Source organism: Zea mays, chromosome 2 (genome assembly GCF_902167145.1).
Source record: "Zea mays cultivar B73 chromosome 2, Zm-B73-REFERENCE-NAM-5.0, whole genome shotgun sequence".
Taxonomy (NCBI): Eukaryota; Viridiplantae; Streptophyta; class Magnoliopsida; order Poales; family Poaceae; genus Zea; species Zea mays.
The window spans coordinates 203,365,112-203,435,488 of NC_050097.1; the positions used below are offsets into that span (position 1 = coordinate 203,365,112).

Below are 70,377 nucleotides of genomic sequence, written 5' to 3' on the forward strand. Positions count from 1 at the left end.
TAAGATTGGCAAAAAGGATACGCAAGTTATCCTCCTCATCACTAACATTATCATCACTAGAAGATTCATATTTAGTGGAGGAGTTAGATTTAACCTTCTTCCGTTTGCCGTCCTTTGCCATGAGGCACTTGTGGCCGACGTTGGGGAAGAGGAGTCCCTTGGTGACGGCGATGTTGGCGGCATCCTCGTCGTCAGAGGAGTTGCTTGAGCTTTCGTCGGAGTCCCACTCCCGACAAACATGGGCATCACCGCCCTTCTTCTTGTAGTACCTCTTCTTCTCCTTTCGCCTCCCCTTCTTGTCGTCACCTCGGTCACTGTCACTAGATATAGGACATTTAGCAATAAAATGACCGGGCTTACCACACTTGTAGCAAACCTTCTTGGAGCGGGATTTGTAATCCTTCCCCCTCCTTTGCTTGAGGATTTGGCGGAAGCTCTTGATGACGAGCGCCATTTCCTCATTGTCGAGCTTGGAGGCGTCTATTGGTTGTCTACTTGGTGTAGACTCTTCCTTCTTGTCCTCCATTGCCTTGAAGGCTACCGGTTGCGCCTCGGATGTGGATGGTTCGTCAAGCTCGTTGATCTTCTTTGAACCTTTAATCATGCATTCAAAGCTCACAAAATTCCCGATAACTTCCTCGGGGGTCATTTTAGTATATCTAGGATTACCACGAATTAATTGAACTTGAGTAGGGTTAAGGAAAATGAGAGATCTTAGAATAACCTTAACCACCTCGTGGTCGTCCCACTTTACGCTCCCGAGGTTGCGCACTTGGTTCACCAAGGTTTTGAGCCGGTTGTACATGTCTTGTGGCTCTTCCCCTTGACGAAGTCGAAAACGACCGAGCTCCCCCTCGATCGTTTCCCGCTTGGTGATCTTGGTGAGTTCATCACCCTCGTGCGCCGTCTTGAGTAGGTCCCAAATCTCCTTTGCATTCTTCAACCCTTGCACTTTATTGTATTCCTCCTTGCTTAGAGAGGCAAGGAGTATGGTTGTGGCTTGGGAGTTGAAGTGCTCGATTTGGGCCACCTCATCCTCATCATAGTTCTCATCCCCTACCGACGGTACCTGTGCACCAAACTCAACAACATCCCATATACTTTTGTGGAGCGAGGTTAGATGAAATCGCATTAAATCGCTCCACCTAGCGTAATCTTCACCATCAAAAGTTGGTGGTTTGCCTAATGGGACGGAAAGTAAAGGTGTATGTTTGGAAATGCGAGGGTAGCGTAGGGGGATCTTACTATACTTCTTGCACTCTTGGCGCTTAGAAGTGACGGAGGGCGCGTCGGAGTCGGAGGTTGATGTTGATGAAGTGTCGGTCTCGTAGTAGACCACCTTCCTCATCCTTTTGTGCTTGTCCCCTCTCCGATGCGGCTTGTGAGAAGAAGATTTTTCCTTCTTCTCTTTGTGGTGAGAAGAGGAAGACTTTTTCTCCTTCCGTCTGGAGGAGTCCTTCTTCTTCTCCTTCCTCTTGGTGCGGGACTCTTCCGATGAAGTGCTCCCGTGGCTTGTAGTGGGCTTTTCGCCGGTCTCCATCTCCTTCTTGGCGTGATCTCCCGACATCACTTCGAGCGGTTAGGCTCTAATGAAGCACCGGGTTCTGATACCAATTGATAGTCGCCTAGAGGGGGGGTGAATAGGGCGAAACTGAAATTTACAAATATAAACACAACTACAAGCCGGGTTAGCGTTAGAAATATAAACGAGTCCGAGAGAGAGGGTGCAAAACAAATCCCAAGCGAATAAGCAAGTGAGACACGGAGATTTGTTTTACCGAGGTTCGGTTCTTGCAAACCTACTCCCCGTTGAGGAGGCCACAAAGGCCGGGTCTCTTTCAACCCTTCCCTCTCTCAAATGGTCCCTTGGACCGAGTGAGCTTCTCTTCTCAAATCAAAGCCGGGAACAAAAATTCCCCGCAAGGGCCACCACACAATTGGTGCCTCTTGCCTTGATTACAATGGAGTTGTGATCTCAAGAACAAGTGAGAAAGAAAAGAAGCAATCCAAGCGCAAGAGCTCAAATGAACACGGCAAATCACTCTCACTAGTCACTAGGGCTTTGTGTGGAATTGGAGAGGATTTGATCTCTTTAGTGTGTCTAGAATTGAATGCTAGAGCTCTTGTAGTAGTTGAGAAGTGGAAAACTTGGATGCAATGAATGGTGGGGTGGTTGGGGTATTTATAGCCCCAACCACCAAAAGTGGCCGTTGGAAGGCTGTCTGTTCGATGGCGCACCGGACAGTCCGGTGCACACCGGACAGTCCGGTGCCCCCTGCCACGTCATCACTGCCATTGGATTCTGACCGTTGGAGCTTCTGACTTGTGGGCCCGCCTGGGTGTCCGGTGCACACCGGACAGGTACTGTTTGATGTCCGGTGTGCCAGCATGGGCGATTCTGACTTCTGCGCGCGCAGAGGGCGCATTAAATGCGCGGCAGAGAGCCGTTGGCGCGGAGATGACCGTTGCTTCGGAGGCGCACCGGACAGTCCGGTGCACACCGGACAGTCCGGTGAATTATAGCCGAGTCGCCCTGGAAATTCCCGAAGGTGGCGAGTTTGAGTCTGAGTCCCCTGGTGCACCGGACAGGTACTGTTTACTGTCCGGTGGCACACCGGACAGTCCGGTGCGCCAGACCAGGGGTGCCTTCGGTTGCCCCTTTGCTCCTTTATTGAATCCAAAACTTGGTCTTTTTATTGGCTGAGGGTGAACCTTTTACACCTGTATAATCTACACACTTGGGCAAACTAGTTAGTCCAATTATTTGTGTTGGGCAATTCAACCACCAAAATTATTTAGAAGCTAGGTGTAAGCCTAATTCCCTTTCAATAATGAGAGTGCTATCCGCATGGCGGAGAATCCTGTTGAGCACAGCCGCACAAAGCACATAGACATCCGGCATCACTTTTTGAGAGACCACCAGCAAAAGGGAGATATCGAAGTGTTTCATGTTAGCACCGAGAACCAGCTAGCCGATATCTTCACTAAGCCTCTAGATGAGAAGACCTTTTGCAGGTTGCGTAGTGAGCTAAATGTCTTAGATTCGCGGAACTTGGATTGAATTATAGCATACATGTGTTTATGCCCTTGATCAGGTTCATTCTGCATTTTGTTGCTTATTGTGGTGCTCAAGTTGTACAAACACTCCCTGGACCTCACAAGTCCGTTGCAAAGTGATGCACATGTTTAGGGGGAGATGTGTTACAACTTGACCCTTTCGAGACTAACCATGTGCTTGAGTTTGATGATTTAGTCTCGAAGGAGGATTGAAAGGGAAAAGGTGGACTTGGATCATGAAAGACTTCCACTGCACTCCGATGAGAGGGTAACTTATTCCAAGTTCATCTTTAGACTCTTATTGCCTTTGTATTCTTATTGAAGATTTTGGTGAGGCAATGGGGTTAATGGGCCAAGATTGATTCCGTTTTGGTGCTTGATGCCAAAGGGGGAGAAAATAAAGGCCAAAGCAATAAATGGATCAGCTACCACTTGAGAGATTTTGAAAATAGTAGAATAGAGTTTTTGTTTTGTTAAACTCTTTTATTGTCTCTCTTGTCAAAAGTTGGCTTCGTATGGGGAGAAATGTTGATTATGGGAAATAGGGGGAGTTTTTGAAATCTTTGATCAATCTCTTTCGGAATGACTCTCTTTATGCCTCAATATGTGTGTTTGACATAGAGATAGAGATTTGAGTTTGATTTCCAAAAAACAAACCAAGTGGTGGCAAAGGATGATCCATATATGCCAAAATTGAATCAAAATCAATTTGAGTTTTATTTGAAGTGATTTTGCACTTGTTCTAGTTGCTTTATGTTGTGTTGGCATAAATCACCAAAAAGGGGGTGATTGAAAGGGAAATGTGCCCTTGGGCCATTTCTAAGTATTTTGGTGATTGAGTGCCAACTCAAGTGCTTAAATGTGAATTTATGCAATGGATGAATAAAGTGCAAATCAAGAGCAAAGGTATGTTTCTAAGTCTTAGTACATTGGTTTTGTGTACTAATATACTTGTCTAAGTATTGGAAACAGGAAGAAAAAGAAAAGGAAAGAGGTGGCTGTGTACAGCCAAGGGGCTGTTTCGGTCTGGGGCACCGGACTGTCCGGTGGTGCACCGGACAGTGTCCGGTGCGCCAGGCTGCCTCGGCCGAAGTGGCCACTCTCGGGAATTCGCCGACGGCGTACGGCTAAAATTCACCGGACTGTCCGGTGTGCACCAGACTGTCCGGTGAGCCAACGGTCGGCTAGGGCCAACGGTCGGCCGCGGATTCTGCGCACGACACGTGGCCAAGCCAACGGTCGGAAGTGGGTACCGGACTGTCCGGTGTGCACCGGACATGTCCGGTGCGCCAACGGCTCCCAGATCAGCAACGGTCGACTGCGCTGTTTAAGGAAGGAAATCGGGCACCGGACAGTGTCCGGTGTGCACCGGACTGTCCGGTGCGCCCGACGACAGAAGGCAAGATCAGCCTTCCAGATTTGCTCTCAACGGCTCCTAGCTGCCTTGGGGCTATAAAAGGGACCCCTAGGCGCATGGAGGAGTACACCAAGCAACCTTTGAGCATTCTTGATCATCCACACTCAGTCTTTGCACATCCGTTTGTTATTCTAAGTGATTCGAGCTTCGTTCTTGTGAGAACTGTGAGATAGTCTTTGAGCTCGATTCTTGACCGTGTGTGTGCGCATTTTGCTGTGGATTTGTGTGTGTTGCTTCCCTCCCTTACTCCGTATTTCTTTGTGAATCTCAAGTGTAAGGGCGAGAGACTCCAAGTTGTGGAGATTCCTCGCAAACGGGAAATTGAAAGGAAAAGCATAACACTGTGGTATTCAAGTTGATCATTGGATCACTTGAGAGGAGTTGAGTGCAACTCTCGTCCGTTGGGACGCCACAACGTGGAGTAGGCAAGTTTTGTACTTGGCCGAACCACGGGATAAATCACTGTGTCTTCTCTGTGTTGAACTCCTTGTGGTTATCATATTGTGCAAGATCTTCTCTTTAGCCACTTGGCATTAACTGTGCTAACGCTTAATCAAAGTTTTGTGGCTTAAGTTTTGAAGTATACAGGATCACCTATTCACCCCCCCTCTAGGTGCTCTCATAGACGGCGGGGTTGGTGTAGGCCTTGGGCCCGTCATCCGGGTTGTAGGTGACGTCGGACGTCGCCTTACCCTTATGGGCCATAGCATAGGCCGAGAAGGTGGAGCAAGGCCGGCCACCATGTGACGCCGACTGCAACGAAAACCAACGAGATAGTTAGAAATAATATCTATCTCAGTGCTATATATCTAAATAAAAAAGATGGCGTACCCATGCTTCGACATATTGGCCCAGGCTCCGGCTGCCTTGGTGGTGGGAGGGGCCTTGCATCATCAAACGTCGTTCCCGGCTAGCGGTGTGCGTCTTGTCCCACTCAGCCGAACACCATCTATCCACCATCTGCTCCCAGCACAGAGGATGTGCGGCACACCAATATGGAATCATCTACAAAGTAAACACGTAAAGTGCATATCAGAAGATAAAATAAAATTCATGCATGGAGTACTGGTACCAAACATGCATGACTTTACCTGCAGGTACTGCTCCCTGGTCAACGACATGGTTCGGGCTTGAGGTTTGGTCACCCTCTCCCCAAGGACGGAGCCGTGGTAGGTGATGATGGCCTAGATTCGGGCCTCATAGTGCATGTCCACAACGAGCTTCTTACAGCTCGCGGTGGCCACCACATCCGCCCTAGCCTCGTATTCAGCATCGCATCTGAAGAAATCCTGCATACAAAAACGATGTATCCATACATTATTTCAAGAATTTGCAACGAATGCGACATATTTTACATTATACTAAGACTTACCCACAGCTCTTGCTTCACCCGCTCCGCCTTGTTATTGAATTCCCGGTCGTCCCGGTCTACTGCATCGGGGGCGACGGCGTAGTGGTCGAAGGTGAAGGCTGGGCCCGTCACTCCGGCGTACTCCACAAGTCCAGGGAAGTGTTCCCTGCACAGCAGGCCGAGGATGCCATTGGGGGGGCGACGATGACCCCCAGCATAATCCAAAACCGTCCAAGACCTGTCCAAGTGATAAATAAAAAGTATTAGTTTATATTATGATTTTGAACACATAATATGAACAAGAATGAAGAACATAAATTTACATACCTCTCCCCTTCCGGCCGAATCAGCGGCCGCCTGTCCCGAAGTATGGGACGCTGAGGGAGACTCGCGGGGCCTCGCGGGTAGATGCTCCTCGAACTTGAGCCGCCTGAACCTGAGGCGTCCTGCTGCTGGTCGTCGTCGTCCTGAGGTGCTGCCTGTTGCCCGCTCTGCCTCGTTCTGCTGCACTGCCTGCTCTGCCTCGTCCATCGTCCTCCTCCTCCTCCCCCTCCTACTCAGCCAACCGCCCACCATATTTGTCCAACAACCTGCAATTAAGAGTAAACAAATAAGCACATATAAAAAGATGTATTTAAAAACATGTGCGAAATAAAAAGTCATATATCATTACATCGATTAAAAATAATCTTCATATGTGTCGGGGTTAGCCGGATCATAACTCTCATCATCACTATCAAGCATTTCAATCTCAACACCATCGGAAGACGCAACCTCGTCATTAATGTCATTGCCTTCAAGGATTACTAAGTCATTATCATTTTGCACCTCATCATCCTCCTCATCAACAACCATTTCAATATCTACGTCCATTCCGATAGCTTCAGTTAAGTCTATCTCAAATCGCCCTTCTAGCCCATCTTCTTGGAAGAACTCTCCATCATATGTGTCTGGGTCTAAGTTGTAATATTCATCGTTAGGAACATGTAACCTCTCGTGCGGCGATACCTTATACACAACATCCCAACCCTTAAGATGTTCTTTCGTTTGACACGCATATGGGAGATAATACACTTGTGTGGCCTGTTGGGCCACGATATAAACATCGTCTCCTGCTAAGGTGGAATCTTGTCGAATTTCGACTATCCCAAGATTAGAATGTGTCTGTCTCGTCACTTGAGGGTCAAACCAATGACATTTGAATATCACTGGAGTAAGAGGTTTGGAACCATAAAAATTGAGCTCATATATTTCTTCGATTCGTCCAAAATAATCGACATTGTCAAGGCCGGGCGTAAAGACTCCAGAACACATTGTTTTCTGATTGGGCCGACTTTTGTCGTAGTGTGTTGTGCGAAAACGGTATCCATTGACATCATACCCAGAATATTTCTTGACCCTATAAGCAAAGTCGTTGGCTACTTGTCTCAACTCGGTACTCATAGACGAATCTCTTTGGCCCTGCAAGTATTCGCAAGTTAAAAGACGCTAAATTGAGTTCAAAGACGTATCTCTTTTACAAACTAATCACATACCTTACATTTGAACTAGGAAATGAAATCGGGCAACACATTTCTCGCACCCTTTCTAAGAAGAGCGTCATATTCCAGTGGAGTGGGGTCCCTTGATCGACGCCAGAATTCATGAAGAAATTGTTCCATGTATGGCGTCACCTCTTCAAGGTTGGTCAATAGTATAGCATGATATGCTGCCACTCTTCATGTGTCAGGGTCTTGGTGGTCGAGCCACTTGCGCTTCCGAGTTGGCCTCGAAATATGCTAAGGTTCGATATGTTCATCACTAAGACTCGCATAGTAGATATGTTCACCCCCCTACTCAGGTTAGCTGCATACCCATCAAGGAACATCAACATCTTGATCCACTGAAGTACTTCCTTCCTCTGGGCCCTGCTTAGGACGAAATCGGCCTTAGGCCTTCTCCACGTCTTTCCGCCACTTGGCGGCTTCATCTCTAGTTTTGGTCTATCACATAACGCTGCCAGATCCACTCTTGCCTTCACATTATCCTTTGACTTATCAGGAATGTCCATAATTGTTGCCCACAGTGCCTCGACAAAATTCTTTTCAGTGTGCATTACGTCAATGTTGTGTGGAAGGAGCAGGTCGTCATAATAGGGGAGCCGAGTCAAGCTATACTTATGTGTCCACATATGTTGCTCACCATATTCCACAAAACCACCTTCTGTATTGGCCACGAGCCCATCTATCTGTTGACGAATTTCGGCACCAGTCATCGTTGCAGGTGGGCGGTCTGTCACTACGACACCTTTCGTAAAGTTCTTGATGTCTAGGCGGAATGGATGGTCAGCAGGAAGAAATTGTCGATGTTTATCGAAGAACGAATATTTGTCACCCTTTTTCAACCAAATGAACCTGAGAGCTTCCTTGCAAACTGGGCATGGGAACTTACCGTGAACACACCAGACACAGAATAGCCCATAGGCTAGTAAGTCATGCATGGAGTACTGGCACCAAACATGCATTCTGAAGTTTGTCTTCGTAGCTCGGTCATACGTCCATACCCCTTCCTCCCAGGCACGTACCAATTCATCGATCAAAGGCTCCATGTACACGCCCATTTTATTCCCCGGGTGTCCGGGAATTATCAACGACACAAATATATTCTGCCTTTGAAAGCACACACCATGGGGGAGATTGATTGGGATAACAAACATGGGCCAACATGTGTACGGGGCAGCGCTCATTCCATAGGGATTGAACCCATCTGTGGCCAACGCAACACGTACATTACGAGCCTCTTTGGCTTTCTCGCGGTGAATGCATCAAAGTGTTTCCATGCTTCACCATCGGATGTGTGCACCATCTTGTCAGGATTGTATCATTTTCCTTTTTTGTGCCATGTCATCTGTTTCGCGGATTCCTCTGTCATGTACAGACGCTGGATCCTCGGTATGAACGGAAGGTGCCGTAGGATTGTCAAGAGGATGTAGAGCTGCCTCTTCTGTCTATCACCAGAGTCTACCTCCATGAACCTAGACGATGTACACTTAGGACAGTACTTTGCCTCCGCGTATTCTTTCCTAAATAGCACGCAGCCCTTCGGACAAGCATGAATCTGCTCATACGTCATCTTGAGTGCACAAAGGAGTTTCTGTGCCTCGTACATGCTCTTTGGCAGAACGTGATCATCCGGAAGCAGGCTCCCAATAACCGTCAACAAGCAATCGAATGCGTCTCTACTCATGCTGTACTGCGACTTGAACGCCATTACACGCCCAATGGCATCCAGTTGAGAAACCTTTGTCTGGCCGTGAAGGGGCTTCTGTGTCGCGTCGAACATGTCGTAGAACGCCTTTGCAGTCGGCTCTGGCTCGTCATCCATACATCCTCCCGTGTACTGTGCCTCCTGATAGTCGTTCAACATATCTGCTACCCCCGCTTCCGCATCATAATCCTCGACACGTTGTCTCAGCACCTCCTCTCTCGTACGATGCGCTTCACCATGAAATATCCACCGAGTATAGCCCGACGTAAATCCATTCTTCCAAATATGTTCTATCATGGCCTTCTTTGGTTTTCTTTTCTGGTTGGCACATTTGCTGCACGGGCATGGGACTAGACTCGCTCCTTTAGCAGCTTCGCCATATGCCCGTTCCACGAAATCATCGGTCTTTCTAATCCATTCAGTGGTGACATCGTTCCTTCCTCTACGGCCCGTGTACATCCACTCACGGTTCTCCATCCTCTAACAGAAGCCTAGCAACAGAAAATTTCGGCAGCACCTCCCCTGCACGGGGAGGTTTCGAAATCCTGCAAATAAAAGTATCAACACGATGACTGTCTTCCACTAATAATTCAACGGCACGATGGCCGACAATCACACACACACACACACACATATATATATATATATATATATATATATATATATATATATATATATATATATATATATATATATATTCAATTCAACGGCACGACGACGAGGAATTGTAGACGTTGGCATGGTGAGGGTCGGTGCGGTGGTGGATAGGATGGGGAGTGTGTTGTGCGAGTGGCGTGGTGAGGGTCGGTGACGGCGTGGTGGATAGGATGGGATAGTGTGTTGTGTGAGGGTCGGTGCGAGTGGCGGCGTGCTGTGGTGGATTGGATGGGAGACATATACTGAGTGATCAACACATTAATATAAACATGTGTTTATGAAATACATAATCTATGAAACATCAATACATTAATCTATAAAACATCAATACATTAATATAAACATTAATACATAATTTAATAAAATTATACCTTGAGACGGTGGCGGGCGGGGGATACGGTGGCGCGGGGAGGAGACGGTGGCCCGGGGAGGCTGCGGCTCGGGGAGGGCGGCAGGACGGCGGTGGGGCGGCGCGGCGAGCCGGCGGCACGCGGCGGGCGCGTGCGGGCGCGGCGGGGCGGCGGCGGCGCAGGGCTGAGATAGAGAGAGTGAGAGGAGAGAAAGAAGAAGAAAGAAGCCGGGTGTGAAGTTTATTTTCATTCTTTGCCGAGTGCCCGCGATCTGGCACTCGGCAAAGATTTTTTTTTTATTTTTAAAATAAGCTTTGCCGAGTGCCAGATCGGCGACACTCGGCAAAGGCTCCTTTGCCGAGTGTCGACCAGGTGACACTCGACAAAGATTAATTTATACTTCTTTGCCGAGTGCCACCCAGGGGGCACTCTCGACAAAGTACATTTGTATTTTTTTTGTTTTGGCCACCAAATTTTTTGTGGTTTGTTCCTACACTATGTAGACCTACATGTACCATTTGGTGACAATTATAACTGTGTTTGCAATATCTAGTAGATTTAGTTCGTTTATTTGAATTTTTTCGGAAAATTCAGATTTGAACTGTAGGTCACTCGAAACTTGGAAAAGCGTGCATGCAAAAATAATATTTATGTTACTTACCATAAGTTACGACCGATTCCAGGAGCGTACCGGAAACTTCGAGCAACATGCTCACTAAACATGGCCGTGAACTTGCCATCCACATGTTTAAAAATTGTATAAAACACAAACAATGTCAGAAAATCATGAAACTTGTCCACGTGTCATGATATCATATGTACAGGTTGTGATAAAAATTTTAGAATGTTTGGAGAAAGTTGTGAGACACAATGTGTAGAAACCTAAGAGAACTACGCATGAAATCATAGAGTTTCAATGTGGATTTCTTAGGTTTGTACACATAGCGCGTCATAGTTTTCTCGAAAATTTTTCAATTTTTTATCACAGCCTGTACATATGATATCATGACACGTGGACAAGTTTCATGATTTTCTGACTTTGTTTGTGTTTTCTACAATTTTTAAACATGTGGATGACAAGTTCACGGCCATGTTTAGTGAGCATGTTGCTCGAAGTTTCCGGTACGCTCCTGGAATCGGTCGTAACTTATGGTAAGTAACATGAATATCATTTTTGCATTCATGGTTTTCCAAGTTTCGAGTGACCTACAGTTCAAATCTGAATTTTCCGAAGAAATTCAAATAAACGAACTAAATCTACTAACGATTGAAAACTATGTTATAATTGTCCACAAATAATACATGTAGGTCTACATAGTGTAGGAACATACCACAAAAAATTTGGGAGACAAAATCAAAAAAATAAAAATATACTTTGCCGAGTGTCTAGAGAAGACCCTCGGCAAAGCGTCCTTTGCCGAGTGCCCAATATTTGGCACTCGACAAAGAAGACTCGTTGCCGAGTGCCAGCCCTCGGCTCTCGGCAAAGACTCACGGCCGTCAGTTTTGGGACGGCCGCTGACGGCCCTTTGCCGAGCGCCACCTTTGCCGAGTGGGGTCCTGTGCCGAGTGTCCAGCACTCGGTAAAGATGCTCGTTGCCGAGAGCCTAACTTTACCGTGTGCGGCTCTCGGCAAAGCCTTCTTTACCGAGTGCCCGACAAAAGGCACTCGGCAAAGAGGCCGACACTCGGCAAAGCCTCGGATTCCGGTAGTGCACATAAATGTGTCGTATCTTGAGAAGTTCTAGTGAGTAAGATATAAGTCTTAGATACATTGGGTTGTATGAAGATGTTTCTTAGGTGTATCTAGTGATTGGAGAACTACAACGTAGTATTTAGATTGTACATGCCCTAAGACACCAACCAAAACAAGTGCATAGTACGGGATACCGTAAAATCAACTTGAACTAGGACCCTAAAATGAAAGTTCCATGCTCATTAAATACAGTGACACATCATCACACTTGGTGACATAGCAGTGCAATTAATAGAGAGATATAGAGGGAGTTTCATAAGAGATAGTAGGGTTTTATGGGGATGTAACTCTGTATACACGGTTAACTAGTTTAATTCCGATATGGTAGTATTGCAAACAGTGGATTGAAATTCATCATTGACAACTTACTCGGTACAGCTCAATTTCACTATTGAAACTTTTTATTATTTTGAATTCGTAAAGCACCTCCATCAATGAAGTTAAAGCAGTTCTAAAAAATTTGGTAAAACAACTTAAAAATACTCCCTATATCCCAAATTGAATTTCTTTAGATAATTAATGGAGTTACAATACTTGATGTATATGTTTTATATATGTTATATATATATCATTATGAAAATCAAGTATTCTAAAGATATCATTATAATTTGTGATACTCAATGGCTACCATTATTAGATCTAACAATTTGGATCACGTCATTATCTACACTCGTGCGTGTAATGTACATTAATATTGCCCATTTTTATCATTCTTCCTCCCCGTTCTTCTCCTCCATATGTTTGTATTCTATAATTAAATTGGTTGTGTGCTAAATATTATACGGCGTAGAGCTATATCTAAGTTTTCTCCGTCCTCCGCCTCTGCCACTACATGTGTGGTATAAGATCGTGCCCAGTAGATTACTTATATGGTCATCAAAAACACTGTTTTGGACTGTAAATTGCATTCTTCATATAGTGAAGTTTGAAGTATGAGATGAGAGCTGTTGGAGATAGTCTAACAGACTTGGGCCCATTGTTAAGCGTGAAGCGAGCAGGGGCGGATCTACACCCCGGGCCATCCGGTCCGTGGCCCGGGGTTATCCATGTAACTCTATATAAGTCTTTATTTATACGGTATAAAATAGTTAACATAAAATGAAGAGAAGGAAATTTAGTAGATTTGGCCCGGGTCATAGAAAAATTCTGGATCCGCCCCTGGAAGCGAGGAAGAGGACACGTGACGCACGACTTACGAAACCGATGCTGACGTTTTAAGGGAGTAGAGATAGAGATGGCAATGGGTATCCGCTACCCGAAACCCGGTGGGTTTTTGCTCTATTAGGGTATATGTTTGGGTCAATTTCTCTACTCATGGGTTTGTTAATGGGTTCAAATGGAAACCCAACGGGTACGTGGGCATGTGTTTGTTCTTCCACTACTCATACCCACAAACCCATGTGTTTTTAAAACCCACCTTAAAATCAACATTCCTTATAAATATGTCTCATAATATTATTAATTAAATATGTTCTAATTGAAATAAACTTCATGTAACAAATTTTGAGCTAAAATTAGTTATTACTTGTTCCTTTTATCTTAGCTTATTAATGTATAGATTGTCATTTACATGATGAATTATTTTTATGTGATGTTAGTGGGTATGAGAAATCCGTTGGGTACCCTAAACCTGCATGGGTATGGGTTTGGACAAAAAATTATACCCGTCATAGGTATAAGTTTTTTAGCGGGCGTATTTTTTCTTCACGGATATGAGTTTGGACAAGTAATACTCAGCGGGTTTTTATCCATTGCCATCTCTAAGTAGAGAAGAGAAGAGTTAAGCACTAATACTAAGAGTTTACTTTGTAACATTCCGTATGTTTGGTTTATGTATGTGGAGAGAGTGAGAGACAGGCCAACTTGACGCGTACAAGCAGAGTTTGCATGGGCAGCACAGTTATGGCCGCATTCCGAAGCCACCTTTTGCATGAGCTGATATACGCCGTGTCAGCAACGCAGGTATGACTAGTGCTGGGAATTGGGCCGGGCCGGGCCAGCCCGGCCCAAGCCCATCGTGCTTCGTGCCAAACGGGTTCGGGCCAGGAAAGCCCAAACATTTTTTGGGCCGTGCCGTGCCAACCCGAAGTGTAAAAACAGTGGCCCAGCCCGGCCCTAAACCACGTCGTGCCTTTGTTGGGCCGTGCCGGCCCAAACCCGGCCTGTATACTTGACCACATAAAATCAAAATATTATAATCATATAAAATTCATAGCTTACTAAATTAAAGATATTAAACAATTATAACATCATTTAACCACATAAACTACAAATATAACAACAATATACCGTCGATATCTTATTAAATTAAAGAAATTAAATAGATTGGGCTCAATTGGGCCGTGCCGGCCCAAGCCCGGCCCATCTATGCGTGCCGTGCTGGGGGCCCGACGGGTCGGAATTTGAGGCCCGGCCCAGGCCCGACTTCGGGCCGTGCTAGCCCGGCCCATATTATTTCGTGCCGGGCCGTGCTTTGGGCTCTTATTTTCGGGCCGTGCTCGTGCTAGCCCGAAAAGCCCGGCCCAAATTCCCAGCACTAGGTATGACCGGACAAATGCAGGAAACCAATTATACGGATTATGTTATTGATGATTTCATCCATTTATATGTGCTGAGTTTTTTCTGTAGTAGATCACCGTTATTTTTTTAGAGGTTTCCCATGCTGCTGAGTGCTGACATACATGTGGTCTTTCAACTCCAATCGGATGAGGTCCATGCGGCACCCGCACCCCGTTTTGTGGCTGCTTTTCCTGCGCGGCGCCGGGGAATCCGACCGGCCCTCCCCGCTTTCTGGGCGCGGTGAGTTGTCGCCGCGTCAGAGTCCTCTTCCTCCTCCCGGCACTCCGGCAGCCTTTCCCCGATGCGATCCGCCCTCGCCTCGCCGCTGCCCATTATCTGAAAGCGACAGGTCCTCGCGTCCGCTTCGGCTCGCGAAGTGACGGCGGCCACGAGCGCACCACGCGGGCGGGTTGCCTGCTTTGCGGAGTTTTGCACTGTACTCCGACACTGCTGCCATTGCATATTGCTGATGAGTGCATGCACGCCTCGCATGGCGTTGGCAGGCGAAGAAGATGAGACTGCTGCGTGATCGTGAACGGGGGTGGGCCACGAATTGATCCAGCTGAGAATCATGCCAAATACGTACTACTAGTAGTTTATTATTTCACACGTACGGATTGGATTCATCGTTTGGTCCTGATTACTGATTACGGCACGCCGCACGCCTGGGCTAATCTAATCGTGCCGCTTCTTCCACGCGGTTGAAAATGTGCTTTCAAATTTATTTATTTTTTTGCATATTTAGCTTCATTTCAAGAATTGCAAATTCGATTTTATAGCTCACCATAAAACAATTTCAATAAATTAGTAAAGCAGAGTTCAAGAGTGTTTGCCTTGCACATATACTCCAACTTCTGTAATACAATTAATTTATATGAGTTTTTTTAATTATATTTGATAATTAGCGAAGAAAGAGACATGAATCGGTAGGTCATGTAACCAATGGCATGATGCGTAATTTTTGTGAAACCTCGTGAGAAGGTACGAAAATAATGTTTTTGAAGTAACATTTCTAAAGCTTCAAATTTTTTATAAAACTGGCCTATAGTTTTATTTTTTAAGCTGAAATTCGTAGAGCTGAATCTGTTTGTGTAAAAAAGCTAAAATAGAACTAAAATTTTAAATTAAAGCTATCCCAAACAGAACTTATTTATTTAAAAAGTACACCACGACGGATAAGGTCATTTTTTCCTTCTGGAAACCATATCTCTACTACTTATTAAGACTGCAATAGTAGTCTGTCATTCCGCGTTCTGCCATTCTCAGTTAATTCACATGTTCTGCCACCATTCTATATCCATCATTCTCATTCGCACTCCCCGCAAAGCTCATTCTCATTCCCACGTACAGCCGACGTCTAGCTAAAATTAAAAAAATACACATGGCCCCAAGGGGATTCGAACCCATAACCTCTCAAGCAAATGCCAACAGTAGCTATCACTACACCACATATGTGTTTATAACTGTCGGGGACCATAATTAGGGGTACCCCCAAGACTCCTAATCACAGCTGGTAACCCCCATCAGCACAAAGCTGCAAAGGCCTGATGGGTGCGATTAAGTCAAGGCTTGGTCCACTCAAGGGACACGATCTCGCCTCGCCCGAGCCCAGCCTCGGGCAGGGGCAGCCGACCCCGGAGGATTCATGTCTCGCCCGAGGGCCCCTCAAGCAACGGACACACCTTCGGCTCGCCCGAGGCCCAGTCTTCGCCGAGAAGCAACCTTGACCAGATCGCCACGCCAACCGACCGTATCGCAGGAGCATTTAATGCAAAGGTGGCCTGACACCTTATCCTAGCGCGCGCCCTTCAGTCGACTGAGCCGAAGTGACCGCAGTCACTTCGCCGCTCCACTGACCAGCCTGACAAGAAGACAGCGTCGCCCGCGTCGCTCCGACTACTGTGCCACTCGACAGTGTGAGACTGACAACGGCCAAGTCTGGCCTCGGGCGCCATAGGAAGCTCCGCCTCGCCCGACCCTATGGCTCGGACTCGGGCTCGGCCCCAGAAGACGACGAACTCCGCCTCGCCCGACCCTATGGCTCGGACTTGAGCTCGGCCCCGGAAGACGACGAACTCCGCCTCACCCGACCCTAGGGCTCGGACTCGGGCTCGGCCCCGGAAGACGATGAACTCCGCCTCGCCCGACCCCAGGGCTCGGACTTGGCCTCGGCCTCGGAAGACGACGGACTCCGCCTCGCCCGACCCCAGGGCTCGGACTCGGCCTCGGCCCCGGAAAACGACGGTCTCCGCCTCACCCGACCCGGGGCTCGGACTCGACCTCGACCACGGAAGACAGACTCGACCTCGACCTCGGAGGAGCCTCCGCCTCGCCCGACCCAGGGCTCGGACCGACCACGTCACAGGGGGGGCCATCATTACCCTACCCCTAGCTAGCTCAGGCTACGGGGAACAAGACCGGCGTCCCATCTGGCTCGCCCCGGTAAACAAGTAATGATGGCGCCCCGCGTGCTCCATAACGACGGCGGCTCTCGGCCCCTTACGGAAGCAAGGAGACGTCAGCAAGGACTCGACAGCCCCGACAGCTGTCCTTCCGCCAGGCTCCAGCGCTCCTCCGACGGCCACGACATCTCATGAACAGGGTGCCAAAACCTCTCCGGCTGCCACGACGGCATGTACTTAGGGCGCTAGCTCCTCTCTGCTAGACACGTTAGCACACTGCTACATCTCCTATTGTACACCTGGGCCCTCTCCTTACGCCTATAAAAGGAAGGCCCAGGGCACTCGTACGAGAGGTTGGCCGCGCGGGGGAACGGGACGGCGCGCATAAGCCTCTCGCTCTCTCCCACGCGGACGCTTGTAACCCCCTACTGCAAGCGCACCCGACCTGGGCGCGGGACAAACACGAAGGCCGCGGGTTTCCGCTTTACGCCTGTCTCCCTCTGGTTTTCCCCCCTTCGTGTTCCGTCTCGCGCCGACCCATCTGGGCTGGGGCACGCGACGACAATTTACTCGTCGGCCCAGGGACCCCCCGGGGTCGAAACACCGACAATGTCTACATCTATAATAGAAAACACATCTACTACATCTCTCGCCAAGCCCACCTGCTACCCTTGCACAATGCGTAGTAGTAGATAAGTATCACCGAGATTATTGAATTATAATTTTGGATGGACAAAGTAGTATTTAAAGAAGAGCCTTACATGCAATTTCTTTTGTTTGAATAATGTTTTTAACTTAAATTTCTTTTTTGTATGCGTGACATTTATTCTTCATAATATTTTTTCATGGATCTGACTTTGAGTCATTTTTATAAACCAACGCCAAACATGAATCCATGTTTCTTACTTGGAAACCCTGAATAAACACCATTAGCAGGAGGCACTCGCGTTGGGGTCGCTCATCGACGACTGCCAGTTCGACCTCTAGAAACAGTCCTACGTGGCCGCATGTGCCGCTATGTACGACAAGCTCCGGCGCAGCCGCCGCTTGGACGCGGTGCAGAGCGGCTGCTCCACGCTGTCCATCGTCAAGCAGGGGGACCTTATGGTCGTCGCCAACGTCGGCGACTCTTGGGTTGTTCTGGGCACTACATTCGACGACGATGTCATCACGTCGTCCAGCTCATCGTCCACCTGAAGCCAAACCTGCCACGTAAGTCGCTACTGACTGGCCATGAATTCTTGTGCGCTGAGACGATTGTCATTGCTGACGTTGTATGAGTGTCTTCAAACACGATGTATGTAAAGGAGTAGCGCATCCAGTGGTGCAACGGCCAGGGGTACTACCTTTCTGATGAGCCCGGGGTGCACTTCGTTTTACAAGCCCAGCCAAGAGTCATCAGTACTCGGTATGTCGCGCGCGTTCGACGACTACTATATCGAGGACTGTGATGTCATCTTGACGCCAGAGGTGACGCAGAGGAGGACCGACAATAATGACCAGTTCGTCATCCTCGCCACCGTTGGGGTAGCTTTTGTGCCGGCTTGCCTTTAATTCTCTTTGCAAACACACACTTGCTTTTTTGTTTAAGCAAAAGCGTATGGTGGTACGTGTCTGATGACTAACGATGTACGAGGAAATTTCTTCCGGTATGTGTGGAACATGCTCTACAATGATGAGACCATGCAGATCGTGACATATATCGAAGTCTGCATGATACTGATGGTTGTAATGTAGTGATGAACCAGATAGATTATAAATAACAAAATTTATGTATGGCCAGAATCACATATTGATTATAAAACATTTTCTCATAACGCTATAACACACATTTTGTATATAAGCTATCGTAGTAAATTGGTATTATATATTTCCGTTGCAACGCACGTCCATTCAGCTAGTATATATATATATATATTGACGAAGGGGCGAAGCCCCCTATTTCATTAAGAAATAGGAAAGTATGTAACAACCGCACACACGCGGTAGAACCACCAAAAGAACAGCCACGACCAGAAAGATATCTAGACTCTAACCACTATCGCTAGATCAGTGAAGAGACTATGATAACAGGGAAAGTTTTGGCCTACAAAGAACTACATAAGACTTTCTTATTTACAACCAACCAGATAGGCAGAAGCCACAAAAGACCTGAACAGATTAGCCAGCAAAAGACAGACAACTATCCCAACAAGGTTTCACGGCTTCAACAGTTTTGTCATCCAGAAATCCGCCTGTCAAGAGGACACCACCCCAAGGCCCTTCCGAAAGCTTCACTTGCCGTCTTTCGGATTAACTTGTTTCCTAGCACCACCATTTTTTGCTCCTTCTTTTTCTGACGAATCGCCCAAGAATCCAACCAGAAGCAGCAAAGAAAAATGATGTTAGATGGGTCAAGTAAATGACTATTCCCAAAACACCAATCATTTCTAGTGCGCCAAATAGCCCAGAATAAAGCACCACAACCAAATAACACCAGCTGAGCCATCTTGTCTTTTGGTTTACAAAACCAATTGTCATACAAATCTTTGATATTTTTTGGAATAGCTTTCAAATTCAAGGCCACTTGAATAACTCTCCACAAGTAATGGGCAATGGGGCAATAAAAGAACAAGTGATCAATAGATTCATCCACCCCACAAAAACAGCAGTTTAAAGAACCAATCCAGCATCTTTTTCTCAAATTGTCCTTAGTAAGAATCTTATTTCTTACCACTAACCAGAAGAAGACCTTAATTTTATGAGGCAATTTAGATTTCCACAAAAAACTTATATGGAATCAAAGATTGATTTTCCATTTTCTTTCTGTATAAAGAATTAACAGAGAAGCTTTTCTTCCCTAGAGACCACACTCTTTAATATATATATATTAATAAAAAACATATTTTGTTGTGTCTCCGCTCTCCGATAAGGAACTCGTGGCTCCGGAGACTCGTGAACAGGACAGTCCACTGCCTCGAGGCCGTCGGTCAGAATCTCCGTATCCTATATATCCTATCATATCAGATATATTCTAAATTTTTATTCTTTCACATCGTCAAACAACTTGATTATTTTTTGCTTGATTATTCTACCTTTTCTCGCTCTACTTTTGGTTGCATCTTCTTGGCCTTAAAATAACACTCTTTAATATATCATAGGAATTATTTAGAGCATGTTTGGCATTCCTCAGTGTATAATTTTCAGGTCAAAATTCAGGATGGAATTCTGTCGAGCAACTTTCTATTAATAAAAAAAAATTAACATGTTCTGTGAAGTGACTAGCTTAAATGAACAATGAGCTAGGAGTGGGAAGAAGTAGTTTCTCCTTATCCGCTCCACGAACAAAGTCAATACAACAAAATTGATGTACGGTTATAGTTTATCTAATAAAATCACAAAGAATTCATGAACCACTTTTCACCTTAGTTGTTGCAGGTGTGTTAAAGTAATTAAAGTAATATATATATATATATATATATATATATATATATATATATATATATATATATATATATATATATATATATATATATATATATATATATATATATATACGACTTTTAGAGGTAGCCCATATCACCGACTCAAGATCCTTTTACACGAAAGAAATACATACGTTTCATTCAACAGGATCATCGGCTGATTCGAGCGGATTAGAATACCTTCCTGCTAAAAATATTCCTCATCGTGAAACGTGCATTGCAGTATATATGCCCTAGGTTTTCTTCTCTGCCGGAATGTAGTCTTTTTTTTTATATCGGCACGAACAGCTCCACGAGGGGGATACAAGTTGTTTTGTAAAAACTTTTGATAAAATAGCTTTTGAAGTAACAAAATGCCTATAATACTCATATCCCCTTTTTTTCTTTCTCACCCTTGTCACATCCTCAATTCCTTATCCATTAGACTGGCTCCAACAAGGTCCCCTAAAGGGTTCTCTACCCTAAATATAGAGGATCAAACGGTCCTCTACGCTCTCCAGCAACGTCCTCTAAACGGTCCTTTAAATTTAGAGGACGCTGCTGGATTCTCTATATATAGAGTTTCTCTAAACGATCCTCTATTCATTTGACTACTTTAAATAACCGGTTTAGCAAAACTAAAATATGTACAATATATTTGAGAGTATGATAAATACGTATGTAAAAAAATAAAATTAAAAAAAATGTCTTTAATATGGGTATTTGAGTATAGAGAACGTGATTTAGAGGACGTTGTTGGAGAGAAATAAGATATAGAAGATGAAATCTTTTAGAGAAGACTGTAAAGGACAGATATAGAGGATGAATATAGAGGACGTTGCTGGAGACAGCCTTAGGATCCCATATCTGCGGATCGGTCCGCCACAACCACAAGGCATCGGGGCCTTCAGGTTCCGAACCTCCTGCCCAGATGAAAGTGCATCTAGGGCCCTGTGTAGGGTTTGGTGTATTGATGACAATACAATCAGGATTCTTATGAGATTTTTTATATGTGAATAGAGATGTCCAAACGGTCTGGCCCGGGCCCTGTCCGGCCCGGCCCGTTTTGGGCCCGGCCCGCCAGGCACGATTAAAAAACCGGACCGGGCCGGCTAAGCACGCGGGCTCAAATTCTTGTCCGAGCCCGGCCCGCAACGGGCCGCTGGCCCGTTTAGCACGAAAAAAGCGGGCCGAAAAGCGGGCTATGCGGGCCGAAAAGCACGTTTTAGTGTAAAAAAGCAGGCTTAACAGGCTTAGAGCTAAACGGGCCGTGCCGGGCTAGCCCACCGTGCCTAATTTCCTGTCCGAGCCCGGCCCGCTTATTCGTGTCGGGCCGGCCCGGGCCCGCATATAATCGGGTCGTGCCGGGCTCGCGGGCCTCGTGCTTATTGGACATCTATATATGTGAACATGTATTAAGTGTGCAAAGGACTAAAGGAGGATGACGATATGTTGAGACCCCTCAAAAAAATCTTCTCTTAGCGATAGTAGGACACTTGAAGGCTTATTATGATTATGAGTAACATGTGTTTTTAAGGTAAACTTAAGTTAGGTCCCTTAGAGCATGTACAAGCCTGACCCAGACCACATGTATCAGGATCGGTTTTTCATGTATACGGCTAAAAGATTGTATAATATAATTGTGGATCTCCATATCATAGATGCAGTTAAGACACAATATATATAGCGACACGTGTAGTGACTGACTCTTCCTCTTGATTTTTTTCACTTGACCCTCTAAAGAGTAGAGACCCCTCAAAATACCGCTCATTTAATTGGTTTGTACATGTCCTTTGTTGGTGAAAAAAAAGTGCAGAGGCAAGAGGCAAGTGAGCAACTGAGGATGCTTCTATCAGAGTTAGTTTAGGGTCTCTTTGGTTGGGTTGTGATTGTGAAAAAAACTACTGTGGTTATGAGCTGTGAAAAAAAAATATGTTGTGCACTGTGAGCTGTCGAAGGCTAAAAACCGTTTGGTGGAAATCACTAAAGCCGCTAAAAGTTCTTTCATATATATTTTCATAGTTTCATATAAAAGCCGCTAAAAGCATATATATAAAGATGCTTTTAGTTTTGCACGTGTAAAAAGTCGCTTTAAAAAAGTTGCTTCCATATTCAACTCTTTGTTTACCTTTTGGCTTTTAAGGAAAAAAAGTCAAAGTCAAATCAAACACACCTTTAATCTCAGATCAGTTAAGGCGCGCACTCTTGATTGAGTTTTTGTGTGCGTTTCCTTGTTTCTGAATCCCACCCGTATGTGTTGGCGGGTGGTGTCAATTACGATATTGCTTGGCCACAGTGAGCAGATAGGCGCCAATCAATTGCGATAATGGAGTCCGTATGGCCTACAACAGCGTAACGCGGGCCCGAGATCGATCACGCAGAAATAGTCATGTGTTTTTTTTTCACCTCTCTTTTATTTTTGAAGCAAACTGCGAAAAATAAAAAAGATCGAAGGAAGTATAAAACTACTATTTTTTGTGATAAAATAAGGTAGAGCCGCGGAGGCAAGGACCGACGTAGAGCGGCAGCGTTACTTGCTGACATGGCCTGCATTGGCTCGACATCAACAGTGGTCCACCGCGCTAATTGGCATTAGCTAGCTTTAATAATTAACTATAATTCGATTTAGTGGGTGGCTGGGTGTTCGCTTTGCTGGCCGGGTGGCTGGTGCTGACCGGGCGTCCTTATCCGCCCGCAGAAAAGGGAAAAAAATTTGGTGCAGCACTGCTGCAAACCAGAGTGTTTGCAGCTCCTCACAAAAAAGAGGATAGACCCCACCCGTAGCAACAAAAATGTTATCTGGTGGATCTGCAGGTGGGGTCCATCCACCTTTTTGTGAGAGGCTGCAAACCACTCTGGTTTGCAGCAGTGCTGCACCAAATTTTTTTCCCAGAAAAGAGGGTCCACACGAGGATGCTGCTACCAATTCCCGCATCCCGTCCGGCATATTCCACGTTTTATGTTCCAACAGGTCCGCGTCATTCCTCGCTTTCTTTTATTCCCGCCCGCTCCGTCGGCTCGTCGCGGTCCGAATTTTTTGTATTTTAGCCCTTAAACAGAAGTAAAATCACGTTTAGACCTAAAAAAATTTTAAATGCAGTTTTGGACCCTTTGCTCGGCGCCATAGCCTATGACGCCGAGCTAACACAGCTCGGCGCCATAGGCTATGGCGCCGAGGTCGTGTTGCGTTGGCACAACCCAGACGCGTGGCGTCGACGTGGAACCGAGCTCGGCGCCACAGATCTTGGCGCCGAGCTCGGTTGTGTTATTAAAATATTTGTTGCAGACATGAGCACAAAGCCCATCTAGCCCACTTGGTAGAGCACAATGCTTCTAACCATGTGGTCGTGGGTTCAAACCCCATAGTTTGCATTTTTTTGTTTTTTTTTGTTTATGTCGTTGGTGTGTCCGCTTAAATTTATTTCTCGCATAGATTTTTTTTATGTCGTTGTGCCTAGTGTTGCTTTCCATACTTGCACTGCATGCGCGCGCATTTCAATCTACAGTTTCCGAATTTAAAATGCGCGTAAATAATCGACTAGCTCAAATCATGCATGTGCAATACAAAAGCAATGTAGTAATTTTATAAAATGCAATCCGTGCATTATTCAAAATTTTACTACTTTTTTAAAAAGACCGAATGCATGGCATGCATGTTTTCATCTTGCAAATTAAAATCCGCAGAGCTTAGTGCATCTCCAATAATTTAAAAAAAACATTTAGTAATTTAGTGAGCTTTTCATGTAGCTAAAAAAGGTTAAGAACAAATTTCTTGAACAAAATCTAACTTAGTAAAAATATAGAAAACAATTTTGCATTACGAATCATTAACTATTTCTAAATCACTATAACTATTTTTATACATTTTTTTCTTCCTTATATACATTTGCTTTGATAAACAGCATGCCCTACTTATTATTATTCTCCACAACCTTTCACATACAGAGATATTGGCCGATCAGTACATGAGCATATATTTTGGGTCGATTTTTTCAATTGTGAAAAAAAATCTAGGCGAGAAATAAATTTAAGCGGACACACCAACGACATAAACAAAAAAACAAAAAAAATGCAAACTATGGGGCTTGAACCCACGACCACATGGTTAGAAGCCTTGTGCTCTACCAAGTGGGCTAGATGGGCTTTGTGCTCATGTCTGCAACAAATATTTTAATAACACAACCGAGCTCGGCGCCAAGATCTGTGGCGCCGAGCTCGGTTCCACGTCGACGCCACGCGTCTGGGTTGTGCCAACGCAACACGACCTCGGCGCCATAGCCTATGGCGCCGAGCTGTGTTAGCTCGGCGCCATAGGCTATGGCGCCGAGCAAAGGGTCCAAAACTGCATTTAAAATTTTTTTAGGTCTAAACGTGATTTTACTTCTGTTTAAGGGCTAAAATACAAAAAATTCGGCGTCGCGGTCGGGCGCCCACACGGCCACACCGCCCGGCCGCGGGATCCCGTCCTGGGCCCCGCGTGTCTGGGAGAGCGGGACTAGGTCCAGTCTGTTGATGGAATTTGGGCCCATGTGATTTGAACATAGTTTGGTTGGATAAAACAAGTTTATATGAGTTCATATTTTCGGCTCAGCACATGTGCTCATATTAATAGCTATTAATTATCTATTCAACGATAGTTTGATTTCGTCAACCTTAATACTATATATTAGCTCTAGTGTCCTCGTAAAGATAGATATACGTCGACTTAGAGCATCACCAACCGAAAGAAATCGAAGCCTCTTTTTTTTTTTTGATTTAGGGCCACAATAGTATCATGAAGTTTCTTTAAAGCATTTATAACAATCTTTCTTAGACTCGCCTTTTAAATTATCATTTGAAGAGCCATTCTAGTAAAAATCATATCACTCTCTATATCTCTTTGTCCTTCAACAACTTCTCGGTATCTTAAAGGGCTAGCTTCACTTTCTATCTTTGATCGGTGAGAAGCCAAGGAGCTAGTAGATTATGCAAAAAAAATTAAGATATGGTTGAGTATCTAATCGTATCAAAATGAAAGAATATAAAGTGCCTCTTCAAGTTATTCTTATGTACTCCCTCCGTTCTTTTTTATTTGTCACAGTTTAGTTTAAATATGAACTAGCAGACGATAAATATCCGAGAATGGAGGTAGTACTATATTTGTCCCACATAGAGTGTTATTTTTTTCTCTCGATAATTTTAGTATTTTCAACTTTGGCCAAATATATATAAACGTTAATATTTATGGTGCATTATTATTATTAAATAAATCTATATTTCTAATAAACTTTTTAGAAACCCATATGTTGCTAACATTTTTATGAACCTAGTTAAACTTAGGAAGTAAACTTTATTATTGATGCAAATTATACCAATAAGCTGATGGATACTATAATTCTACTTTTCAAACTATATAACAAGTATGATGTATTGTATGGCTCTGTTGAGTTAAAAAGGGTAGTTGCTCCAACCCTATATGGTAAGAAAATAACAGCTTGGGATGAAATTTGTGATGATGATGACAATGGTATGTTTGAAGCTGGTTGTTCTATCCTTCCTTCTAATGTGATCCATCTAGGACTATTGCTGTCACTGCCTTGCAATAGTCATCAATTCATGCTTCCGCCTCTAATGGCGGGCGGCTGTTGTGATTACAATCTATCTAGATTATGACACAATCACTTGAGGACTTCAACATCATGAACTAATGGCACCACCACAAACTAACTTATCTATTCATATTCCAATACTTGCTAAAGAACTTTTAATTGTGCTTGTTTCAATCATTTTTCTTCTACAAAATCTACCTTTAGCACAACCAACAAGATCAACGAGGAGGGGAATGGGAAGTTATAGAATCAAGGTTCAACACATGGTGAATGATAAGGCTATAGAAGAGAGTTTTGAATCATTCTATCTCGATGATTGATAAAATTTACGTAATGGTTATGTAATATTCTCAAGACTATATATTTGGCGATTGCTATAATAAACCATGACACTTATATAAAGTTGGCCATACTCTTTTTCCTATTTAGGTTTCTCATAAGGGTGAGTTTACGTAGACATATTTTTAATGAGATAGCCATTGCACAACTTCTACTTAGTTTGATGTTTTTGTATTTGTGACTATGTGATGTAATATGCGAACATGACTTTGTGAATTTGAAGTTTAGACTTAAAATATTGATGTTTATTGAGTTGAAAAATGGTTTATCGCTTATAATATCCATGGTGGCATTAAAACATTGTCGTGTCCAGCGGCACCATAGAGACAATCTAGAGACCATAGCGTCGTGCCTAGGTCTCAATCTCGACACGACGGCGCTGTACGACACAATTAAGTTGTTGTGCCTCATGGTGCAATGCCTAGCCATGGTACTACAGCTAGTCATGTTAAACTTTACTAGTGATGTATCACCCATTTAAAATCTACGCATGTTATTGTTGCACAGAAGGATATTCTCATCAACCTTCCTCATTGTACACCCGTTCTCGAATATTTATCACTCGCTAGTTCATTTTTTAACTAAAACATGACAAAAAAACGGAGGGAGTACTATATAATGATATTATTTCCATATTAGAACATACTACTCCCTCTCTTTGTAAAAGAAAATATTTTTTTTGTTTTTGAGTAGTAAAATAGTCTAAACTTTAGCTAAATTAATATAAAATACAACTACTTAGAGCATCACCAAGAGACTATCTAAATAGCTTGTCAAACTAAATTTTAGCTATTTAATAACAAAATAGCTCATCAACAGACTAGCCATTTAACTTGCCAAGTTATCCGGCTCTCTAAATTAACTCTCTCACTAGCTAAATTTGGCTACCAACTCTCGCTAGCCAAACTAACTTGCATATTGGAGAGTCCGTTGGAATGAGATGTTATATATAAAGTTTAATATTTATAGAGAGACAAATAAAGATTAAAATAGAGAGTTAAAAATAAAGAGTCGTTTGGAGATGCTCTTATAATGCATCTTTAGATTAGTTATAAAATATATTTCAAAATAGATGTATTTGAAGTTATTATATTTTGACGATTTGGCTGTGGTTTTAGTTTAGCTTATTTGCACCGTTATTATGTCAGAGATCCTCAAGACCTCAACCGCCGCCGCCCGGAGCCAGCCACGCGCCAGTCAAGTTTTCAGTGTCCGGCTGCCGGCAGTCACCGCAAAACGAAATCTCTCTCCTCCACCTCGTAGTCGTAGCCGTTTCATCCACTTTCTAGTTTCCTTTCTCCTCCTCCAGCCCTCCTTAAAAAATCGGCCACGGTTATTTATTTCTCTCGCCCCGCTCCGCTTTCCTAATCTGCGAGCTGGGGGGAGATCGAGACCCTAGAACGGAGGGCGGGTGTGCGGCGCTGAGGGCCTTAGACGAATGGCGGTGGAGGAGACCGCGGAGAGCTGCGGCAGCCACGCCGCGACCGCTGCGTCCGGCGGCGGCGCGGCGGGGCCCGCGACGTCCTCGTCATCGGCCGCCGCGGCGGCGCAGGCGCGGAAGCAGCAACAGCAGCAGCGCCATAAGCTCGAGGTGTACACGGAGGTTCTTCGGCGCCTCCACGACGCCGGCCTGCCCGACGCGCGGGCGCCCGGGTTCGACGACGAGCTCTGGAATCACTTCAACCGCCTCCCTGCCCGGTACGTGCTCGCTCGCGCGCGCGCGACAGCGCTTCTTCCATTGACAGTGACGTGGCACGAATGCAATTCGCCCCCACCAGTGGTTTTCGCTGCGGGCGGCGGTCTGGTCTGGGCTCACCTGGATGGATTCGCTTTGGTTTCTGCAGCTACGCCATGGATGTGAACGTGGAGAGGGCGGAGGACGTGCTCACGCACAAGCGGCTCCTGGAGCAGGCCAAGGATCCGGCTCATCGCCCGGCTTTCGCGGTGCGGTCCGTGCAGGTGATGATTTTTGTATGCATTTTTTAACTAGTTATAAAGTAGACAAAGTCAACACATGTTTTTCTCGTTTATCTATTCGCAATATGGTTTTGCCTACTGTTCGTTTTTTAGTTGGTTGGTTCACTTGGTCGTGACAAATTCCTGCAATGGAGAATTCCAGTTCTCTGATCTTTTCCTTACTATACTTATGTCATCCGTGCGAAGGCTGCCCTGCTGGACTCACCTGAGTTATTCCTTTGCGTCTATTCCTTCGAAACAGAAACGGCACTGTTTCACCTGATTACTTTTTTAAGTGGACTAATCTTTCATTGAGATGAGCTCATTGCCTCATCGTGCTCCTTTTGATAGGAAAATCTAACAGATCGTCGCGAGCTTTTCATTGCCAAAAGCATGAAAGTAATGTCATGGTTTTGCATTGATGCCTTGCTGTTTAGGGTCTGTTTGGTTTTCGATGTTCGAGTGGCAACAATTTGAGTAGTCAGGGTACTGGCTGGGCTAACGGGAAATTTCACTGTGTTCCAAGCTGAAGCTTGTAATGGTTTCGTTCTACTTCACTATCTCAAATTTGGGTTCTCTCAGATTCTGACTGCGTGATATTATCTTAATACAAGCATATTGTATTTATGCATTTTTCTGTAAATGCATAATCATGACAATAGTTCAATGTCTATGCATTTTGTGTTTTTGACCAAGTAACCGTACCTACAAATTAGAGTTTAAGTTTTCAGCATGTGCCAATACCCTTGTTTTAATCGATAATATGTTATTGTTCCTGAATTTAAACTCTTAATTCTGTACATAAACTTTATTTTTTTATTTTTTAACTAACTGCTAAATTAGCAATTAATATGAAGGCCTTCAACTATTGTTGGTCATTATCCTTATTGGAGTCTTGATTCATTAGGTATCTCCAATTCTTGATGGGAATCAGACTGATTCTGATTCGAACACTGCAGGGGAGGAAGTCGCTTCAAGACTGTTGAACAGGCAGCAAAGGTACCTGCGTTTCCTCATCTGTCTAATACTTTGGAGATTGGCAATGAGAAGTATTTTGCATTAATGCTATGTGCAACAAAAAAAATTATATATCTACTACTGATTCGTTTGATGTGGTGTTTGTTTGACATGTATGACTTGTTTCCAGCATATATCCTCCTCCTGCCTTCGGTTCTTCTACAAATCTTGAGGCCCTTGCTCTTGAAGCTAGCAAGTCTCATGATCACGATAGCACTTCTGATAATGGCCGATCTCTATACAGGTACTCTTTGCTTTTAAACTCTAGTCTCTAGGTACCTTTATATTATAATATCTTATCTTAGAGAGTAGAGAACCTTAGACATCCCACCATTTTTTTCAACTAAGTTAAACCAGGACTTAAACCCCTGCCAGCTAGGCACAAATTTCCTCCCTAGCCAGTGTAACCAGCGGAGTACACGAAAATAAACCGACCCCTGGGGGCAAGACCTCCATGAGGAATTGACGGAAAGGTAGAATATTCTCTTCCCCAGTGTCAAGAGAAAGCCATGAAACCTGACTGTGCGGGATGTGCCACTAACAACGCAGCACCTGCAGCCTCGTATTGTGCTGCAACCATTAGTGGACACATATTTTACTGAAAATTTTCAGTGACTAGCCCTTTTCTGGTGAGAATGGGGAGTCAAACTCCTGACCTTAGGCTGCACTTCTGCATTCCCCACCACTGTGCTATACAGCAAGTGTTTCCTGTCAATTACTTTTTCCTTTTATTTTATCGTAGTTCAGCCATAGTTTCATATTATTTTTAACTAGTGAGTTAATGCTATACATGGTATAAGGAAATCTCCAATTGCATTCTTTTCCTTTGTTAAGTACTTGTTTATCTGCAGATACAATAGTTTTCTTGTCTGTCATTTCAGGCCCATGCATGAAATCACCTTTTCAACCATTGACAAGCCAAAACTTCTCAGTGAGGTAAACCTGTGTACAGTTGGATTTCTCATATGTATGGTTTATGTCTTGAAAAATCTTGTACATATATTTGTCCTTCTGTACACATTATACATTCTCACTGATATCTCGCTACCTCTACTTGAGTTAATATGTTTGATATTTAGTATAGTTAGTATTCTTATCTACTTGTTTAGTGATATGAAATTTTCTGATACTGACAGCTGACATCTCTGCTTGGTGAGCTTGGTCTAAACATTCAAGAAGCACATGCATTTTCAACAAATGATGGCTACTCACTTGATGTCTTCGTTGTTGTCGGTTGGCATGATGAGGTATTCACTAAGTCATTCTTTTCTGGTTATCATTTCCCATGCCCTGTGAGTCTAGGCTGTCTTTTCAATATATATAGCCTCTGTATATGTCATTCAAAGATAAACTCAGAGAGCAAGAGTTCTCAGAATACTGCTTGTGAAGTTAATATGTAAGATATCCGCATGATAGTTTATAATATGGTTTAACATTTTTAGTTAATGTGGTATAAGACAGGTAAAAAGTCTTTATAGATCCTGAAGTTTACTTATTTGATGGAATTGGGTTGCTAATTTTGTGTATGTGCACGAGACCTGTGACTAGCATCATGGCTCATGTAACATATATCGAGCATGTAATCAACAAAATAATGTTGGTAACAGCTACCAATGAACTGTTGATTCTTCAGAGAATCATCACTGTGATCTACACATTTTGTTTTGTTATTATCAGTCTCTTACTATTTATTTACCTGTTAATTTACTTAGGAAACAGAGGATTTAGTAGAAGCAGTGCAGAAGGAAATTGGCAGGATTGAAGAGGTAGAACAGACTCATTCGTTGTTGACTAGTTGAGCTCTAACTGCAACAGATTCTTTTTTCTGTATCCTCATTTTTCTACTGTCTTGGATTCAACAGACACAAGCATGGTCTTCATCTCATTCATGGTCTACTCCAGTTGAAAAAATGCAGATTGCTGAGAATTCAGCAGCTGACCGTGTTGAGATACCAACAGATGGTGCTAGTGAATGGGAAATTGATGTAAAGCTTCTCAAGTTTGGGAATAAAGTAGCATCAGGATCATATGGTGACCTGTGAGTGTTTTTGTGCTAGTTATCATGGGAAAAAAAATCCTTTTGAGGTTTTCTTCACAGTTCACTTAACAATATGTTTCTGTTTCCAGTTACCGGGGTACATATTGCAGTCAAGATGTTGCTATTAAAGTGCTGAAACCTGAGAGAATAAATGCAGACATGCAACGAGAATTTGCTCAGGAAGTATATATTATGAGGTGGTTACTACACTCAACTCTGTTTCACCTTGTATTACAAGATGGGTTCTTATTGTGATATTGGTAGTCTGGCATGCTAATTAAATATACCTTTGAAGTTTCTGAGGTTGCACTTGGCTTCTTGTTATTTTACCTCATTTCACTTAGTCTTATTTCTTCTGCAATGATTATCCTAAAGTCACTTCAAATCATCATTTATATCGAGATCTCTTTGCTGTCATTTACTTCCCAACATCTTATGTTACCAATCCTTTATCTCATTATCTGCATACTGATTGATCTCTTGTAGAATGGGCCTAGATTTGAACTTCAAATGCAGGATGTAACTGGATGAATGCACCACATTTATGATAAAAATCACCCCATAGTTTGCTTCCGTGACACTGCTTTTTTATGTACTACTTTGCTGAGTATGTTTTTGGATTTTAGGAAGGTCCGTCACAAGAATGTTGTGCAATTTATTGGGGCTTGCACTAAACCCCCAAACCTATGTATAGTCACAGGTATTGTTGAAGAAAATGGTCGTTTCAAATTGTCCATTTTCTTGTTGTCATGATCGTAATAGTGAGTGAACCATCTTATCTTCCTCTCTTCCAGAATTTATGTCCGGTGGAAGTGTGTATGATTACCTCCATAAACATAAAGGTGTTTTCAAACTTCCTGCTTTAGTTGGAGTTGCAACGGATGTGTCAAAAGGCATGAGCTACTTACACCAGAATAATATTATTCATCGTGATTTGAAAACTGCAAACCTTCTGATGGATGAAAATGGGGTAAGTAATCTAATGAGGCCATTTAGAACGTGGAGTTGCTCCTTTTTCATGTGGATTTCATTTCAGTCAACACTTAGGGGGTGTTTGGTTGCCCCTGCTAAAGTTTAACCCGGGTCACATCAAGCGTTTGACTTTTAAATAGGAGTATGAAATATAGACCCAACCAACTGGACTAGATTCGTCTCGTCTTTTAATCTTCGGCTGACAAATTAGTTTTATAATTCGACTACATTTAATACCCGGAACGGAGGTTCAAACATTCGATATGACAGGGGCTAAATTTTAGTTTGGGGTAACCAAACACCCCCTTAAGCTTGCTTCTATACTTTCAGACATGCAAAAATACATGTATTGTTTGTGACAAGTTCCTTCTGCCTCAATGGCTCTTCATGCCCCGGAAGAGTTTCTACTATACCAAATCTAGGACTGGACACATTTGCCTGGCTTAATTTTATTAGCTTCGTTCTGCAGACTGTTAAAGTTGCTGATTTTGGTGTTGCACGTGTTAAAGCTCAATCTGGAGTTATGACTGCAGAAACTGGTACTTACCGTTGGATGGCCCCAGAGGTAATTCTTTATTATTAGCTTTGCTACCTTTAATATTTACCACTGCCAATGATAATAGGTTTATATTAAATAAATGTGATCATGAAACACCCATGCTCTAAGGTGTTGTTTGGTTCACGTATTTGTAACGTGAATGGTAACCGATAACGTTAAACTATATTTGTTTAAGTCCAACCGTAATCGAGTGTGAATCATTACTATTATCATTTGTGTTACATTTCGTGAACCAAACTGCACTTAAGTTCATCTTCATGTCTCATGTTTATTTCGGAAACGGGTCCTGATGACACGCATTTCATTAAGAGGAGGTAGAAAGTTAAGTACAAGTGGTTCCCATGGGTAATCCATTGATTAACACATGATACACCCAGCTACAACATTAAGATAAAAGCTTGCTATTACAAGATGAATTTGCGATACGAGTCAGCACACTAAGTTATAAACAGCTAGAAGCAGCAGTCACAGTCTTAGCTGGCGGAAGCCTGCTTGATTCCAACGGACTGCCTCCTCGATGATGTTCTGGAACACAAGCTGAGCTGAATTGTCCTTTGGTTTGAATGTTCTTCATTGCGCTCTTTCCACAGCATGCAGCTATTTAGCAGAGCCAACAAATTGATGCGTCTTTCTACTTTTGGCATCTGTTTTCTCGAGCACAGCCACCATGACCACAAGCAACCGTGCAGTTGGATTACCAACTCCTGCAGGCTGATCCGCCCAAGGATCATGGCCCAGACCACTTGGCTAAACGCGCACGAAATGAAAAGATGATGGATGGTCTCTGGCTCCTAGCAGTAGAACACACAAGTGCCTGAATCTTGGAGACCATGGAGATGGCGTCTGTCCGCTATCCAACACTGCATGTGGAGTACAAGCCGGAAGAAGTGTTTCACCTTGCTATGTGCACACACCTTCCACAGTTCCATGCCCCCAGCAGCGTGCAAGACCTGATGAAGAGCGCCTGGCCATGCCAAGGCAGCGGAATATAGGTTGTCCACCAACCAGCGCCGCTTGTGGCTCTTTGAGTTGGATCTGTTGGTCTTGTGTTGGCGTGACAGGCCGTCATCTTCGTGATGTAGGCTGGGAACACTCTATCCCATTATCTAAAAAAACCAGCGCCACTGCGCCAGAGCAGTACATCCGCTGTGTCCTCACGTAACACGACACTTTCCATCACCTCCCAGCCACGAATGTAGTCAAGAAGAACATGCACCGTTAGCGCCCCTTTGATGTCACATGCCCATGCGTTTCTGATGATTGCTGTCGAAACTGAGCGGCTGTGACTCCGCCTTGGCCCTGCTGTGAATAATGCCGGTATGGACTTAACACAGCAACCATCAATCTAATGACCAATCCAGAAAAATGTAGTCCTCCCATCCTCGAGCACTGGCTCTGTGGCTGCGGAGAAGGTCGACTGGATGGCACGATCGTTAGAGGCTGTTTGGTCCGATCTACACAGCCACTCCCAATAGAGCACCAGTGCAAGACGGAGATCGACGAGTCCCAATCCGCCCAGATTAGACATACCACCGGCCAAGCCACTTGACATTGCTCTCCGGACACCATGCCAGTGCCGGACCAGAGAAATGCCCCTCGCCGTTTGTCAATGGCTTTGATAGTTCATGGTGACAGGCATAAGACAAAGGAAAGATGAGTTTGGGATAGCCGAGAGAGAGAGACTGACACGAGTGTTACATGCCTGGCTAGATTCAAAAGCTTTCCTTTTCCAAGGTATTATTATGTTTGCGACTGTAGCCACCAGGGGTTGTTCCTCACTCTTCAGTTTGTAGATGGAGTGGTATCCCTAGATAGCGATACATGAACTCGACAATCTTGCATTGCAGCACTGACTGGATGTGGTCAAGGTGAGCTCCAATGCACTGAATTGATGTGGCGACGCATTTGTCCAAGTTCGTGAATAGCCTAGAGGCATGACCAAAAATGTTTAGAATCTCCCTGAGCACATGCAGATCTTTTGGGTGGGTCGCAATAGAAATGACAAGATCATCCGCATAAAGTGGTGTGTGGCAGCGAATTGCCTGCTGACCCAATGGCGTGAAGAAATCCAGCCGATCAGCGAGGCCAAGCGCCCGTTCAATACCTCCATGGCCAAAACAAACAGCATGGGTGATAGAGGTTCCACCTCTGCCTCAGCCCTTGCGCATGACAGCTAATCCTGTCTGGCCTTCCATTTAGCAGGATTTTGGTGCCTGCCGTGGAAGGTGTGAATGAAATCAATGGATTTCCTTGTAACATGAGAGAAATGGAAATTCCTTAATACTAATTGATTGTACCATCATATAAGAATAAATTGATTGTACCATCTGAGCATAAATCCACAACCTCAACCTAAAAAAAATGACTTGCAGTAAAGTAATTGGTGAAAGAAGAAATGTGAGGACTTCCATGCTATTGTACCCTGGTAGCTTCGCACTGCTATCTTATGGCTAGTGGAGCTGGCTCTGGACCAGGCCATGACATAGTTTTTTGTTACAGTAGGTTTTAGCGGTATAGGGTATCTTCCAAATAATCACAAGCTTGGACCACACACCAGTGGACTCAAGAAATATAGCTGTCCAGTTTACTAATTTTTTCCCACAAGTGGTATGTCGTGTAATAAAATCTTACATACTTGCAGGTCATTGAGCACAAACCCTATGATCACAAGGCTGATGTTTTTAGTTTTGGAATTTTGATGTGGGAACTACTCACAGGGAAGGTACGTGCATTAATCTTGTGCTATCAAATCCATTCATTATGCTAGCTTGTTATTATTTTTTTGAAATGAGTTATTAATGGGTACCTTACACTATTTCTGCAGATTCCTTATGAGTACCTGACTCCACTACAAGCCGCTGTTGGTGTGGTGCAGAAGGTAAAAATCAGCAGCTTCATTTTTTTTAATCTAGCTGTCTTATTTGTTCAAAATTCTGTTTCTAAGTGGAGTAATTCTCATTTTGTCCATTTAATCACATTTCTCTCTCTCGAAAAGCAATAGCCTTAGCCACATTATACTGTGATAAAATAACTACATGTCTTGGAATCCGCGTTTATTCCATGAAATCATGCAGATGGTTTGGTACATAAAATGATGCGAAGAACATATTTTCGTGGAGTTTTGCTTGAACACTAGCGAATATTTAGAATGAGTGTACGACAATGGGATCCCAGTGACAATAGATTCTTGACCAGGGGGATCTAGAAGTTCCCCTCACCTCTGCGCTGTACAGAGAAAGGGAAGAGGATTGCAGCATTGAGTCCTTCTCTAATGTGTTAAGTTTCGTTCACAGGGATTACGGCCTACAATTCCAAAGCATACTCACGCAAAGCTTTCCGAGCTTCTTCAGAAATGCTGGCAGCAGGACCCTACCCAAAGACCAGACTTCTCCGAAATATTAGAAACTCTTCAGAGAATAGCAGAGGAGGTATGTGTTAAACACCTAATCATCATGTAATTATAGGAATACAATCTTATGCTGACGTCAACTCGCGTTACAGGTCGGAGAGGAGCACGATGGGAAGCACAAGGACAGAACACTGGGTGGTTTCTTTTCGGCTTTGAGGGGGCGGAGCCATTGAGACACAGTCGAAGACTTTTAATAATAAAAATGTACATGGCCTCGGTCCGTCCTTTGAAGGACCTGAGCTACAACCAGTGCAGTGCCTGTTCCTCGCACGTCAGCACCAGTACACAGAAATACAGACCTGCTGTGCAGCTGCAGTTGACTGAAGCGGCAATTTTTATTTAGCTGCAGCCATCGCTTTCCGCATATCCGCTTGTTATTCCTGAGTTCCATTACGCAATGTATAACATAGGTGAGGAAGCTTGGGAACTGTATCATCAGTCTGATTTCCCTGGGAGTGCAATCCTGCTGTAGATGAAAAAAAAAGCCAGATTCAGGCCGTGGCATGATTCTTTTAAGACTCCATCATTTAGCATCTTTTCGTTTATGGCAGCGCGGCGAGCTTGAGTAGCTGAACAACAGAACAAGGCACCTGCATCTGCATGGGTTCTGCTCGCTTGTGCCAATTTTTGTTCCCCAGTTGCCGTGAGAACAAACTATAATATCTTATATTCAGAACAAATGGAGAGAAAAAAACCATGTGTGTAGTCTTCATCGACAGTTCGACACTGATGATTCGAGGAGTAGCACTAGAAAGAGGTAGACTTGTGATGCCATACTTGCATCATCCACGATGCTTTTCTTCTCTTTTGCTGGATGAAAGAGCCCAGTAAACGAGTGAAGCCATGTGGGATCACAGTTTCTTTGGTTCGTTTCTGTTGAACACAAAAATGTCCTCATGGACGGTCCGGCTCTGAGTCCGGACGGTTCGCGGTGGTGGCGCGAACGGTCCACGCGTTCGTAGAATTAGTTAGGATTTTGAGTTTCTTGCGAAATTTTTTAGCTAAATCTGTAATTAAATCGAGAAACGACTTGTAACGGGTCTAGACCTTTCTTTTTATATAGATGAAGGGCTACGATCAATTGAATCCCCCACAATCGATCAAATCAACTCTATTTTTGGTTTTTTACCTTATGCATTAAGAGTAGTTCTAGTTTAGTCTACCTCTACCTCGAATCTTAAACTCTCTTCGGGTCTACGTCGACTATAGGCGTTTTGGGTGGCCTGCCGACGCCAAGACACACCATAGGATCTTTCCTCTCCGACGGGGTCCCTCCCTGAAGGCGAGATCTAAGTCTGCTGCGAAGAAGATCCTCTACGCCATCGCGGACCATCCGAGCTCCAGACGCAGACCGTTTGGACATACGCAGAGGAGGCGCCGCTCCTGTGCCAGGTCGTAGACCGTCCGACCCTATGTTGCGGACCGTCCGCGCCTCCGCAGAGAACATCGTCATCGGTCTTTTCCAGTGTTTAGCGTCTAGATCGGCGCCAACACATTTTTTGCCGACTTCACGGAGAGCCATCTCAGCATTCACACATCGGACATAACACCATTGATTCATTTTACTGCATTATTTTGGTTCGCAATCATAGTCATCCATACACCGTTACACATTAACACTGAAGTTTCAAATTATTAGGAGATCATGGTTGCTCTGATTCGTTCGCATGCTTTATGTACATACACATTGACTGATCATAACGATGTTCATGTTCGACGACTCCCTCATTAACCGCTAATCCTGTCAATCGAAACGCCACCGCTGAAGACATCCGTCAGCGCCGTCGACGACTGCAGCGACGCCTTGAGGAGCATCACGGCCTGTCCATCGATCAAAAGTTAGAGAACTTGTCAGAGCGCACGCATGCGACTTTGACCAGCAGCGGTGCTAGCTAGTGCATGTGCATGAGCCAGCGCTCACCTCTTTTGTGCCGAGCTCAACGGTCGTCTCCTCCAACGCGGAGCAGTCCTTGACGTCGAACTTCTTGAGCAGCATGATGGCGGAGATGGTGGACATGGGCGCCACGGTGAGGTCGTCCATCACCAGGTACGTCACCACCTCCTTCACGTACCCGCCGGCGCCCAGCCCCGCGGCCTCCTGCGCCCGCGCAAGCGCCAGCTGCTTGCCGTGCGCGTCCCCGGGCGGCAGCCGCATCTCCATGGTCATCGGCTGCCGGCACGCCGGGCACGGCAGGCCCGCCACGTCCGTCACGTTCGTCGGGTTCCCGCGGCACGGGGGCGCGTACGCGTTGCACCGGAAGAACCGCTGCGGCGGGGGAGGCGCCGGCGCCGGCGGGACCGCGCCCTCGCCGAGCAGCAGCGGGAGCGCGGCGGAGGGCAGCGTCGAGGGGCTGAGCAGCGCGTCGCGGTTGGGCGAGCTGGAGACGAAGAAGGCGTCGTCTAGGGCCAGCGCGCCCGCGTAGAGCGAGCCCAGGGAGCCCGGCGCGGGCTCGCCGCGCTTGGCCAGTGCGCGCGCCGCGAGGCCCGCGGGCACGCGCAGCAGGCCGATCAGGAAGTCCACCGCATCCTTGCGGGCCTCCGCGTACAGCACGCGCCGCGAACGCCTGTCCACCAGCAGCTTCAGCTGCGGGCCGCCAGCGGCCGGCGCCGGCTTCACGTCTGTAGCTGCCGTCATGGACGTCATTGCTGCGGCTGGTGCTGGCCTGGCCGGGTCTGCTTGATGTTAAGAGCTGCAGAGCTTTCCTTGTCTTGTACGTGACCAGGGCCAAATTACTTATACTGTGCAGTGTGTCTGTCCGTGTCCGGTTGCGAAACTTGCCGTGGGAAGAGAAGAAATGCTGCTCGGTATGGAGGTGATCGGAGACGAAGGGAGGCGGCTTGGTATATCTGCAGTTGAAGCTTGCTGCTTTCACCCGAGGGTTTGGTAACGTTGCCGTAAGAATCTGGAATAAGGGCGTGTTCGGCAGGCTGCAAGCCGACACTGTTGCAGCTGTTTGGACTGCTGCAGCTGCAATCCATAGAGAGAAAAATACTGTAGAAGCCGCAGCCGCAGCCGGATTGCAGCCGCAGCAAGCCGCAGCGAACAAGCCGTAAGTCCTGACCTCCTCGTCCATGCAGAAGCTGAAAAATTAGATTAGTTGTACGTACCGTCCAGTTGCAGCGCAGAGTAAGAGAACGGAGATCTGACGATTTATCAACTGGATTTGATTAATTACTCGCAAATAGCGATGAATAAATAGTGTGCCATTTTATCATTTCACACATCTAGATCTCACCTTGATGCTATCAAAAGCGGCGGAAACAGGCAGCACGTGCTACGTCCGACAGTACTCTCCTATTCAGTTCAAGGCTCGTTTTCGGTAAGATTGAATTTTCGGTTCGAAAAATTATATATTTTGGTCCCAAATTCAAAAAAAAATACAAAAGTCAAACTTTGATAAAACAACGAAATTTCGGTCCGTACTCCGTACTAGCGAAATTGTAAACCTGCTCTCAATACCCAAAGCATTGGGTGTTTGGTTCACCAGACTAAATTCTTACACATGAGATGTTTTAATACTAGTTACAAGTATTAAATATAGTCAAATTACAAAACTAATTATAAAGATGATAATTAAATGACAAGGCAATTATTAAGACTAATTAATCCATGTTTCATCTATGTGATGTTACACCAAACAATTCCTAATATGGATTAATTAGATTTAAAAAATTTGTCTTGCTATTTAGTCGTCTATGTAATTATTTTAAATTAGATTATATTTAATACTCGTTATTGACATTCAAATCCGAAATGATTAGGACTAAACCCTTGAACCAAACACCCACTGAGGAGGGACAGATCAAATTCATTAAATGCGTATAATGAAACTAACAGGCAGCAGAAGATCAGGCATCGGAATCCATCACCAGCTTACATTCCACTGCGACTGAAGTTAGCTGTTGACCAACACCTTCACTTCAGCGACAAAAAAAAAGCAGCAGCAGTACACAATGATCGGCTTGCTACAGAAGTAGCAGGAATTCAGTCATTTGCTGCTGAACCCAGCCTTGCAGTATAAACACGAAAAAGTACACTGCTAAACAGCCAATCCAGACAACAACAAAAAAAAACTACAGCTGAAACTACAAGTTTCTCTGTTCAGATCAGGTGACATCCATTCATTGTAAGCAGAGCACACAATGATCGGCTCGCTACAAAAAGAACAAAAAAAAATACTCATGCTGCTTCTGTACAGGAAGATCTAGCTACTAGCAATTACAGGATCTGTCGGCTGTCGGTACATGTCTACCTTCCTCCATCGCCCTTCAGTCTCTCTCAGGAGCATCTCCAGCGTCTTTCCTAGCGCTCAAGTTTCCTGCATATGTCCAGACCTTCTCTAGATCACCAGAAAAGAGCTTTTCGACCTTGATTTCTTGAGTTCCTAGAATGTTTTTGTTTAATGGGGGCTGTACCCTTCCAGGGCTGCCTGTAACTGGGGTGGATGAGCAGAAAGTGGGTGTTGCGAACGGAGAGCCATACGGCGAATTCTGAATAGAGAATGGGCTTGGAGAGATCCTCTTCTGAACTGGCACACCTGTGCCACGATTGAAGATCGAAACAGACTCAGCAGCAGCTGATCTGTTTGTAGCATCATCAACATAGATCACATCATCAATTCTTGCAATTATGTTAAATGCCAAGCTCTCCAGAACCCTTGAGTAGCATTCAAGTATGGACTGCCCGACATCCTAAAAACACGCAAGAAACAAAGTGAAGATTGTGGTTTGTGTAACTGAAAGAAAGACTTGATCGATTTTGATTTGGCCAGAGAAGAAGTCCATGGTTATTTGTTTTTGCATGAGCTTTACCTTGTTATACTGTATCTTGTTCATGTCAAGGGAAGTTTGTGGCAGGCCTGGATATCTCAATCTTAAGCTCTGCAATAGACCATCAGCTCTTTCAGACAAAGTGTGGCTCTTCTCCTTATCTCCAACAAGACCCTTCACTTTTCCACCCCAAGATATCTTTGATTTGGCTTGAGGTGTCGACTTTTTTTGGCCTTTCAGTTTCCAAACATGGATGGCACCTTCTATTCTGTTTGCCACTTCAAGTGTGTGGTGCTCGGATGATAGATCCAAGCAATCTAGGAGACATTCTGGTGAGAACTGCTCAGCTGTTATGTATCGATAAATTATCTCACCCAAGCAAGATTTACCGTTCTGCAGAAAAAAAATAAGATATTAGACTGAGCGTATCAATACGGAAATACCCACCTCCATTATTAGGCTATATTAGACCAAAGAAAAATATGTGCTGTTTGCAGACAAAAACAGAGCAGGAATGTCATATATGGTCAGTATCAACAAAGAGGGAAAGAAATGCCTTGATACATGCAGTGACAATAGTACAAATGCTAAACTCAGTCATAACTGTGATCTGCACCTGGTAAGGCCAGTATTTGTACTGCAGTTCTACATGACCTTAATTTTAATCACTGCCAGACTCATCTTATTTTTTGGGAATGCTAATTAAACTTCTTTATGACATTGCAATATGCACTAAACCAAGTTGCTGGAAAATTCCAGATAACTCCTAGCATATGAGAGTCAAGAACAAAGTGATTGGACTATAAACATTCAGGCCTTCAAAAGGAAGCATTTATAATCCCGCACAACATGACAGATTTACTCTCAATGAAAATGAAATACAAAAGGAAATACAGCTATGGCTTCTTCAGCTTTTTCCATATTATATTACAGTCATCAATTAATTCCTCATAACACCAATGGGTTAGAGCCTACAACTGACGACAGCTAGAGTGACAACACTTGTTCATGCAAAAAAAAAAGGCATTGCCGTAACTGATGACCATCACCTTCACTCGATAAAATGTACTAAAACACATTAATTGAGCTCTACGTTTACAAGCATATATAGGAAGTGAGCGGTCCCTTCCACAGGGATTGTATGCAATTGGTCCTTTCTTTACCAGGGATTGAAGTACAATGTAGCAAGCAAGCACACGACATGGATTCCAAGAGATAGAGCTGGTAGCAGTGAATCCCTAGCTGTAATTGTTTTACCTTGGGCAGTGTCTCCAGGTACACTTCGGGGATTTCCATCTCGGCGAGCACATCGCTGTTAATCGCCATGGCCGCCTTGAGTATCTGGTTTGCACAATCCCTGCTTTGCTGCAACTTCCTCCTCGCGTCCTCAGACAGCCCCTTGGGCGGCACTCTTGGGCAGGGCAACCACCACTTGTCCTCCTGCCGCACTGACGGCCGGCCACAAGACGACGAGGATGAGGACGGGAACGGACCCCCGCTATCCTCGACCATAACCCCTCTGTCCACGTACCAGAACTCCGTATCCTTGAACCCGTCAATCATCGCGAGGAGCATGGCGTCGAGTTTCTTGAGCGCGGGGAGGTTCATGTAGAGGTCGCTGCGCGGGCGCGGGACCATGACCTCGAACTGGCCGCCGCCTTCGGGGAGCTCCTGGATGGAGGGGGTGAGCTCGACGATGGAGTCAGCGACGGAGAGCAGCCACTCCATCTCCCGCGTCCACATCGCCTTCCTCGCCGTCGCGAGCGGCTCCAGCCTCCACAGCTCGCCGAACACGGTGGCTGGACGTGAGAGCGTCAGAAATCCGGGCGTGCGGGTGGGGTAGCACGGCGGCGGTTGGGCGCGAGCGTACCGGAGAGGTTGGTGATGGCATTGGAGATGGCGAGCGCGGTGCAGACGCCCTTCCCGCTGCCCGACATGTCCTCGCCGAGCAGGAGCTTCGCGAAGCGCTCCTTCATCATGTCGATCTCTGGCGCCACAGAAGCGCGGGACAGGGCAAGAGCAAGAACTTGCTGTGAGAGGAAAGAAACAAGAGGAGATTTTGGAGAGAGATCTAAGCAAAGGGGGGGGGGGGGGGGGGGGGGGGGGGGGGGGGGGGGGGGGGGGGGACAGGGCGGGGGCCGCTTACCGGAGAGGTCGGGGGTTGGCTTGGAGAGGTAGAAGGCGGCGGCCGATGCCGGGGTGGGGAGCGACGAGGAGGAGGACGCGAGGCGGGAGACGGTGGCGGAGGCCGAGGAGGAGGAGGCGAAGCGGCGCGTGGTGGGCGCGGAGCAGTCACTGGAGGTTTCGGACTCGCTGACGTCGGCGCTGGGGCTGTAGCTGCCGCTGCAGCGGTCCGAGGCGGCCTCGTCCTCCGACGCGGTCGCCATTGCGGCGGCGATGGCCGCCGGCTGGCTGGCTAAGCTAGGCGCTGTGGCGGTGGAGAGGGAAATCGCATCTGGGAGTGGGGACTGGGGAGGAGGGAAAGCGATGGAACTGGACGCACAGGCACAGCGCAACTGCAGCCTGTAGGAGCAGGAGAGCGAGCTCACTGCCTCCGACTGCGCTGCTTCCTCTATTTGTTTATTCCTTTTTCTCTGAGCTCCCCGTTTGTTTTTTTACTAATCTCGTTTGAATGGTGGATTAGCGCGGCGGTGATGTTCGTGCTCAACACTGCCACTTGTGGTACTACTACTGATCATGTACCGTGGGCGCGTTGTATTTCTGTAGGATGTGCGTATGTGCCTGTGTCATCCAGCTTTTCTGTGCAGGTGTCTCAGTCTCAGCTCGCTCTTCGCTTTCGCGCAGGTGTGAATCCAGCATTCCAGCACTAGTGATCTTCTCTATCTTTGTTCAAGGCATGGCTTGAGCTTGGGTGTCATTTGTTTCACGAAATGTAACATAAATGGTAATGGTAATGATTGCTACTCGAATATCGGCGGTAACAAATTTGAATAAAGAGGTATCAATTTAACAATGTTTTGGTCCATGACATGAGTGCTGGACCTGATGTTTAATGATAGTAAGGTTTGGGATTTTCAAAAAAAAAGGCCCAGTGCGAAATCAGATATGGAGGGTCCATCCACACACAAATATATATATATAATTATACATACAATATCGAATATTTGACGTATAAAAATTATTAAGCACTGTTTTGATGTTTATAATATAACAAATGTAAAATATAGCCAAAAACACTTACTTCTTATCTGATATCATTAAAGATATCTTTTAAAATTTTGTGATACAAAGTCATCGCTTATATCATTGAGATCAATTTCATCCAACAACTTTTTTCGATATATAGAATCGTCAAGCCATTTAACCTCTCTTAAGTTATTGTTGACCATAAATAGTTCACAAAAATATTTCATTTTTAAAAAGCTTCTCTCTGCCGATGCAACCATCATGTGTATAGTAAAAATACTCTCTCTATATCAAAATAAATTTCGTTTTGCTTCTTTAGTGGATTCATCATCATCTAGTTCAATATAAACATAAAAATCAAAAGCTAAAACAAATACTATTTTGAATCGGATAGAGTATTCGATAAGCAATTGAGACATTAGTTTAACAATCTAAACGAGACTGGTTGATAGCGCATCGCTTTTTGCGTATTTATGTCTACAATAGATAGATTTAACCGGAAAAAGTGCTAGCGTCTAGTGGCTAGTGGGCCCTCTGATTTTGGGGGCCCGATGCGGCCGCACCCTCGACACCCCCACAGATACGGCCCTGATTTATAGTGTGGTATCAATTATGGTTGGACTTAAACAAACATGATCTAAAGTTATTGGTTACATATTGTGTTACCAATATGTGAACCAAACGACACCTTGGTTTCTTCTCGAACGGGAGATATTATCGAGGAGGTAAACAAATGGGTTTATTGGTCGACACGACAGCACACTCGGTCACTTTTGAGATGATCTTATTTAGTAGTCCGTACTAATTTTGACCTCGTTGGCAAATGGCAACCGTTGTATTATTACACTCCCTTCATCTTAAATTAAAATTCGTTTAACTTTTTTTACCACATTTGGCCGACTCGTCCTATTAAAAAAATTTAACAAAAAATGAAAAAGTCAAAGACACATTTAAAATATATTATACACTAAACAATAGTATAATAAAAATTAATAATAATTATGATTTTTTTTTGAAAAAACGAGCTATTATAATTTAGGATAAAAAAAGTCAAACGAATTATAAATTGGAACGGAAGAAGTAATAACTACAAAACAAACAAATGTAGAAAATATAAATACTCAATTCCGACCGGAAAAAAAAAGCGAGCCACAGAGATTGAGAAGCAGATGTTTTTCTGGTTTGGTGGTTGTTTTTACTGTTCTCAGATTTCATATTTGACTAATAAAGTTGACCTTTGTATTTCTAAATTTAGAGTGAAAAAAGAGCAAGAACCTTCCGGCTTAAGTTAAGGCTATACGGTTCGAGTGGTATAGATCATAACATCAAGGTATGACTTCTGATTTGTTCATACCGCCTCCATGGTATTTCTACAGAAACTATTTTCATAATCATTTACTGTTCAATTGCCTGTGTTTTACTACGGCTGTTATATATCATATGAATAGATATTAAGATATTTATTCAAATACAATTATTATATTTTACTTCTAAACACTGTTGACACCTTTTTGGAGGCGCCAATCACTCAAAAGAACTAGCGGTGGTGCTCTCTGGTCAGGCGCGGACGGTCCGCGGCACAGAGCCGGGCGGTCCACGACCTGGCGCGAGGCGGTGGTGCTCCCTGGTCAGACGCGGACGGTCAGCGGCACAGGGCCGAACGGTCCGCGACCTGGTGCAGGAGCTAGGATCCCCTGCCTGATGGTCGGACGGTCCGCGCCCTAGGGCCGGACGGTCCGCGCGTGCGCAGGGGCGGCGGAAGATCGCCGGCGGCGCCTGGATCTTGCTCCCGGGAGGGACCCCGTCGGGGAGGAGAGATCATAGGAGTTGTCTAGGCTCGGGCAGACCGACCTAGACTCCTCTAATCGACGTAGAGTCGAGGAGAGGCAGAGAATTTGGGGATTGGAATACTAAACTAGGGCTAAACTAGAACTAGACTAGAACTACTCCTAATTGTGCTGAAAATAAATGTGAGATAGAAGTGGTATTGGTTCGATTGTTGGGGGTTCAATCGGCCGTAGCCCTTCATCTATATAAAGGGGAGGTCTGGATCCGCTTCAAACTGATTTCCGAGTTAATCCCGCGGTTTTAGGTAACCAATCCCGCGAGAAACTAGGAACCCTAACTGACTCTGCGCACGCGCGGACCGTCTGCGCCACCACCGCGGACCGTCCGGCCTCGGGGTCGGACCGTCCGCACTGCTCTTTTTAGAGCTCAACATATGCCCCCTGCCTTTTGGTGAAGGTTGACGAACCAAAAGCATATGAACTAAACCTGATGTAGGTCACCGGCTTTTCGATATGGAGATTATTCAATAAAGCACCAATATAAAGGCCGTTTCGGATTGTATCTTTCTCGGCCATGACCATTTGATCAATGGATCAAAAGGAATAGAATGAAGGTGCCCCCCCAGTCTGGATAGACGAAGGGACTATACATGTACCATGGATTCATCATTGTGCCATTCCATGTTTGAACAGGATAATATACCGACGATGAGTAAATAGGTGGAAAGTACCCTTGTCTCATAGAATGAATAGGCGATGCTTGTTGTGTCGCCTTTCGGGTCGTTTTGTTTGACCGTTTTGTTTTAGCAGGTGACCGGGGTTTCTTTGTTGACCGATCACGTGGAACAGTCTTTTTGCTAGTATTTTTGGAGAGCAACTGATCAAAAGTAGGATCGGCTTTGATCAGCCGATTATATGCTTTGACCTTGCGTCTTTTTCCTTGCTTTGTGTAGAGGTTGACGCCTTTGGTCATAGGTGGACTGTCTGGCTGAGTTAGCCGGACCGTTTGTCTGAGCACCGGATTGTCCGCACGTAGGTGCCGGACCATCTACGATGCTAGGGCTAGGCTGATGTGTTTGGTTCATTAACTGTGCCTGCCCCCCGCGTATTTGGACTTTTTAGCCTTCTCGTCCGAAGCCTTTCGAGCAATCTCCTTTTGTGATATATCTGACATGCGAGGATTGCTGATGACGATGCCCTTGCCTTTGCCTTTATCGGCCATTTCGGGCCGAACCAAGACCTTTTTGCATGTGAGTTCTATTGTATTAACAGGAAAGGGTTGTGTGTCTATTTGCATCTCCTGAAAAGCCAATCGACCCTTATTTATGGCTGATTGTATCTGTCGACGAAAAACATTACAATCATTGGTGGCATGAGAAAAGGAATTATGCCACTTACAATAAGCACGCCTCTTTAATTCATCAGGAGGAGGAATAGTATGAGTTAATTTAATGTTGCCGTTTTTCAGTAACTCATCAAATATTTTATCGCATTTAGCAACATTAAAAGTAAACTTAACTTCTTCTTGTCAATTCTTTCGAATCGACTATAAAGCAGAACACGCTGAAGGTTTGGCCTGTCCTGGCCAAACCAGTTCGGCGGTGTATACATCCGTGGATTCATCGTCCGAATTATCGTATCCCACTAGATGCATCTTATGGCTACCCGATTTTGATGTTTCCTTACTTCGGCTTTCACAGGTCATAGCCCGCTGGTGTAAGTGCACTAGCGAAAAGAATTGGGTGCCATCTAATTTTTCTTTTAAATAGGGTCGCAACCCATTGAAAGCCAGCCCTGTCAGTTGTTTTTCTGCGACATGAATCTGAAAGCATCGGTTTCTAGTGTCCCGAAATCTCCGGATATAGTCATTAACCGATTCTTCAGGCCCCTGTCGGACTGAAGCTAAGTCAGCCAATTCTAACTCATGTTCTCCTGAGAAGAAGTGTTCATGAAATTTCTGCTCTAATTCTTCCCAAGAGTTAATAGAGTTTGGTGGCAAAGCTGCGTACCATGCAAATGTAGTATCAGTAAGGGACAACGAGAATAAACGAACGTGGTAGGCCTCCCCATCAGCCAATTCTCCCAAGTGTGCTATGAATTGGCTTACATGTTCGTGTGTGCTTTTCCCACCTTCACCAGAAAACTTAGAGAAGTCTGGTATTCTAGTTCCCTGTGGATATGGCACGGTGTCGAATTGGTGGCTATAAGGCTTCCTGTCGGCGTTTCGAGACCGGGGGGTCCCTGGGCCGACGAGTGAATGTCGCCGCGTGCCCCAGCCCAGATAGGTCGAGCGCGAGGGCGAGCGCGAAGGGGGGAGAGCGAGGCGGCCGGAGACCGGCGTGAGAGAGTGGGAATCCCGCGGCCTTCGTGTTCGTCCCGCGCCCAGGTCGGTTGCGCTTGCAGTAGGGGGTTACAAGCGTCCACGCGGGAGAGGGAGCGAGCGGCCCCAAGCGAGCGCCTGTCTCGTCCTCGTCCCCGCGCGGCCAACCCTCTCTAAGAGGGCCCTGGTCCTTCCTTTTATAGGCGCAAGGAGAGGATCCAGGTGTACAATGGGGGGTGTAGCAGAGTGCTACGTGTCTAGCGGAGGAGAGCTAGCGCCCTAAGTACATGCCGTTGTGGCAGCCGGAGAGATTTTAGCACCCAGCTGGTGTGATGTCGTGGCCGTCGGAGGAGCGATGGAGCCTGGCGGAAGGACAGCTGTTGGAGCGGTTGAGTCCTTGCTGACGTCCTCTTGCTTCCGTAAGGGGGCTGAGAGCCGCCGCCGTCACAAGGTACGCGGGGCGCCATCATTGCCTATCCGGCGGAGCTAGCCAGATGGGACGCCGGTCTCGTTCCCTGCGGCCCGAGTCAACTCGGGGTAGGGTGATGATGGTGCCTCCTGTTGACGTGGCTGGTCTACGCCCTAGGTTGGGCGATGTGGAAGCTCCTCCGAGGCCGAGGTCGAGTCTGTCTTCCATGGTCGAGGTCGAGTCCGAGCCCCTGGGTCGGGCGAGGCGGAGTTCGTCGTCTTCTAGGGCTGAGCCCAAGTCCGAGCCCTGGGTCGGGCGGAGCGGAGTTCATCGTCTTCTGGGGCTGAGCCCGAGTCCGAGCCCTGGGTCGGGCAGAGCGGAGTTCGCCGTCTTCCGGGACTTAGCCCGAGTCTGAGCCCTGGGTCGGGCGGAGCGGAGTTCGTCGTCTTCCGGGACTTAGCCCGTGTCCGAGCCCTGGGTCGGGCGGAGCGGAGTTCGCCGTCTTCCGGGACTTAGCCCGAGTCCGAGCCCTGGGTCGGGCGGAGCGGAGTTCGCCGTCTTCCGGGACTTAGCCCAAGTCCGAGCCCTGGGTCGGGCGGAGCGGAGTTCGCCGTCTTCCGGGACTTAGCCCGAGTCCGAGCCCTGGGTCGGGCGGAGCGGAGCTTCCTATGATGCCTTCGGCAGGGCCTGACTGCCTGTCAGTCTCACTCTGTCAAGTGGCACCACAGTCGGAGTGGCGCAGGCGGCGCTGTCCTCCTGCCAGATCGGTCAGTGGAGCGGCGAAGTGACGACGGTCACTTCGGCTCTGCCGGCTGGGGGGCATCAGGATAAAGGTGTCAGGCCACCTTTGCATTAAATGCTCGATTTGGTCGGTTGGTGCGGCGATTTGGTCAGGGTTGCTTCTTAGCGAAGGTAGGGCCTCGGGCGAGCCGGAAATATGTTCGTCGTTGGAGGGGGGCCTCGGGCGAGACGGAAATCCTCCGGGGTCGGCTGCCCTTGTCCGAGGCTAGGCTCGGGCGAGGCGTGATCGAGTCGCTCGAATGGACTGATCCCTGACTTAATCGCACCCATCAGGCCTTTGCAGCTTTATGCTGATGGGGGTTACCAGCTGAGAATTAGGAGCCTTGAGGGTACCCCTAATTATGGTCCCCGACAGTAGCCCCCGAGCCTCGAAGGGAGTGTTAGCACTCGCTTAGAGGCTCTCGTCGCACTTTTTTGCAAGGGGACCAGCCTTTCTCGGTTGCGTTTTGTTCCGGTGGGTGCGCGCGAGCGCACCCGCCGGGTGTAGCCCCCGAGGCCTCGGAGGAGTGGTTTTACTCCTTCGAGGTCTTAATGCCTCGCGTAATGCTTCGGCTGGTCTGGTTGTTCCCTCATGCGAGCTGGCCGTAACCCGGGTGTACGGTCGGGTCCCAAGTTCTCGGGCTGGTATGTTGACGCTGTCAACGGTTCGGCCGGAGCCGGGTTTGCGAGAGTAGCCCCCGAGCCTCTGCACAGGGCGAGAGGGCGATCAGGGGCAGACTCGGCTTTTTTACATACGCCCCTGCGTCGCCTTTCCGCAAGGAGGAGGGGGGGGGAAGCGCCATGTTGCCCTCGATGGGCACCGAACATGGTGTCTCCGGTGAGCTGCAAGCGGGTAATCCGAGTGGACGTCCGTGCCCCGTTCGTTAGGGGTCGGCTAGGGGCCTAGAGGCACGCCCAAATGTACCTGCGGGTGATCTGCCGAACCCGGTCCCCTGGCGACGGGGTCCGAGGGCTCGATGCTTCCCTCTGATGGGATTCCGTTACAAGATCGTTCCCGCCGGTCTCGGAAATGTCCTAGGGTACCTCAGGAGCGCAGCCCGAGCCTTGGTTATGTATCGAACGTACCCATGGTCATCCCTCACTCGGCGTCTGAGGCGGCTGTGAACCCTTCGGGGGCCAGCCTTCGAACCCCTGATCAGTAATGGGCGCGGAGCCCGAATAGCCTGAGGCGGCCGTGGAACCCTTCCGAGGGGCCGGCCTTCGAACCTCTGACCAGTAGTGGGTGTAGGGCCCACGCGATCTGAGGCGGCTGTCGAACCCTTCCGGGGGGCCAGCCTTCGAACCTCTGATCAGTAGGGAGGCTCGGAGCCTGGTTCCTTCACGGGGAAGGATCCTTTTCGGGGTATCCCCCTTTCCCGGTCCCTGTTGCAAGAGAGAGAAAGAGGAAAAAAGGGAAAGGATATGAAATCGAACGACGCGGCGTACCTTTACTAACGCGGTCATTATGGCGAAGGCGAAGCGTCGCCCGCTTCTCCTGCCAGAGGCGCCGCCTGTCCCGCCGCGAAGTTAATGCGACGGGGCGAGTGGTTGGCGGGGCGGCCGTTGCGCATGCGCGAGCCGTTCGAGGACGGAACACGGGCGCGTTGTCTTCACGCCGTGAGAGAGGGTTCTCTCGCTGCCCCCGGATGGGACGTGAGCTTGGCTGACGACGTGACTGCTGCTCCTGCCCGCCTGCCACCGTCATTACTGCCGGCCCATTTTTGGCCGCACTGACCGCCGCGCCAGGCTGGCGCTGCTGGGTCGTGCGCTGGGTCGCCTCGAGTCGCGGTATTGGTTCCGCAGTCGAGGAGGCGCGGTGGTGGCACAAGTGGCGGTGCAGTTGCATGCACGAAGCATTCGGCGTGCCGGTTGCATGACGCGTGGGTCTGGGCCTCCATGCTGGGCGTGTTGGGAGTCGGAGAAGCGCGCCCACTTGGCGCGGTTGCATGCCGCCTGCATGGCTGCCTGCCCCTTTCGCCTGTTGGCCTGGGCAAAAGTGGAGGGTCACTTGTAACCGCTGGGCGGTCGTGCGCACCGCGCACGGCGGTTTGGCTTCTCCTGCTCTAAGCCGGTTTGCATGACGTGTGGGACCCAGCCCCCGCGCCGCAGGGGAGGACCTTGGAGTGTGTTGGAGAAGACTCAGCCCGCGACAGTTGGGGGCGCAAGTAGGGAGAGTCGCCTTTAAAAGGAGGGCGACCCCCTTTGGAAGGCGACCATGTCTTCGCGCTCCCTTATGCATCGTGTCTTTCCACCTTCCAAGCCCCTGGATAGGGGATACCCGCCGTCTTTCCGCCTCCTCGTTGGAGGAACGCAACTCCATGGGAGTTGGTACCTTTTAGCCATCGTTCGGCTTCAAGGATTTTCATCAGCCAGCCCGGCTGTACCCCCCCGTCGGCGGTCACCCAAGACGGTGACCACCAGCCCCTGGGTGGGGAGAAGCAAGTCGGGCTGCGATCTTGGTCCCACCCTCAGCTTCAAGGATGTTCATCATCCTCGCTGGGGTGGAGGCTGGGCTGAGCCGGAGCTCTACCTCCCGCGCGGGTTCGTGGGTCACCCTCTCCTGTGGCGTTCGAGGGAGAGGGCGCTCACTGGCCCTGCGGGCGGGTCGGACTTCGACAACGCGGGGCTGGTCGACGGCGGGCGTCGTCAGCCCCAGCGTGTCGAGCTTGTCGGCTTGGCTCCCGGTGCCCCCTCCTGCCAGAAGGTGGCTGCCGCGCCGTGCGCACGGGAGGACCGCCCAAGATGTCGCGCGCTGCTAGGGCGGCGTTCGTGTTCTGGGGCGGTCCTGCCTTTGCACCGGTATGGCGCCTCCGCGCGGAGGTCGGTGCCCCACTCGTCCGGGAGGATCTGAGTGGGGATCTACTGGAGGGCTGACGGCCCCTGTCGTCGGTGCCAAGGTGGAGGCGGCTCGAGAAGTCCCCGTTGCCGACGGGATCACCGCCACCATCCGCGCTTTGGGCCTCCGACTCTTTGTACTTGTCCTCGCCCCTCGAGCGTCGGCGGTGTGGGCGAGGGCAAGATTGCAGCAGCACCCGCCCTGAGGCCTGCGCTGCTGCAGTTCGGCCACCCGGAGCGGGGGTCGTTGTTGTTGCTGTTAGAGCGGGCGGCGGCGGGCCGCTCGTCAATCTTCTGTTGCTCCGCAGGCCCCCCCGCTATCGAGTGGGGTTGTTCGTACCTGCAGAGGTGGAACCGGAGTTCCGTTTGTAATGGCACTTTGAATGCCAGTGTTTTTGTTCATCGTGGCTGTCGAGGCCTGAACATGTATGTAATTTTGGCACAGAGCCATGTTTTTTCCTCATTTTCGAGCACTAAGACTCGCCTGTTGGTTGTCCGAACCCCTTCACCAAGCGTGAGTCGCCCCGTGTAAAGGTGACGAGTGAAGTATCCATATCCCAGAGGCGTAGGAGTCCCTCGGCTCGGTCGGCCTTGTTGTCCGAGGCTTCTCTAGCTTAGTTAAAGGGACCCCTTGGCCGCTCTTCGATGAGCCGAGGCCTGGGGTAGCGGTGTCAGCATGGACAGAGGCAGAGTCGGCTCGAAAATGAAACCCGGTTGGCCGGAGCCTGGCCGTCCGTTAGCGGGACCGACGCCGGAGTTGACCAGCCGAGGCCTCGGGTCAGGCTGACGCCCTTGGAGGACGGCTGGCCGAGGCCCCGGGGTGACCGGCCGAGCCGCCTGCTCGGGCCGGATTCCCGGAGAAGACCCTGGCAGCGATTGCCCGGGCGTGGTGATGACGTCGTTCTTTAGAGTGGAGATCCTCGGACCGCGTCGCCGTCCGAGGCTAGGTCGGACCTCGCCGAAGGTGTCGTCGATGCCGAGGGTGCTGCTGCCCCCTTCCAGCGTTAAGACTCGAGCCTGCAGGATCGGATTGTCTTGTAGCGTGTGTCTCCTGCGGCCGTCGAGGCCAAAACACACCCTCGCTGTGTTGTAAAGTTGCGTCTCTTTTCCTCTTGTTTCGAGTATCTGGACCTTTTTGTCGGTAACAGGGATGTTTGTGCGAGCGAGAGTTGCTTCTCGCGGAAGGTGATGAGTGAGGTATCTGTATCCCGGAGGCGTAGGAGTCCCTCGGCTCGGTCGGCCTTGCCGCTTACGCGCACTCTTACCCGTCCATGGGGCTCTGTCACCGACTCAGTCGAGAAGGCTCGAAGGATTGCTTCGGCAGAAGAACTTCCGAACGTGAAGACTTGTTCGGTCCGCGGAATCACTTATCTGAACGTGAGTTACTTATCGCAGAAGGTGATGAGTGAGGTATCCGTATCCCGGAGGCGTAGGAGTCCCTCGGCTCGGTCAGCCTTGGCTGCTTACGTGTACTCCGTCGTTTTCAGGATCCACTTTTCGAAGTAGTCGAAAAGCACGAAAGTCATTCTGGCAGAAAAGATCTTTCTTCGAGGAAAATTTCGGCGCAGAGGGGGTTCCCCCCTTTTAGCCCCCGAGGGAGGGTCGGGCTTTGCCGAGGCGAGGCCGACCCTTCCTTGATGACTAAACTTTGTGTGGGTGCGAGGTATATGAACAACTTGAAAACATCTTAAGGGTAGAAGCGACGTAGCTGTTGGATGTTCCAAGCGTTGCCGTAGACCTCGCCTTGACTGTTGGCCAGCTTGTACGTTCCGGGCTTCAGAACCTTGGCGATGACGAACAGTCCTTCCCAGGGGGGGCGTGAGCTTGTGCCTCCCTCGGGCGTCTTGTCGCAGCCGAAGCACCAGGTCGCCCACCTAGAGGTCTCGGGACCGGACCCCTCGGGCGTGGTAGCGTCGCAGGGACTGCTGGTAGCACCGAGTGTAGTAAGGCCTTGTCCCGAGCCTCCTCCAGCTGGTCCAGCGAGTCTTCTCGGCTAGCTTGGTTGCTTTGATCGCTGTAGGCCCTCGTCCTCGGGGAGCCGTATTCCAGGTCTGTGGGCAAGACGGCCTCGGCCCCGTAGACTAGGAAGAACGGCGTGAAGCCCGTGGCTCGGCTCGGCGTTGTCCTCAGGCTCCAGACCACCGAGGGGAGTTCCTTCATCCATTGTTTGCCGAACTTGTTGAGGTCGTTGTAGATCTGAGGCTTGAGCCCTTGTAGAATCATGCCGTTGGCACGCTCTACTTGCCCATTTGACATGGGATGAGCCACGGCGGCCCAATCCACCCGGATGTGGTGATCCTCGCAGAAGTCCAAGAACTTTCTGCCGGTGAACTGGGTGCCATTGTCGGTGATGATGGAGTTCGGGACCCCGAAGCGATGGCTGATGTTGGTGAAGAACGCCACCGCCTGCTCGGACCTGATGCTGTTCAGAGGTCGGACCTCGATCCACTTGGAGAATTTGTCGATGGCGACCAGCAGGTGCGTGTAGCCCCCGGGCGCCTTCTGCAAGGGGCCAACGAGATCCAGACCCCACACAGCGAAAGGCCAGGTGATGGGTATCGTCTGCAGAGCCTGAGCGGGCAGGAGGGTCTGCCTCGCGTAGAATTGACACCCTTCGCAGGTGCAGACAATTCTAGTGGCGTCGGCCACCGCCGTCGGCCAGTAGAAGCCTTGTCGGAAAGCATTCCCGACAAGGGCTCGAGGCGCTGCGTGATGGCCGCAAGCCCCCGAGTGTATCTCTCGCAGGAGTTCCTGACCTTCGGCGGCGGAGATGCATCGCTGGAGGATGCCCGAGGGGCTGCGGTGGTAGAGCTCCTTCTCATCGCCCAGCAAGACGAACGACTTGGCGCGCCGCGCCACCCGCCGAGCCTCGGCTCGGTCGAGGGGTAGCTCTCCTTGGTGGAGATACTGCAGGTACGAGGTCTGCCAGTTTCGATCAGGCGTGGCCCCGCTTCGCTCCTCCTCGACGCGCAGCGTCTCACCCTCGGGGGCAGAGGTTACTTCGGGCTGAACCGAGGGCGCCTCGGGCCGAGCAGAGGGTGCCTCGGGCTGTGCCGAGGGTGCCTCGGGCTGTGCCGAGGGTACCTCGGACTGGGCCGAGGGCGCCACAAGCTCGGGCGTGTCGTCGATCTTGACGGAGGGTTGATGCAGATCCCGGGAGAAGACGTCCGGGGGAACCGTTGTTCGCCCCGAGGCTATTTTAGCCAGCTCGTCCGTAGTCTCGTTGTAGCGCCGAGCGATGTGGTTGAGCTCGAGCCCGTAGAACTTGTCCTCCAAGCGCCGAACCTCATCGCAGTAGGCCTCCATCTTCGGGTCGCGGCAGTGGGAGTTCTTCATGACTTGGTCGATGACGAGCTGCGAGTCACCGCGGGCGTCGAGGCGCCGGACCCCTAGCTCGATGGCGATCCGCAACCCGTTGACCAGAGCCTCGTACTCAGCCACATTGTTGGACGCCGAGAAATGGAGGCGTAGCACATAGCGTAGGTGTTTCCCGAGGGGCGAGATGAAGAGCAGGCCTGCGCCGGCCCCCGTCTTCATCAACGACCCGTCGAAAAACATGGTCCAGAGCTCCGGTTGGATCAGAGCCGTCGGTAATTGGATGTCGACCCATTCGGCCACGAAGTCTGCCAAAACCTGGGACTTGATGGCCTTCCGAGGGGCGAATGAGATCGTCTCGCCCATGATTTCCACTGCCCACTTTGCGATCCTACCCGAGGCCTCTCGGCACTGGATGATCTCCCCCAGGGGGAAGGATGACACCACAGTTACCGGATGAGACTCGAAGTAGTGTCACAACTTCCGCCATGTCAGGATCACTGCATACAACAGCTTCTGAACTTGTGGGTAGCGGATCTTGGTTTCGGACAGTACCTCGCTGACGAAGTAAACTGGCCTCTGAACGGGCAATGCATGCCCCTCTTCTTGCCTCTCGACCATAATCGCGGCGCTAACCACCTGAGTGGTCGCGGCGACGTAGACCAAGAGGGCTTCTCCGGCAGCTGGAGGCACCAAGATAGGCGCCTTTGTGAGGAGCGCCTTCAGGTTCCCAAGAGCTTCCTCGACCTCAGGGGTCCAAGTGAAGCACTCGGCCTTCCTTAAGAGACGGTACAGTGGTAGACCTCTTTCGCCGAGGCGTGAGATGAAGCGGCTCAGAGCCGCGAGACATCCCATAACCCTCTGTACGCCTTTCAAGTCCTTGATGGGCCCCATGCTGGTGATGGCTGCGATCTTCTCCGGGTTGGCTTCGATGCCCCGCTCGGAGACGATGAACCCCAAGAGCATGCCTCGGGGCACCCCGAAGACACACTTCTCGGGATTGAGCTTGACGCCTTTCGCCTTGAGACATCGGAATGTCACTTCAAGGTCGGAAAGGAGGTCGGAAGCTTTCCTCGTCTTGACTACGATGTCATCGACGTAGGCCTCGACCGTGCGGCCAATGTGTTCGCCGAACACATGGTTCATGCACCGCTGGTACGTCGCACCCGCATTCCTCAAGCCGAACGACATGGTGACATAGCAGTACATGCCGAAGGGTGTGATGAAAGAAGTCGCGAGCTGGTCGGACTCTTTCATCCTGATTTGATGATACCCTGAGTAAGCATCGAGGAAAGACAGGGTTTCGCACCCAGCAGTGGAATCCACGATTTGATCGATGCGAGGCAGAGGGTAGGGAACCTTCGGACATGCTTTGTTGAGACCTGTGTAGTCTACACACATCCGCCATTTCCCCCCTTTCTTTCTCACAAGCACAGGGTTGGCAAGCCATTCGGGATGGAATACCTCTTTGATGAACCCTGCCGCCATTAGCTTGTGGATCTCCTCGCCTATCGCTCTGCGCTTCTCCTCGTCGAATCGGCGCAGAGGCTGCTTGACGGGCCAGGCTCCGGCTCGAATATCCAGCGAGTGCTCGGCGACATCCCTCGGTATGCCGGGCATGTCCGAGGGACTCCACGCGAAGACGTCGGCGTTCGCGCGGAGAAAGTCGACGAGCACTGCTTCCTATTTGGGATCGAGCCCGGAGCCGATCCGGATCTGCTTGGAGGCGTCGCCACTGGGGTTGAGGGGGACGGCCTTAACCGTCTCCACTGGCTCGAAGTTGCCGGCATGACGTTTCACGTCTGGCACCTCCTTAGAGAGGCTTTCCAGGTCGGCGATGAGGGCCTCGGACTCGGCGAGGGCCTCGGCGTACTCCACGCACTCCACGTCGCATTCGAACGCGTGTTTGTACGTGGGGCCGACTAGAGATGGCAACGGGTACAAACCCGCCGGGTTTTGCTATCCCAAACCCGTACCCGTGAAAAATATTTACACCCATTAAAAAACCCGTACCCGTGACGGGTTTGAAATTTTGCCCAAACCCGTACCCATCGGGTTAGCGGGTACCCACGGGTTACCCGCGGGTTTTATCTCCAATATACTTAGTCTTTCTATAATCAATAAGTATCGTAATGATTAATGAGATCATGGTCCAAAATTTATGTAATGAACAACGAGTTCATGATTTGGTATAAAAAATATTAGTAGAAAGAATTAAATATAAATAATAAGTTGTATAATCAAGTTACCTTGCACTAAGTTATACACCCACCACATATATAACGCTAGTAATAACTATAATAGCAAGCAAGCAACACTCTCACCAACTACTTATACATTCACTATTTGATAAAAAATAGGAAGTAAATAGGTAGATAACAAGTTTTGTTGTTCGTTTATAAAATAAAATGACAATATACACTAGGTTTGGTCGGGTTTAAAAAACCCACGGGTTCACGGGTTTGGGTAATATAGGAACAAACCCGTACCCATGAACCCGTCGGGTATACATTTATGCCTATTAACAAACCCATGGGTATGAAAATTGACCCAAACCCGTACCCTAATGGGGTAAAAACCCATCGGGTTTCGGGTACCCATTGCCATCTCTAGGGCCGACGGTGATGACCCCGTTGGGGCCCGACATCTTGAGCTTCAGGTAGGTGTAGTTGGGGACGGCCATGAACTTCGCGTAGCATGGTCTTCCCAGTACCGCGTGGTAGGTCCCTCGGAACCCGACCACCTCGAACGTCAGGGTCTCCCTTCGGAAGTTGGAGGGTGTTCCGAAGCAGACGGGAAGGTCGAGTTGTCCGAGGCGCTGGACGCGCTTCCCGGGAATGATCCCATGGAAGGGCGCAGCGCCTGCTCGGACGGAGGACAAATCGACATGCAGGAGCCCGAGGGTCTCGGCGTAGATGATGTTGAGGCTGCTACCTCCGTCCATGAGGACCTTGGCGAGCCTGACGTCGCCGATGACGGGGTTGACGACGAGCGGGTATTTCCCAGGCTCGACACGTGGTCGGGGTGGTCGGCTTGGTCGAAGGTGATGGGCTTGTCGGACCAGTCTAGGTAGACTGGCGCCGCCACCTTCACCGAGCAGACCTCCCGGCGCTCTTGCTTGCGGTGCCGAGCCGAGGCATTCGCCGCTTGCCCACCGTAGATCATGAAGCAGTCGCGGACCTCGGGGAACTCTCCTGCTTGGTGATCTTCCTTCTTGTCGTCGTCGCGGGCCCTGCCACCCTCCGCGGGTGGCCCGGCCCTGTGGAAGTGGCGCCGAAGCATGACGCACTCCTCAAGGGTGTGCTTGACGGGCCCCTGGTGATAGGGGCACGACTCCTTGAGCATCTTGTCAAAGAGGTTGGCACCTCCGGGGGGTTTCCGAGGGTTCTTGTACTCGGCGGCGGCGATAAGGTCCGCGTCGGCGGCGTCGCGTTTCGCTTGCGACTTCTTCTTGCCTTTCTTCTTGGCGCCGCGCTGAGTCGACGCCTCGGGAGCATCTTTTGATGGGCGGCCCTGGGGCTGCTTGTCCTTTCGGAAGATAGCCTCGACTGCCTCCTGGCCGGAGGCGAACTTGGTGGCGATGTCCATCAGCTCGCTCGCCCTGGTGGGGGTCTTGCGACCCAACTTGCTCACCAGGTCGCGGCAGGTGGTGCCAGCGAGGAACGCGCCGATGATATCCGAGTCGGTGAGGTTGGGCAGCTCGGTGCGCTGCTTCGAGAATCGCCGGATGTAGTCCCGGAGAGACTCTCCCGGCTGCTGCCGACAGCTTCGGAGGTCCCAGGAATTCCCGGGGCGCACGTACGTGCCCTGGAAATTGCCGGCGAAAGCTTGGACTAGGTCGTCCCAGTTGGAGATCTGCCCCGGAGGCAGGTGCTCCAACCAGGCGCGAGCGGTGTCGGAGAGGAACAGGGGGAGGTTGCGGATGATGAGGTTGTCATCGTCCGTTCCACCCAGTTGGCAGGCCAGACGGTAGTCCGCGAGCCACAGTTTCGGTCTCGTCTCCCCCGAGTACTTTGTGATAGTAGTCAGGGGTCGGAACCGGGTCGGGAACGGTGCCCGTCGGATGGCCCGGCTGAAGGCCTGCGGACCGGGTGGTTCGGGCGAGGGACTCCGATCCTCCCCGCTGTCGTAGCGTCCCCCACGCCTGGGGTGGTAGCCTCGGCGCACCCTCTCGTCGAGGTGGGCCCGACGGTCGCGGTGATGGTGCTCGTTGCCGAGGCGGCCCGGGGCCGCAGGCGCGGTGTTGCGCGTGCGCCCGGTGTAGATCGAGGCTTCCCGCATGAATCGGGAAGTCGCGGCATGAGGTTCCGAGGGGTACCCCTGCCTTCGGGAGGCAGAGCTCTCGGCCCGTCGGACCGCGGCGCCTTCCAGGAGATTCTTGAGCTCCCCCTGGATTCACCGGCCCTCGGTGGTTGATGGCTCCGGCATCGCGCGGAGAAGCATTGCTGCTGCAGCCAGGTTCTGGCCGACCCCACTAGATGCGGGTGGCGGCCTGACCCTGACGTCGTCGACGATGCGGTGCTGGAAACCCTGGGGCAGATGACGCATTTCTCCGGCCGGGGGTTGGCCCGCCCATGCCTGCCCGACGTCCCGGCGGATCGGCTCAAGCGCCCCTGCTCCCTCGTCGAGCCTGGCCTGCACCCCGCGGATTTGCTCGAGCTGTGGGTCATGGCCCTCCGCCTGAACGGGGACCACAGCTAGCTCCCGTGGGATGTAAACGCGGGGCACCGGCCTAGGGAGATCACCGTCCTCCGGCATGCCGAGATGATTGCCTTCGGAGGGACCCCCTAGATCGAAGTGGAAACATTCGTGGCTTGGGCCGCAGTCCTCGTCGCCGAGGCTGCGGCTACCGTCGGAACAGTCGGAGAGGCAGTAGTCACATGCGGTCATGAAGTCCCGCATGGCACTGGGGTTGCCAAGTCCAGAGAAATCCCAACAGATGCTGGGCTCGTCGTCTTCCTCGGACCTAGAGGGCCCGTAGGTCGAGACGTCCGTCAGCCGGTCCCAAGGCGACCGCATGCGAAACCCCAGAGGGTTTGGACTCGCTTGCAGTAGGGGGTTACAAGCGTCCACGCGGGAGAGGGAGCGAGCGGCCCCAAGCGAGCGCCTGTCTCGTCCTCGTCCTCGCACGGCCAACCCTCTCTAAGAGGGCGCTGGTCCTTCCTTTTATAGGCGCAAGGAGAGGATCCAGGTGTATAATGGGGGGTGTAGCAGAGTGCTACGTGTCTAGCGGAGGAGAGCTAGCGCCCTAAGTACATGCCGTTGTGGCAGCCGGAGAGATTTTGGCACCCAGCTGGTGTGATGTCGTGGCCGTCGGAGGAGCGATGGAGCCTGGCGGAAGGACAGCTGTCGGAGCGGTTGAGTCCTTGCTGACGTCCTCTTGCTTCCGTAAGGGGGCTGAGAGCCGCCGCCGTCACAGGGTACGCGGGGCGCCATCATTGCCTATCCGGCGGAGCTAGCCAGATGGGACGCCGGTCTCGTTCCCTGCGGCCCGAGTCAGCTCGGGGTAGGGTGATGATGGCGCCTCCTGTTGACGTGGCTGGTCTACGCCCTAGGTTGGGCGATGTGGAAGCTCCTCTGAGGCCGAGGTCGAGTCTGTCTTCCGTGGTCGAGGTCGAGTCCGAGCCCCTGGGTCGGGCGAGGCAGAGTTCGTCGTCTTCTAGGGCTGAGCCCAAGTCCGAGCCCTGGGTCGGGCGGAGCGGAGTTCATCGTCTTCCGGGGCTGAGCCCGAGTCCGAGCCCTGGGTCGGGCGGAGCGGAGTTCGCCGTCTTCCGGGACTTAGCCCGAGTCCGAGCTCTGGGTCGGGCGGAGCGGAGTTCGTCGTCTTCCGGGACTTAGCCCGTGTCCGAGCCCTAGGTCGGGCGGAGCGGAGTTCGCCGTCTTCCGGGACTTAGCCCGAGTCCGAGCCCTGGGTCGGGCGGAGCGGAGTTCGCCGTCTTCTGGGACTTAGCCCGAGTCCGAGCCCTGGGTCGGGCGGAGCGGAGCTTCCTATGATGCCTTCGACAGGGCCTGACTGCCTGTCAGTCTCACTCTGTCAAGTGGCACCGCAGTCGGAGTGGCGTAGGCGGCGCTGTCCTCCTGCCAGATCGGTCAGTGGAGCGGCGAAGTGACAACGGTCACTTCGGCTCTGCCGGCTGGGGGGCGCGCGTCAGGATAAAGGTGTCAGGCCACCTTTGCATTAAATGCTCGATTTGGTCGGTTGGTGCGGCGATTTGGTCAGGGTTGCTTCTTAGCGAAGGTAGGGCCTCGGGCGAGCCGGAAATATGTTCGCCGTTGGAGGGGGGCCTCGGGCGAGACGGAAATCCTCCGGGGTCAGCTGCCCTTGTCCGAGGCTAGGCTCGGGCGAGGCGTGATCGAGTCACTCGAATGGACTGATCCCTGACTTAATCGCACCCATCAGGCCTTTGCAGCTTTATGCTGATGGGGGTTACCAGCTGAGAATTAGGAGCCTTGAGGGTACCCCTAATTATGGTCCCCGACACTTCCGATACGATTGCCCTGTACCTGACACACTAACACCGAGTTTGTCTCTGAACACCCCAGCTACTTCGTCTCTGATCCTCTCCGCCATGTCTGGCGACATCCATTGAGTTTGTGGGTGGAAATCTCAGGTTTCCTGACATCACTCTGTCGGCTTTCCTCCCAGGGATGTTTGAGGTGTGTGTTAGGTGTCCTATTAATGTCACCAGCTCCTGCCCTATACCTCTCAGGCTCTCTTGTGGCCGAACAGTATTCAGCCCTATGTCCATGAGGTGGTATGGTATGATTATAATGTGTTGCTGGTGGGGCACCATAATGTTGCTGCGATGAATGTGGAAACTGTGCATATTGCGCAGTTCTCGGCTCTGCGTACGCATATCCGGATGGTCCGGCGTAAGAGGCCGGATGGTTCGCGACCTGGCCAAACGGTCCGAAGGTATATCCGGAATGCCCAGCCGTATAAGGTGTTACGTGGGTAGTCTCGTACCCAGACCGTCTATCGTAAAGAACTGGACGGTCTGCGATCGGTCCGAATGGTCCAGGGTTGTACCCGGACGGATCGGTCATATATGGCGCGACTTGGGCAGTCTGCACGTGGACTCGTGTAGAGTCGGATGGTCCGGTGTAATACGTCGGGCAGTTCATGCCATATCCGGACGGTCCGACGTAAGATGGCGGACGATCCGCAACATATCCGGACGGTCCGGCGTGATGCGCCGGACGGTCCGTGATGGGGCCGAATTGTTCGGGGTTGTACCCTGATGGTCCGGCCATGTACGGTGCGACCTGAGTGTTTTTTGTGCGGGTCTGCATCGGGTCGGACGGTCCGGCGAAACACGCCGGACGGTCCACGGTATAACCGGACTGTCTAAGATGATGCTCGGACGGTCCGGTCGCGTCCAGTACCTGCCGCGTGCCTAGTGGTTGCGGCTGTGATGGTGACACGAAAGCGTGCATCGGCATACCATATGATGGCTGGGTCAAGGGTGACCCATTTATAGCCGATGTGTTTGACGCGGGTGGTTCTGTATTAGACTCTCGCGATGGAAAGCTAGGAGCAACTGATTTCTCGTGTGCACGTAAATGCATTTTAATAGGTTCATCTACATATTGCTTTAACTGATCTCCTCGTTGATCCATGAAAGTCGTAAGAGATAGATCTGGAGTACTTACAGCGGGACCCTGAAGTGGAGGTAGGAGAGATTCCATATCGATCTCCCCTTGACGGACGATCTTCTGGTGGCGATCTAACGTGATGTGTGACAAGTACTTGTCCGCCCGCCTCCTTGCGCCGTTCGGAGAGTTTATGCAGCAGTTCCGCCTCTTCCTTGTCGCGTTGTTCGTTCCATTGCCGCATCACCTCCTTCTCATCGCGCATTACGAGGTCTTCAAAGGGCCTTTGGTCATCAGCCGGGAGCGCCTCCATGGCTGGCTTGATGATGATGTTGGTGGTGGAGATCTTGGTGTGATCCTTAGAACCGGCCATCTATGAGCCGATTTTTAGCAGGTCTAGACACCTAATCCCTAGCGGAGTCGCCAAAAAGTATGTTGACACCTTTTTGGAGGCGCCAATCACTCAAAAGAACCAGCGGCGGTGCTCTCTGGTCAGGCGCGGACGGTCCGCGGCACAGAGCCGGACGGTCCGCGACCTGGCGCGAGGCGGCGGTGCTCCCTGGTCAGACGCGGACGGTCCGCGGCACAGGGCCGGACGGTCCGCGACCTGGTGCAGGAGCTAGGATCCCCTGCCTGACGGCCGGACGGTCCGCGCCCTAGGGCCGGACGGTTCGCGCGTGCGCAGGGGCGGCGGAAGATCGCCGGCGGCGCCTGGATCTTGCTCCCGGGAGGGACCCCGTCGGGGAGGAGAGATCCTAGGAGTTGTCTAGGCTCGGGCAGACCGACCTAGACTCCTCTAATCGACGTAGAGTCGAGGGGAGGCAGAGAATTTGGGGATTGGAATACTAAACTAGGGCTAAACTAGAACTAGACTAGAACTACTCCTAATTGTGCTGAAAATAAATGCGAGATAGAAGTGGTATTGGTTCGATTGTTGGGGGTTCAATCGGCCGTAGCCCTTCATCTATATAAAGGGGAGGTCTGGATCCGCTTCAAACTGATTTCCGAGTTAATCCCGCGGTTTTAGGTAACCAATCCCGCGAGAAACTAGGAACCCTAACTGACTCTACGCACGCGCGAACCGTCCGCGCCACCACCGCGGACTGTCCGGACCGCGGACCGTCCGGCCTCGGGGCCGGACCGTCCGCACTGCTCTTTTTAGAGCTCAACAAACACTAATGTATGTGTGGTATAGCGGTTAGCTCTAAATTTTTGGAGCAGTGGGGTGTAGGTTCGAGTCTTTGCTTTGCACTATTTTTTGCATGGACAAGGTCGGGTGCTGATGTGGGGCCTATAAACGGCACCGAGGCGGGGCGGGTCTAGAGTGTCAACGTGGAAGGTGAAGTCGTTGTAGCACCAGGTGCCCACGTTAGGGGGTGTTTGGTTTGAGGAATCACTCTATCCAAAATGTGGTGGTGCATCATAGGTCCATTCCTCAAATTTGGTGGGATGACATCATTCCTCATATTAGTACTAACTAAATAACTATAAGGAATGAGGTGATGATGAATCAACTCATTCCATTCCACAAACCAAACAAAAAAGTGAGGAGTGAGAAGATGATGGACTAGCTAATTCCTTAAACCAAACAGGCTATTAAGTTCTTAATATAGTAGTATAGATATATGTATTGTTTTCATGGTGTAAGCTTAGTAGCTTACTAGATTGCCCATCTATTTTATACAGAAATTTAGTACCTCCAAAAGAATCTGGATACAAGCGAGTAAATGCAAATTAAGTACGAACTAGTTAATAACTAACTAATTTTTAATTAATTAACTAGGACAGCACGTACGGAGCCGCGGGCATGGTGGATGGCCAGGATGGGACAGGGTCTTTGATAAAAAAAGAGGTGCGGGCCCGCATGTTGGCTAGATCAGTTCCTCCGATGTCGATGTTAGTGACGTTAGGTCACTGACGCGTGGGCACCACGTGCTACAATGGCACAACGCCCACATGTCACTGGCCTGACGTCGACGTCAGAGGATTCGAGCAATCGAGCGTGTGTTAGGTTCATCTGTTATTATTCGGAAAAAAATTGATTTAGTTCACATACAAACTAGAATGTTTACAGTCTCTCAAAAAAAAGAATATAACACACCTACAGATCTACTAGATAACGTTTTAGTTATTGTTGCTGCTTTTGCAGGTAGTGTCTATATGAGGGGCTCTAAACACCCTAGTTTGTATTTAGACTGCACCAAAAAAAATTTCCTATTGTTCAGCCTGCTCATTGCTTGCCCCCCGTGTCTTGCGAAAAAAAGGTTGATCGGCTTTGACCGGAGGGAAGATGAGATTGAATGAATGGTTTTCCCTGACTATACTTGCTTTGGTTTTAGCAGCATACAGGAGTATCTCTTGTTAATTATGCTATTTGTTTCGTTAACCTCTGTCTCTCTAGAATTAATCCTCTTCATGTAATTAAATAAATTATTATGCGGGATCCAACTGCAACTGCTGCATCATCCTGGTCCTTCAGAGGAGGGAACGGGACGGGGTGGGCATGACTGGGGTTTGCATTGGGATCACGCTCTCGTCCCGTTCCATCAGATTAGCCGAAAGCGTCTATCTGCATCCTCCGCCCGCGCGCGGGCCGCAGCTAAGCTACCACAAGTACGTACTGCTGTACGCTAGTATATAGCTGTGCAGGACAAAAGCGGTATGGATGGGGATGCGACGATAAAGGAGACGACAGTTGACGGCCGTCGTCGCGCGGCGCCGCGAAATGATTAGGACTGGGCAATCAGTTTTCTCGGTTTATTCGGTTCGGTTTTCTCGGTATATAGGCCCACGATGCTGCACGCCATGGCCAGGCCCACGCCTTTAAACTCTTCCAAACATTAAAAAAAAAACTTTCATGAACATTGGTTGTTTCATACAGCTTTTGAGCCTCATGCCCTCATGTTACCTAGTGCTATCTAGTGTATAGTGTATAGTGTATACCACACCCAACTTATTAGACTTATATATATTAAGCTATAAGTTCATATCTTCTTTACAGTACGACCGAAGAAAACAGTTTTCTAGATTACTGAACTACTTTATTATCTTTGATCTTGTCATCCATCCTTCAAAAAACAAAAACAAAACAAATTTCATACTTAGAAGCATAAAAATCATGGATTATCCAAACAATCACTATTATTGTGGCCTAACTCAAACAACCACCATTATTGTAACCTAACTCAGATTGTCTCTATGAAATGAAATACAGGTTAGATACAACAGCCTTATGCGGTATGCCATTATTAATCACTAAAATTACTAAGGATAGATATAGATAGTTTCATTCTTGACACCAAGCTTATAATGAGCAGCGAACCTGCCGCCTGTGTTGTCAGTCCAACAATCAAAATCCGTGTTTTCAGTTACCGAATTTAGTCGAGCACACGCGAACTCTGGCAGAGATTATATATACGGATAAACTGAAGGTGTTGTTTGGTTCAGGAAATGTAACTTGAATAGCAATGATAATAATTCTACTACTTCTATAGTATTTTTATCTCTATGGACAGTCCAAACAACTTACTTTAAGCTAAATTGAACAACTTATCGTGGTACAAATCTCTGTGGTGGCTCAGATTCTTTCTCCAGATCGTCCTTTTCAGAGGCATGATCACTTATATTCCGTCGAATCCCAGGCTGCCAAGTCCCAGCAGACTGGCAGGAACACGTAATACTAACTTTTATGAATGACAATGTCCAGTCTGACGCTGGATTGGTCACGGGCTGACGATTGCTAGGCCAGAGCAACGACGGCACCGAACAGACCTCACTTGAGTCTCTTGGTTCAGAAGCTTTTTCTTACCCACCGACTTAACAAAAAATCAATTACCTCGCCAAAACGAACAAAATAAAATCAAGACGTTCGGATCTGCGTATTTAAGTGGTACGTGCTTCTTATCAATACAGTACGAATGTGTTATGTGCAGACCCATACATGGCTATCATTACAGTGGCAGCCCACCTCGTGCTCAATTTATCACAGCCAAGCCAAATGCTTTCAGCGGGCACCAATTTTAAGAAACAAAACTTTTACTTACAATGACGAGGGGATGTGCTGGAGCAACACATATCCAGAGAGGACAGCTCGGTTCCGCTCCTTGGCCTTCGTTTGGTAGTGCACCCTGCAAAGGCCAAATCATTTTCGTGAGCAAGGAATATGAGCAGCAGAGTTCAGCTGTGGGCCTGTGGCCAGAATAGCTGTTTATTACTTCTGGCCGTCAAGCCACATCTCAGTGGACAACGTTTCCCCGGGGTAGACGTGCAGAAGGAAACGGCCGAAGATGCTCTTCACCGCAGTCGGTTCGCCGTTGCAGAAAGATTTTATGACGGCGCGAGCAGCGAATCCTAGGGTGCAGAGGCCGTGCAGGATTGGACGGGTGAACCTGCAAAAGCTCCCGTCAGACAGAATCTCCAGTAAAGCTCCATGCATGGAAAGCCGAGTCCAGGCAAAGGAGGGATCTTGCGGTACTTTTGTCAGATCATGTAAAAAATAAACAGAACACAAACATTTCACTGGGAGCGCTGAAACATGTAAAATAAACAGAACAGGAAGTTATGAGAAATTTCACTGGGATTCTAGTTCGTATCAGAATGAAGGAAAAAGACTCAGAACCTAATTTCACGCTAGCATCCTGGCATCTAGCATCCTGGCATCAACGAATCCTTCAGTTTTTTTAATTATTGAAAGCTCCAAACGAATGTCACTGTGTCTGGTAAGTGCTAACCGAGGACTATCGTAGAACACTGGTTGCCGAGATTCAAGTTAATCTCAAATGAGAATAAATCGCTCGGAACCTAAATTTCATGGCATCAAGGAATCCTTCATTTTCGTCTAAAACATCTAAACCAATTTCAGTGCATGTGCGTATGATAAGTGCTAGCCGTGAACTACAATGTGCATCACTGGTTTCTTTATTAAAGAAAAGAAAATAAAAAAAGTTGGAAATTGGTTGCCCCTTTTTATTCAGAGGTAAGGATGTGAGTTAATACAGCGAGTGAGAGCTGGAATCCTGCTATTATCTACATTTAGGTAATTAGTTACCTGGTTCTGAGATTATCTACATTTCTACAAATGCTTAACTTGGACGAGTGCTAAGAAAGAAGAGGCTGAAAGCCTGAAACTGAGAGCTTTTCAGTCCAACATCTACCCCAAATACTTCCTCGATGTCAAATATGACTATAAATAGAAAGATAGAATAGCATTATGATGAGGCATACCCAGCAAGCTGTGCAATATCTGGGTCTGAATGCAAAGGATTGTAATCCCCAGATAGCCTGTATAACAATGCCTAATTAAAAAAAAGAGAGAAAGAATTAGGCTTTGCATAACAACATTCATGTTTACAAACTGAGAAACTGATTTCGTTTGCAAAAAAAGTAGAACTTGTTCTCTTGGGACCAGGTCAAATAATTCAGAATTTAAAACACTTGAAAGCAGACACTGAATTGTACTATGAATGATGCCAGTAGGAAGGACACATTAATTAATCAAAACAGGCTATAAAAAGTTGTAATCACATTGGCACAGTGCGAAACATGAGCTGTGCCTTATTAGCAACAAATACCAGATATTGCAGTGCTACACAAACAAATAAAGTAACATGCCTGGGATTGCTTTGTCTGGTCGTCGCATACTGCAGAAGGTGCCGAATTTGGAATAGAAATGCGAGAAACTTGATTAGCAGGATAGGTAGCATATGAGTATGGCCGTGAAGAGTCTGAAAACCCTCCAGCACCACGCAAGTAGATAGTACTCCTGCATTACACACTAAGATAACTGCATTGCTCTTTTTTGTAGGATAGTGTTTGATTGGGAGTCTGAAATAAAATGGCCACCATACTGACCTGTTCATGCATAAAATTTCCCCTGACTCTTTGAGGCTTGTGGTAGTTTCGAGCTCAAGAATAGTTGCTTTCCCTGCACATTAAAATAGTGCATCGGTAGAATCAATTCAATAAAATTGAATACTCCCTCCGTTTTTTTATTTATCGTATCTTAGTTCAAAAATGAACTAGCGGACGACAAATATTTGAGAACGGAGGTAGTATAATCCCTTATATTTTTGCAGTTACGGCAAATGGCAGAAAGGAAGCAATCAGTGGTGAAATCGATTAAAGGATGTCATTTATGATGATTAAAATTAAAGGTGCTAAGTGCTAGGAATGTGCAGCTCAGCCTATTGCAACGGCCAAAGAGCCAAATATGAAGTACAAAGTGCAAACAGCACCCTGTACTAGAGACTAAATACATGCACACTATTTACATCTAACACTAAGTACCAAGTAGTACTTTGGCAGTTTGACCAAAAGTACTGCAGGAGTGGGTGCTGGGCACTTTCAAGCACAGAGATAAAGTTGAAAGGACCAAGTTAATAGTTACACGTGATATAGTTGAAAAATAAAGATCTTTTTCACAATAACCATTCATTCCTCCAAGAACAAAGCTCCAACTTCAAAATTCTACTACAAGCACAAAACTATCACATGATAATAAACAGGTTTTATTTGAGGCACTCACGTGAAGGACAACGGTATACTGTTCTTCATTATGATTTTATGGAAATGGTTTGTAGCTTTATGATGTGTTTCATTCATTGATGTGCAAAAAATAAAATATGTGGTTCTTATTATCTCAATATGGAGTTATTGACAATTGTTAGTCTATAACAAAATGCTGAACCACCCCCCTAGTTCAACCAAATTTTAAATATTTCATATCAAGAAATAACATGAGTTAGAGCTACCATAAAAAAGAAGTTGAAATAGGGAAACATGGACAATAATTTTAAGGATGAAAAAATAACAAGGAGCATGGTGATAAAAAAGTATATGTATCATCCAGTCAGTAAAAAAATTATCAATTCAGGATGAGTGGGAGCAGGTACCCTTGTCGTGCAAACCAGCTACTTTAACCCTGTTTACAACCTGAACAATAAATACTGAAATCAAAGATGGGCCGCTCAAGAATGTTGTATCCTAAATGCTGAATAGAACAAGAAAATTGAGTATTGCTGTAATCATTCTATTTAGAGGACGACATCAACATTAGCTGTTGCTTTGACCTGTCCATAGTCATAACTAATGAACATGCAACAATAAATTGAAAACAATCCAGTTTAGATGAGATGAAACTCCAGTGGTTAATCCACATCCAAAGGAACCGATCTAGCCATTTCTGAACAGCTAGTCTGAAACTCACATAAATAATGCTTTTAATCAACAAAATGCTTATACCATGTATAATCTCCCAGCACAAAGATATTAGCACAAACTTTGGAGAACTGTAAAGCTACTTACACT

The 70,377-nt window shown here is 48.2% G+C and overlaps 4 protein-coding genes across 6 annotated transcripts in view; 1 reads left to right on the forward strand and 3 right to left on the reverse strand.

Moving 5' to 3' along the window:
* The first annotated feature begins 27,333 nt into the window (after nt 1-27,333).
* LOC100382522 (putative ACT-domain containing protein kinase family protein) lies at nt 27,334-36,663 on the forward strand. Its single transcript, NM_001175259.2, has 16 exons — nt 27,334-27,863; nt 28,010-28,124; nt 29,029-29,120; nt 29,269-29,382; nt 30,020-30,074; nt 30,275-30,385; nt 30,851-30,904; nt 31,001-31,176; nt 31,266-31,373; nt 31,803-31,876; nt 31,971-32,146; nt 32,618-32,713; nt 35,349-35,429; nt 35,532-35,585; nt 36,001-36,135; nt 36,209-36,663. Exons 1-16 carry the CDS (start codon nt 27,604-27,606, stop codon nt 36,287-36,289), a joined length of 1,782 nt encoding a protein of 593 aa, NP_001168730.1. The 5' UTR covers nt 27,334-27,603; the 3' UTR covers nt 36,290-36,663.
* A 1,005-nt stretch (nt 36,664-37,668) lies between these two features.
* Nucleotides 37,669-38,830, reverse strand: LOC103647632 (uncharacterized). Its single transcript, NM_001319753.2, has 2 exons — nt 38,038-38,830; nt 37,669-37,937 (listed from the first exon to the last, which is right to left on the reverse strand). Exons 1-2 carry the CDS (start codon nt 38,758-38,760, stop codon nt 37,845-37,847), a joined length of 816 nt encoding a protein of 271 aa, NP_001306682.1. The 5' UTR covers nt 38,761-38,830; the 3' UTR covers nt 37,669-37,844.
* Nucleotides 38,831-40,181: 1,351 nt separating this feature from the next.
* Nucleotides 40,182-43,412, reverse strand: LOC100285947 (pollen-specific kinase partner protein). The gene is made up of 5 exons (NM_001370733.1): nt 43,033-43,412; nt 42,757-42,873; nt 42,144-42,685; nt 40,929-41,279; nt 40,182-40,808 (listed from the first exon to the last, which is right to left on the reverse strand). The coding sequence occupies exons 1-5, from the start codon at nt 43,271-43,273 to the stop codon at nt 40,386-40,388; spliced, it is 1,674 nt and encodes a 557-aa protein (NP_001357662.1). The 5' UTR covers nt 43,274-43,412; the 3' UTR covers nt 40,182-40,385.
* A 22,496-nt stretch (nt 43,413-65,908) lies between these two features.
* Nucleotides 65,909-70,377, reverse strand: part of LOC100272552 (uncharacterized) — an 8,748-nt gene continuing 4,279 nt past the window's right edge. The window contains exons 5-12 of one of the 3 annotated variants that reach the window (XM_008669239.3): nt 70,375-70,377; nt 69,963-70,002; nt 68,923-68,995; nt 68,683-68,833; nt 68,296-68,366; nt 67,287-67,460; nt 67,116-67,199; nt 65,909-66,140 (exon numbers count right to left, since the gene is read on the reverse strand). The exon at nt 70,375-70,377 is cut by the window's right edge and continues 70 nt beyond it. In XM_008669239.3, coding sequence (XP_008667461.1) covers nt 66,101-66,140; nt 67,116-67,199; nt 67,287-67,460; nt 68,296-68,366; nt 68,683-68,833; nt 68,923-68,995; nt 69,963-70,002; nt 70,375-70,377 — 636 coding nt within the window. In that variant the 3' untranslated portion in view covers nt 65,909-66,100. Of the gene's footprint in view, nt 66,141-66,456; nt 66,908-66,948; nt 67,200-67,286; nt 67,461-68,295; nt 68,367-68,682; nt 68,834-68,922; nt 68,996-69,962; nt 70,003-70,374 lie in introns of those variants that run through there. The other 2 variants (XM_008669241.3, NM_001147019.1) reach the window with 2 other exon arrangements.

Excerpts from the sequence above, each read along its gene's own strand:
- LOC100382522 (NM_001175259.2), top strand. The coding sequence starts at position 27,604 with ATGGCGGTGGAGGAGACCGCGGAGAGCTGCGGCAGCCACGCCGCGACC. Across the intron at positions 27,864-28,009 it reads TTCAACCGCCTCCCTGCCCG|CTACGCCATGGATGTGAACG; the intron begins GTACGTGCTCGC and ends TGGTTTCTGCAG. Across the intron at positions 36,136-36,208 it reads TTCAGAGAATAGCAGAGGAG|GTCGGAGAGGAGCACGATGG; the intron begins GTATGTGTTAAA and ends CTCGCGTTACAG.
- LOC103647632 (NM_001319753.2), bottom strand. The coding sequence starts at position 38,760 with ATGACGTCCATGACGGCAGCTACAGACGTGAAGCCGGCGCCGGCCGCT. Across the intron at positions 37,938-38,037 it reads TTGAGCTCGGCACAAAAGAG|GCCGTGATGCTCCTCAAGGC; the intron begins GTGAGCGCTGGC and ends ATCGATGGACAG.
- LOC100285947 (NM_001370733.1), bottom strand. The coding sequence starts at position 43,273 with ATGGCGACCGCGTCGGAGGACGAGGCCGCCTCGGACCGCTGCAGCGGC. Across the intron at positions 41,280-42,143 it reads ACCTGGAGACACTGCCCAAG|AACGGTAAATCTTGCTTGGG; the intron begins GTAAAACAATTA and ends TTTTTTCTGCAG. Across the intron at positions 40,809-40,928 it reads ACAAGATACAGTATAACAAG|GATGTCGGGCAGTCCATACT; the intron begins GTAAAGCTCATG and ends GCGTGTTTTTAG.